The sequence below is a fragment of the Saccostrea echinata genome, unplaced genomic scaffold (assembly GCF_033153115.1).
Source record: "Saccostrea echinata isolate AGI-Se365-2 ecotype Australia unplaced genomic scaffold, CSIRO_AGI_Sech_v1 ptg000048l, whole genome shotgun sequence".
NCBI lineage: Eukaryota > Metazoa > Mollusca > Bivalvia > Ostreida > Ostreidae > Saccostrea > Saccostrea echinata.
The window spans coordinates 367,402-439,490 of record NW_026889797.1 but is presented as its reverse complement, the minus strand read 5'-3'; the positions used below and the strand labels follow the sequence as shown (position 1 = coordinate 439,490).

The following is a 72,089-nucleotide window of genomic DNA, read 5'->3' as shown; positions in this document are numbered from 1 at the left end:
ATTTATATACTGTATATACTTGATATCAACAATTTTTCTTAGTGGTCTACTTTATGCCCGATTATAAGTGGTCTCCTCAATGGCCATATTTAAGTATAACATATGTATAAGTACAGGTTGCTATAGCAGACAAAGGTAAATATAAATATCTAAGTGCAAGGTACTTTATCACTGATTGAATGTTAATTAGGGCCTGCATGAAATGATAAAGCTCTATAGGATTCACATATTGTCCATCTTTATGTCTTTCAGTCCAGCAACACTTCAGTTGTGATACAATAAGGCCAAACAAAAAAATATGTGTGGTTCCGGTTACACTTCCAAAAAAATTAGGGTAGGTAGGTAGGGAATTTTTTTTTTTTTTTTTTTTTTTTTTTTTTTTTTTTTTTTTTTTTTTTTAAGCAAAATGATTTTCTTAATTTTTTCTTTAGAAATAATACCTATCACTGCTTTGCAAATGACATTTAGATGTGGTGTGATAATATACTAGTCAATATTGGTAGGGGACACCTAAATGTTAGTTTGCTTTGGATTTAACACTATTAAACTATGTTTTGCAAGGAGGCCGTCATTGCTGAAACTAAAACTTAAACTGGAGTCATTGATGGAAATCAGGGAAAATTTCGGAAAAAATATGAAAATTGCCAAAAAAAAAAGTTAAGGGTCGGGGGTATAAAATAGGGAAGGTCGGGTAACCAGAACCACACATATTTTTTTTATTTGGCCTAAATAAGTTTTAATTTGATATGCAGCATAATATAATACAGGGTATTGATGCATATAGTGAATAAGATCATTAGAATGGTATATTTATATACAGTATATACTTGATATCAAGGGTTAATTCAATTTACTGAATTTTTCTCACTGGTCTACTTTATGCCTAATTATAAGTGGTCTCCTCAATGGCCATATTTAAGTATATACATGTAAGTACAGGTTACCATTGAAGACAAAAGGCATATGCAAAACTCTAAAGACCATGATACTTTGATACTGATTGAATGCTGATCTGGACCCTTGAAAAGCACTTACTCTTAGTGTTATTTATATGACAATGTGTGGTTTGATATAAATTAACTGAATTACCTAGGTAACCATGGTAACATATTTCTATCTGTTTTTGTATGTTTTTGCATGAGCAAAGGCTTGGGTCATGCATAAACTTTTCACATTTTTCAACTTCTTCTCAAGAACTACTGGACCAGTTTAAATCAAACTTGACACAAAGTATCTTTAAAATAAGGATGGCAATGATTAACTGGTTTATTAACTATTGAGAGAGATCATAACCAGTTGAAATTTTCATAAACAGTTTTATAACCAGTTACAATTTACATACTAACCACTTAGTAGATAGTAGGGATGGCAATCGAATGCAGAATTGCGAATCGGTTAACCACAAAACGTTCCGACCGATTAAACGGTTAATCGTATCAAACTACACAATGTCATTTTCTTGACTTTTTTCAAGTAGCTCTATTCCTATGCACAAGAAGTCTTAAAAAAAGATGTTAGAGGTCAAAATCATTCTATTTGTCTTTAGTCTTGATCATAAAACTACGCGCATATTTTTTTTCAATAGACAAGAAAAAATTCAGAAAACCATGAACCATGCCTGAAATATTGTGGATAATTTTCCAGAGCGGATGTCACACAAGTTCATTCTTCATTATCACCATAATCAAAACTAAGTCTAAAATGTATCACTTAATTTACAATGTTTGTATTATAATTTAATGTGATAGATAACTGCAAAAGATACACACACCAATTCACGAAGCTCAACGGTGATTATTATCATTAAAGAATTAGAGGACAGTCGGGGGTAACGACATGATGTTTTAACAGTAATTACAGTGTAACATATCTCAGACTGACCAATTACCCCGCAATTTTAATCTGGAGAGCCATAATGACCTCCAAATCAGCCTAAATAAATAAATGAAAAATTAATGCTAAATTAAACGTTTAGGTAGGAATTTCTATTTTGAAAATGAATTTTAGTACATTGCTTTCAGTTTTACATATATTATAATTTTTTTCCGACTAATCGATTGCAGATTTTCTAACCGATTGCCATTGTTCCGACCGAGTAATTGGTTAAGCAGTTAGAAATTGCCATCCCTAGTAGATAGTTTTTGTCAATGAGTATTTGTATTTACTTTTTCAATAATATTTTCATTTTTTGAAATAAAACTTGTAACATGTTTCAAACTGAAATGTGACAATCAAGCAGTTACCATATCTTGCCGAATATAATATGCAGGTATTTAAGTATGCAAGTACAGGGGTGTCGGCAAGTATTTGACATTGGGGAGGCGAAGTGGATCGAAAAAAGCTGGGGGTGGAGGTCCTAACTAAATTGTTGTGACTTAAACTACTTAAATTTTCAGCCAAAATCTTGATATTTTTCCTATTAAGTCAATAGCCTAAAGGTATTTTCTGATTCAAAAAGAACAATTATTAAACATACAAAATAAATAAATAAAAATGTTTTATTTGTTTTTATTCATATTTCTTGTCATAAATATATACATATAAAAGCTGTAAGTTCATAAGAGAATCTCAGGCCAAATATACTTAATAACGAAATATTGTTAATTCCAGACCTATAAGGACCTCAGTTTTAAGTTACTATAAATGAAACAAAACCGGAAAATTCTTAAAAAGGATTTTTTCCCCCTTGAAACGGCAATTTCTCCGAAACTTAAGCGCGACGGTCACCTTAAACATAGGCTTTATGAAGAGATAAAGATATTTTTCTATTACTGTATAATATTTGTTTCTTGCCGAAAGAATGCAATTTAAAATGAACAGGCTGATTAATACCTCTTAACCCCTTCTATTTTTGAAATGCAGAAATACATGTATGTATGACATAATAGAAAAATCAAGTGAAGTTGTTTTAAATAATAATTTTGCCCAGTATTTTAGTATTTTCCTTTAATTCATACGCTCATACTTTGTAATATTATTTGATAATTGTTTAGTGATTCATCAAAGATTTCCAAACATCGATCGACCAATTGACATGATTGATTCTAATAGACAATGAACATGCCTGTTTTACGCGGGGGAAGGGGGAATAGGGGGAGTGCCTCCACTTTTTTTCTACTTTCAACACTTTTTTTTTCTGAGAATAATTTTTTGCTTAAAAAAAACTCCCACCCCCCTCGACACACACTGTTTGTTGCTGTAAGGTCGAACTCGGGCAGATTCCCGTTTTTGAAAAGAACAAAAAATAAGGAAATGTAGAGAACCCCCATCTCTCGCCCCGAAGAAATAGAATTTCTCAAAACATTGCTATAGCTGTGGGTCTGATGAAGAATTTGTAGCAAACCAGAACGTGGAGCGATGGATACCCTGCCTATTGTTTACACGTGCCAGGTATAGGTATATGTACTTGCGTCTTCGTAAACAATAGCTTTCACACTCTGCCGCTCCAATGACCACAGATTGCCATTATTCTTGCCGCTCCATTGACTACAGATATTGCCGTTACAAATTATGAAATTCTATATTTTTCATTTATTTTTATTTTTGTTTGTTTGTTTGTTTGTTTGTTTGTTTTTTTTTTTTCAAAATTATTGGGGCGGCGATCCCCGCCCCTGCCTCCCCTTTGCCGAAGCCCTTGAAGTACAATACTGTACATATAAATGCTTGTTCAAAATAAAGTTTTTCTCGTAATTTCAGCGCAATTCAACAGAAACCAAAAATTCAAGAACCTATTCGTAATTAATCTGATGTTTTTTAAATAGATTGATCGAAAGTACATGCAATATAATTCGTACTATATAAATGTACAGTGTTTAATTGATTTGTTACAAAAAAGAGCAATGACCATATCACCAATGCTAATGTAGTGGTAAATATTTTTGATATTTAATAAGTTCCACATTTTTTTTTCACAGTGAAATGGTAAAAAAGAAACTGCTAGCGCTACTGTGCAGACTACCATCAATCAACATGATCAACAAAATCAAGTAATCCTTCTGAGTAAGTGACCTGTAGTATTATCTGTTTTCACCTAGGCCAATATGAAAAGGATGAAAGTTATTATACTCAATACACAAGTTTGGAGATCATATCTCTCCAACAAGAGAAACACAAAAAGTAGCCATATCAGCGTGAAAGTGGCAGAGATTGTTGATAAAGTATACACAATCATGCATAAATAAATGTCAGAATGGCTTAATTAGGGCCTTTTAAAATGTATTTAATATTAAAGAAAGATTATACATGCATATTATGTCAAGCAATGATGATTTTGGTGATCATATTGAGCTATACTTTAGTAATACAGGTTTTTGGATGCTTGAGTCTCTGATTAACAATATATATGTAGTTTTTGGAGACCAGGTCTTCCAATAATCTGTCAGAATTCCCATGGGTACCAATTGCAACCTGTTATTAGGCTAGCAGACCTATATATTTGAATTTAGAAAGAGTTTGGCTATCAAAATTTACAAAAAAGTCATTTTGTGAAATTTTGACCTTAAGGGCCCTTTTCTCATGACGGCAGTCATATATATATATATATATATTATTTTGATTTTTTTTCTCTGGAAAACTGAGGCCACACTAAAGGAAAAAAGTTGTTATGTTTTGAAACATACATATCCTGATCAGAATACATCATTTGCCGAGAATGAGTGAAAAAACAAACTATTCTTGTTTAAGAAACTATTTTTGATATGTTCTTGGCAGAAAGTGTTATTGTTTTGTTTAAAACTAATGCAAGATATGAAAAAAAAAATGTTTTTATCTGAAATACTCACTTGCCCAATTGGACAAGTACATTGGCATTTTCACTTGCCTTAACTGGGAATTTACTTGCCCCGGGCAATCGGACAACAGTTAATGTCTATCCCTGGACTCTGTGGTATCTTTAAATTATCAAGCTCATTGGGATAATTGTGTTGAAATATGAATGGAAATAATTAATACCGTAAAGTCACGTGTATCGGACACACTTTTTTTTCAGAAAAATTGTTCAAAAGTGTGGATGCGTGCATTACATAGGAACTAAATTCAACCCCTTTTTCTGGACATTTTTTCTTAACTCTTATGAGTGATTTTCACTGTTATCACATTGTAAGTTTATTACATATTCCCCAATTCTTGAATGATAGTCACGTATGACAGATCGCTGGTAAATAAATCAACAAACAGAAATATAAAAAGATATATCCATTAAAATGATACTATTCAAAATTAAATATATATATATATATGTATATTTAAAATAAATGATCTTTTTCTAACTTGGATATCATCACTGCCAAATTTAACTCCTCTCGACCCTAATGTAGGTCATATTTGTTTATATAATAATTTCCGGCCATTTGGTTTTGAAACAACTGCCATTTTAAACAATACACTTGTAATCAGTAAAGTTTATTTAATGATAAATATTTTACACACCTTTTTAATTACCTGGTATCACTTGTATACATAAGTGTGACATTAATTTCGCTTGGGATGATTTGTTTACGTAAACACAGACACCTGCTTGGAATGCATTTTCAGCACAATATCGTAAAATGCTTAGGGTTATAGGGGAAAAAAAAAATATAAGGGACTTAATTTTTAATTTATACCAATCAAATAACAATTAAAATACAGACTATACTTAAATACTTATAAATAAAGCTTATATGTAAACTGAATTTTCCAAGAAAATTAAAAGTTGTATCCTACTTTCCTTTTTGAAATAATACGAATATTTTAACTTTTTAAACTTTTTCTTTGGAATAGTTGTGCTGTGAAAATAAGAGATGCGTCCGCATTTTTGGGGTAGTGTTTTATCCATAGGAACTGCATTTTTCTCAGGATTTTCCCCCCAAATTTGGGGGTGTGTCTTTACAAGACTACGCCTTTACACGTGACAATAGGGTACTTCGTCAATACATCTAAATGTTAAAGGCAACAGCATGTATTTTCTTCTTCTCGTGTATAAGATTTTAAATAAATTCTGCTTTGTATGAATACCAAAATAGGTTTGATAATAATGGAGCACAATTGGTACCTATGGAAATTCCAAGAGATTTTTGGAAGACCTTGTCTCTAAAAACCACATAGATATTGTCAATCAGAAACTCAAGAATCTTTTTAATATCAACTTCAGAGTACTTGTGTGTACAATCAGTGTTTTTTACAAATAATTTTGCAAATGACCAATGACAAGATAAGTTAATTTTTGAGTTCCACTTTTAATGAAAAAGCAGCTGTCAATAAACAAATCTCTCATCCATACAAAAAACAAAAAAGCATACCAAGGGTGATAATCTCAAAACTTAAGCATTGATCTGTTTGAAATATTTTTTTTTTATTGACATACGATTAAGGATAAACAACAATACTTGATATCGCGATTACTTAAATTAGCCGAACTCTTTCACGGAGGTAGGAAACGTCTGTTGGATGGGGGCAGTGTACTATTGAATGCAATACATGATCGATCATTGTGGAATTTATAATGACTGAAAAGAAAGAAATCCTAGAGAAATATCTTGCTAAACATGCACTGAACCAGCCTTATAAATTTTTGAGAGGAGCTAGTCCTATATGTTACATTTTTTACGATACTTTTTACTAAGCGGACTTTTCTTATTAAATTCTAAATGAAAATCGTTACTTTTGAAAGTTGATAAAATACTCTAAACTTTCCTTATTTGACAATCTACTATTTGGAGTTCAACTCTTGGCAATACATTGTAGTTTCGGCATAATGATTGTTCGAATCATTCCATTGTCACCACTGTAATGTTATGCCCCAGAAATCTTGTGAGATTTAGAGCTTCCTCGACTCCCATGCTAAAGAGCGGTTGTAAGTTAGATAACTGCGAGATACTCGCAATACTTGCAAATACTGGTACTGTTAATTCAATTCACATGTGCTCACTTTTGAAATGCATTCACAATTCTTTATAAAGTTGGTGACATTGTGTATGAAAATATCTAGTCTAGTTTCATGTTTAAACTATGCTTGTGGTATGCATTTTTTTTCTTGAACAGTAAAGGAAGGGATGAGAGAGTTCATTGAGTGCCATAAACTTTCATTTGTATGTTATTTTTTAGAGATGGAGTAGTACACAAGCACAATTTTTTAAAGAAAGAAAAGTCAATGGAATGAAAGCCAAAGAAAAGGTGAAGTGAATTGTCACTCATTATATTTTAAATTTAATGTGAACATGGTCATTATTTTAGTTATGTCATAACCTTCTTATCAATTTTAAGCAGTGCAGACAGATGCATTTCTTATTGCTTTGAATAGAATAAATTATCAAAAAACTTTGTATATGTTTTTTGTTATAGAATTTAAATTTAAAAAAAAACAAATTATCAATTATTGCAGTTTTGAATTTCAGTACACTAGAAATTTTCTACCCTGCCATGAATATGGCTGGGGCATATAGAGTTTATCATGTCCGTCTTCCGTCCTTCCAACCTTCTGTCTGTCCTTCCATTCCACTTTGCCTTTAGCTCAGTTCAAAACTAAGTTTCAAAGAAACTATTCAAGATATTTTTATCAATCTTCATATGCTGATACATATTGATGAGAGGTATTCAATTTCATCAACATTTTTTTTACCTTGACCGTTCCTTTAACTTTGACCTCACTTTTCTTAAATAAGTGTTTAGCTCAGTTTTAAAGAAACCATTCAAGATAGTGTAATCAAACTTCATATGCTGATACATACTGAATCAACATTTTTTTACCTTGACCTTTCCTTTGATCTTGACCGTACTTATCTTAAATAAGTGTTTAGCTCAGTTTTAAAGAAACCATTCAGGATAGCGTAATCAAACTTCGTTTGCTGATACATACTGATGAGAGCTATTTAACTACATCAACATTTTTTGATCTTGATCTTTCCTTTGACCTTCACCTCACTTTTCCTAAATTAGTGTCAAACTTCATATGCTGATACAGACTGATGTAAAGTATTCGACTGTATCAACATTTTTGACCTTGACATTTCATTTGACCTTGACTTCATTTTTCTTGAAATAGTGATTAGATTAGCTCAGTGTTAAATAAACGGTTTCCATTCAAAATATTTTTATCAAACTTATTTTGCTTATGCATATTAGTGAGAACTATTCAACTGCATCAAAATGTATGACCTTGAACTTTCCTGTGACCTGGACCTCATTTTACTTAAATTTGCATTTTGCTTAGTTTTAAAGAAACCATTAAAGATAATTTTATGTGAGCTTATGCACTTAACAGAATTTGGTGAGAATTTATCATCTATATCCAACTTTTTCGATTTCAATGTTAAAGAAACTATTTTAAGATATTCTCATCAAATTTTATACACTAATATGCCCACATGGTGCAGTGGTTAAAGCTCTAGAGTTGCGGAGTAAGGAGTTGATTCTTATGTCACTGGTTCGAATCCCACTGTGGGACGTGGAGACCGTATAAACAGAGGTCCCATGTCACAGTAGGTGCTGGAACGAAAAAGATCCCTCACTGCTTAATGGCCCTTAATGCCGAGTATAGGTCAAAATTTGCAGCTCTCCACCGGCAAGTGGTGGCGTCTCCATATGAGTGAAAAATTCTCGAGAGGGATGTTAAACAATAAACAAGTAAATAAAAATTAATATACCCTCAGCGGGGCATTCATGTCCTATGGACATATTTCTAGTTTTGCCCTCTTTTACATTTGTACATGGATATACTTTTTATTTTTGCTCTGTAAACAACAACAAAAACATTATACCATATGATATGCACAAAATTATATGCTAGGAATGTATTGTGAAAGATGCATTTCAGCTGACAAATGTAGCATCTTTAAGCCAGCTTTTTAAATTTTTTTCTGAATGACTTTCAGGTACTTCTCTTATATTTGCAACTCATTTATAGGGATGTATTAGTATGGTAGCCTGTCTGCCAACACCTTGTAGATGAGATTCTAGCACAAATTGTGTGAAAAGGTTCTCTTAATTGACATGAGAAGGTCACCATTTTTTATCAAGATAAAAATTACTTGTATGTCTTGTAATAACATTATTTAATATATCCCTTTCATAGCACACATGTTTCTTTCAAAGAGAAGAAAGCATTTATATTTTTTCAAGGTCAGTAATCTCATGGATGAAATGCAAACTGTACTATTTGAAATAGGTGGTATAGGTATTTCAGAGTCTGTATTACAGCTTGCCAGTTTATTGTTGGAGGGAATATTCTCATCAAATAAACTTTGTAAAGATTTGCTTTTTAATGCGAAGTATTTTTATAAGTAATAACTTCATTTCAACTTACCATGAACAGTTAATCAATGCATCTCACTTTGTATCTAATGCATTTTTAGAACACACATTTGTGGTTTAAAACATGTTGTAATAGTTTAATAATGCTATTCATTTTTTTTAATTGACAAGAAATGAAAATGTAATGATTATTTCAAAATAGTGTTTTATTCCTCTTATCTATATGTATATTTATAGATATGTAAAAGATTGTTATTTTTATTGATGTTATGTTTGTGTACAAAATGCTAGTTATTTATTACTTTATACAAAACTAATGTTGTGAAGAAGTCCTTATGCATATATTGAACAGTATACAAATGTCACCAATGTAATACACATTTACAAATAAAATGAAATTTTACATGACTTGCACATATTTGCATTATTTGTTACAGTTATAACAAATCTAATTCATTGTATTTATGGTTTCCAATTTTTATTGTCTATTCAAACATGGAAAAATTATATGTGTAATGATGTTAAAGACACAAGAATATGAATTAAAATAAGACTGTATGAACTACCTTTAGATTTATGAATTCAGTAGACAGTGACTGTGACAAATGTGTATTTAGGATAGAGATCTTAGACATGAGAAGAAAAGGGGTTGTTTTACAAACTTTTTTTTGCATGGGGAAATATTGACATTTTTATACAACAACAAATGAAGTTACTGGAATTGTGAAGTCTACGTGTCTTCTGTGAGTAGACATCGTTTGAAACAAAGGTAGCTTGTGGCCAGAAATATTCTTGACCCAGTAGTAACGGTCTTTTGCACAAGGTCATAGTCACTGTATATCAAAGTATTAAATACTTACCAATAATTGTTTGTAACCTCAGAGTATGGTCCTAACACAGGTTAATACAGGTCAAGGCCATAGGGTTTAGAAATGTAATAAATATTCAAATAAACACATAATTCTGTTTGTTTATTTGTTTGTTATACATCCTTTAAGAATTTTTCAGTAGTATTGAGACACCACAACTTGCTGGTTGAGGGCTGCAAATTTAGACCTGTACTTTTGAGCAGTGAGAGGTCTTTTCTTGTCCCAGCATATACTGCAACAAGGGAATTTGGTTTCATTGGAAGAACCGGTCTCCACGTCCTTCAGTGGGATTTGTACCTGTGACTTAAGGAACAAGTCCTTACTCCACTACTCTAGAGCAAATGCTCTGACCACTGCGCCAAGCGGGCAATCACATTATTGTTATACTCGATGTAAATCAAGGCAAAGGGATAATTGTGACTTGGGGATGTATAACAACCCTGCATCAAGTTCAATTTTTGTCCACTATAAAATAACTTTCAAAGATTATATTATCCTAGGGTTCATTATGCTCAGAGTATATGACATAAACTGGATATATAAAATTCTAAAATACATTTTTTTTTAAGAAAAGTACAAGGTTATAGTTTCAATAGGTCATATCTAGCATGTACAGGTGATTGTGGCTTAGATGATGATTCTATACCATAAGTCATCATGTGAGTACGAAGTTTTAAATCAATGTGTTTCTTTGGTGGTGGATGAAATATTTTCTTAACGGAACAATTATTATCGGTCATTTACTATATTTCCATAAGATTCAGGACATGAAAATTTGTCTACCAATAGACATCACCCTATTAGTTCCTTCTAGTTAAAATAATGAATCATCATACTGGGTTTTAATGTGCCTAATATTTTACTTAAGATAAATGCAAATTGACCAATAAATACTGGTATGAGAAGTACATTTATGCATGTGTAGTTTTTTATTTAAATAATTAGAAAAAAGAAAATGGTCTACATAATCATGTATATATATATATTATGGTCCCCTTTATGCATCATATATACTTGGTCTACTTTAACCCTTCGGGATCCTCATAAAATATATACATGTCTACCTAAAACCTCCAATGTATTTACAAAATATTAAGGAGACCAGAAATGTCGTATATTTTTCAGGAAGCAACATTTAGGGCTGAGGGGGTAAAATTTTCATTTTTGAAGCCTATTAGAATAAATTTGGGTGAAAGTGTGAATCAAAATGTCTCAAATAAAAGAAATGAAAAATGTCTACTTAATGCCTCAAAATAAGTGCGGTCTACTTTATGCCAAAGTCCACCTTATATATATATATATATATATATATATATATATATATATATCATATTAACAGTAAGGACTTACATTCTTCCCGGTGTGTCAAACATACGTACATTTCAGATGCTATCATTTGTTTTAAATTTTAAACAAAATTATGATTTTTCTAGCAGAACTAAGAATAGATTACCCATGAGTTTGGAAGGCAAATGAGAGATTGTCATTAGTCTGTATTTCTTGTGTGTTTCTTAACGGTTGTCAGAGAATAGAAAAATATATTTGTACACAAATTAACTTGCTAAATATTTCTTGGGTCAGAGAAAAATTAACTTTTGATGTTTGTGTTTCAGGAAATAAAGGTATGTAGTTCTGTGAAAAAAAAAAAACAAACAAACAATAAAACGACAAACTGAACACTTTACGTAAGTCACTTACAGATCCTATTGTTGGGATCATTACAAAATTAATGTAAACAGATTCTGACCACTCTTCCATAAGGTTGGATACCGGTACTCGGTACCAATACCGTACCGAATAGTTACTTCAAAAATACCGCTAAAATCCGTTTCATTTAATACCGGTACTAATAACCGTACTATTTCTTGACCTTAGAAACATTTTAATACATTCAAAATGATTTAAAACTTGCTAAAATAGAATTCTCCGCACATTGAAAGGGTAGGCTAATTAACAAAATGGATGCTTAGTATGACTTTTCACTTGCTTTCGACTGCCGATATTCGAGGTAAATCAGTACGTATTTCTCTTTTATAAAAAAAAAATGAATACATTAAAATAATCGTGTTTTAACTTAATTAATAAAAACTGAGAATAAATGTAAATTAAAAAGGCAAAATGTCGCAAAAATGTGATGTGCATTTCTATCCATCTCCTAATGTTTCGTTGTTTAGTGCGACCAAACAAAATGGGTCCTAGCAACCACGGAAGTTGTGTATACTTGTGATTATGTATCTATTCAAGTTAATTTTGAGATTCAATTTATTTGTTTTGTTAGTAATTTATTAAAAGGTTGAAATATAAACATAGTTTATAAGCTCGCTTTCGGTTATATAACATTGAAATGTTGATGATTGGTGAAAGCATATTTGTTATGAAATGAACCCTTATTCTCATTCATCAAGTCAAGGTATAGTACCGTATCGTTAAAAATACCGTATCGTTTCAAAAATACCGGTATGGTATCGTACCGTTTCATCCTTAACGGTATCCAACCCTACTCTTCCAGTGGTTATATATATATCAAGCACCCTCATTTGTGCCTTGTATCCTTGAGAAATTGTGTCTACAATTTACTGAATGCGAAATTTTTATGCCCCTGGATCGAAAGATCCAGGGGATTTATTGTTTTTGTCCTGTCCGTCTGTTGTCAACTTTAACCTAGCCCATAACTATTGCGCTGTCAAGGATAAGGCTTTAATATTTGGCATGAGTGTTCATTATGACAAGACCTTTCCATTGGTACAGAAATTTTTGATTATGTGACCTCAACTGTGACCTTTGACCTACATTTGAAAAACTTTGGCCATAACTATTGCACTGTAGTCTACGTCCCACTCCAGAATTGTTTACCATGCATCGGGTGCATAGTGTTTCACAAACACATCTTGTTATTTCTGTTTATAATGTTTTAGAATGTAATATGTAATCAGCTACAAGAAAACAAATAAAGACAATGGAATTCTACAACTTAATGACATCATCCTACTAATATTGTAGATCCAAAAAGACTCTTTAAAAATTTAGAATTTTAGCACATTTTCCACAATTTTTTTGATAAAATGTACCTCCATAAAACTCTTTTTTCCTGATGATTATTAAGTACATTATGTACCGTTAATTTTTTTTAAATTAATTAATTAATTAATTTTATTTGAGTGAATAGTTGAACTGAACTTATACTGACAGGATGAGGCAAAGACGCTTCAAGTTATAGAAGTCGACATTTGCCCGAAAGACCAATCATCATGGGAGAAGGCATCACATGACTTCAACTGTACTACTCCAAACAGATACCAGTGTACTCCGAATGAAAATCTAACAGCACTACTTGAATACTGTTATGATCAACCACCCACTTTGGTCGAGGAAGGTATTTCATCAACAAACCTTTTACAAAAGGGACACTTATTCTTATTTTACAATAGGTTTCATCATTTTACTTTTTCTAAATAAACACATTTGATAAACATGGCTTCAGAGATCGTGTCTGATTTGTCATGTAGAATCTGTTAATGATGTTGCGCTTTTAAATTAGGCCAAATAAATGTAATAGTATGCATTTACAGACTTTTCAGGTTGTTCATATGGTATGTTATTAAACGTAATAAATCTCAATAATTGTTTACATGTATGAAACATATAATTTATTACACATGTTAATTCTAGATACCCCGGGATTGATAAACAACGATGATCGCAGAGAGGTTTTTCCAATGTCTGGTTCACATTGTAATACACATGTATATTTATTCCTTTCCGTATCGGTTCTTTTAACACGTGATAAATGAACAAGATTGTTATGTTTAATCCGAAAAAAGTACATTGATTACAGATAGACAAGCACATTGGCTTTACAACGCAAAATAATTAAAATCTAACCTAAAAAAAGCAGTCATTTTGGTCATAAGTATAGGTATATTGAAAGGTTTGACACATGTAATAAGTTATTTTTGCCGCGAAAATTTTCCGCATAAAAGTTTGTTATAATTTCATAAATTTTAATAATAAAAACTTACACTCTAAATACCTAATTCACAGATTGAATATGGTTTTTATATATCTGAAGCTATATATAATGTCATGTTCGTCCATCTCTTTAAAAAGTAGAGGTTCAAGCATAACAAGCTTATATATTTGTAGGTTATTGTTGGATCTTATTAAATTCCCATTTCACTGACACATACAGTTGTGCTGGATTCACAGATGGATGTCCAAATAAAACCTACAGAAGCAACGAACTTTATAAATGTTTGTATAATTGTTTTGGTGGTATCTTAGATGCTATTATTTCTATAATTGCTCTAAGAAATGCTGGGAATTGTAAAATGTTCACTGTATTTTTATTTTGGATTTTTAGAAGCTTGTTTAAGGTCATGTTACATATAGGTCACTTTGACATTCATGTTTTTTTTTTACTTTGCACTTAGAAAAACATGTTTATCAAGTACAAGCTTTTTGATAAGCTTTGAGCTTAAGATAACATTTTCTAGCGACTTTAATCTTGGGTCAAGTTTACATGTATAGCATTTTTATCATGTCAGTATTTCAACACTGAATAAAATGTAGCTCAGATAAGAAAGGTTTCAAAAGCATTCCTACTCATATTTTGTGATTGCTAGGATTGAAACTTTGCATGTTTTACTCTAAATAGTTCCAGATGATGTCATACAAAACATACACGTGGATGAATATAATTTACGAAGGAAATTAAAAATCAAAAATATTCTACTTTAACAATCGTTATTTGGCTTTCAATTTCTTTTTTTGTTCATGTATTGCAGATCAGGAATGTCTTCTTCTTAACAAATCGGAAGGATGTTACTTGGCTGATGCAAAATGCACAAGCCGGGGGTATAAACAATAATTTAATCAAATTAGGTTTTCTTATTTCATAAAAATCTTCAGATTAATGTACTGGACCAAGTGCATGTTTATGTTTTCAGTTCTTTTCATTTTTTTAGGAAAGTGAAAACAACACCATCTACAATAAAACCATTACCAGATGATAGTTCTTCTTTAGAAATGTTAATTGGAGTAATAATTTCTTGTGTTCTTATCATTATCATCGTCCTTATTGCATCAATATTTATAGCAAGGAAATTTAGAGGTATGAAATATTAAATAAAAATTTACTAGATGGATAGATAGGATGGATGGATGAATGAATGGATTGGTGAATGGAGGTATAGATAGGTGAATGGATTGATGGATAGATAGATGGACGGGGAGATTGATTGATGAGTGGATGTCATTTCTCTGGGTGACTTGTAACGAAAATCAAATATTTCAATCATGCACAAAATGTTATTTGATTACTTCAATATCATTTAATATTTTTTCCTTTGAATTACAGTTTGTAAAAGTCACGAGAGCGGTCATGGTGAAGAACACTGTTTGCTTTCGGGTGATAAAACATACTTTCATACATTGTTCTTTTTTGAAACTATAACTTGTTAATTCACTTATTTTGATAGAAATATCACTTTATCACATTTTTTAGCTCACCTGAGCTGAAAGCTTAAGTGAGTTTTTCTGATCACATTTTGTCTGTAGTCCATCTGTCTGTCCATCTAGCTGTCCGTCTGTAAACTTGTAACATTTTCGACTTCTTCTCCAGAACCACTGGGCCAATATCAATCAAACTTGCCACAAAGCATCCTTGGGTTAAGAGGGTTCAAGTTTGTTCAAATGAAGGGCCACGCCTTCTTCCAAGGGGAAATAATTAAGGATTGGTAAAAATTTGATGTTGTCTTTTAAAAATCTTCTTTTCAAGAACCTTTGGGCCAAAAAAGTTGAAACTTATCTGAAACCTTCAGTACATAATGTAGATTCAAGTTTCTTCAAATCATGACCCATGAGTGTAGGGTGGGGCCATAATGGGGGATCAAAGTTTTAAATAGGAATATGAAGAAAAAAATCTTTAAAAATCTTCTTCTCAAAAACAACAAAGTCACAATTAGTCATATTGATATGGAATCATCCTCAGGTAGTGTAGATTCAAGTTTGTTTAAATCTTGACCCCGGGTGGTAGGTTGGGCCATAATGGGGGATCAAAGTTATACATAGTAATGCATAGGAAAAATCTTCAAAAATCTTTTCAAGAACAGGAAAGCCATGATCAATCATATTGATATGGAAGCATCCCCAAGCATTGTAGATTCAAGTTTGTTCAAGGAATCCTCCAGTAGTAGGGTGGGGCCACAATGGGGGATCAAAGTTTTACAAAAGAGCATAATTATTATATAGGAAATATCTTTAAAACCTTCTTCTTAAGAACAAAAAAGCCTTCATTAGTCAAATTGATATGGAAGCATCCTTAGGTAGTGTAGATTCAAATTTGTTCAAAGCACGAATCCCCACCCCCATAGTAGGATGGCAGACATCTTCAAAATTCCGTTTTCAAGAACAGCAAAGCCATGATTAATTATATGAACATAGAAGCATCCTCAGAAAGTTAAGGTTCACTTTCATTCAAAACATGGCACCTGGGGGGTAGGGTGTGCCTAGAACAGGCGATCAAAGCTTTACATATGAATATATAGGAGAAGAAATCTGCTGACGAAGAACAACAGGGCCATATTGACTCAGGTGAGCGTTGTGGCCCATAGGCCTCTTGTTTGCTAACTGTGTTTAACCTATTGAAAACCATTACTTCTACATGTTACTGTTTTTTTTATTCAGATGCATTTCTTTTGATTTTAATTTATAATTTCGCTAATACGTTCACGATGGTATCAAAACATACTTATTTTTTTTTAACAAATATACACGTTAATCATGATGGAAACACAAAGACATTTTTTTATTTGCTCAGAATCTGGAACTCATTAACCTGCTTTGCTTAACATGTACGTATTTATTGAAAATAAAAAAGTAGCTATGTTTTCAAATCAATAATAATCATTTTGGTTTTTATGTTAATTGCTTTTCATTCAGAACATAAGGTAGAAGCAGTTGGGGAAAATGTTGTGTTGCGATGTCTACTTCCTATGAATCACAGGATCATTCAAACACGGAATATTATATGGTCAAAAGATGGAAAGAAAATCAACTTTAAAAACGCAACGGAAAAATACAGTTTTGCCGAGGATAAGCAAGCCCTTGTCGTTAAAAATGCAGGTCGTCTTGATTCTGGGGAATACGTTTGTTGTATTAAATACGCATGCAAATGTAATGGGATGGATGAGAAGAATACATTTATTCTAGGTATTTCTATTTTATGTTTGAAGTACACAATATCTTGAAATAAGTAACTCCTATATCAAAATAGATGTTCATGATCCTCTGTGCTTGTACTAAATCTTGGAAACAGCAGCGTATGCTAAAAGAGTGCCACTCTAAATTATCGTCTTATTCACACAGGCACACACCCTCCCACACACCCACACGCACGCGCCCTTTTAAGATCCAATCATTTTATGATATTTATTAACTTAAATTAGAAGGTTTATTTATGTTCTTACGAGTTCTGTGAAAGATTTAAGTTTGATAAAAGCAGATACGAAACCATTTTTCATGTCAGCAAACATTTAATTTGGGGAAAAAAAACTTTACCAATGTGTTGTACATGCATGTATCGTTGTCATTATTCCTAATAAAAATCTTTATGTAATTGAAATTTAAATCATTACATTTTTAAATGTGTGAAATTTGTGGTAAAGATGTTTTCTAAATTTGTGGTAAAGATGTTTTCTAAATTTGTGGTACAGACGTTTTCTAAATTTGTGGTAAAGATGTTTTCTAAATTTGTGGTAAAGATGTTTTCTAAATTTGTGGTAAATATGTTTTCTAAATTTGCTTCCAACAGACAAAGGATTCCATAACTCGATGGATATAATTTTATAATTTGAAATTGTGCTATGGATACTACATGTTAAATTTTGTCTACAAAGTGATTAAAAATTCTTACTTTTATAATTTTTCCATTTGATGACGGATTTTCTTATTGTTTTGTGGTGAAATACCACGTTTGGCAATTGAGGTAAATGATAGAATAAAATCGTATCTACAAATTTTAACAGCATTTGATATATTTCTGTAAATGCATTACCTATATTTTGACACTTACAATGAAAGAAAGGCAAATAATAATACTATTTTTGACTATAACCTTGACATAGAATCTTAATTTTTGAACAGATATCTGGCGTAGGCTTCCCAATTGAAAATCGTTCATCTGTTTGTTTGTTGTTTTTTTTTTTTTTTTTGTTCGTTCGTTCGTTTGTTTGTTTGTTTTTTTGTTTGTTTTTTTTTTTGATAGTGTAAAGTGAAAATAAATGATTCTGCCTATTATAGGCTTGTAAGGTTTAACAGGTTAAAGCGTACTACACTTCAAAATTCCCCTTTTCGGCAGAGGAAAATTATAGTTTAGCATTTGAAACAACTAATTTGGATAGGTAATATTCTCCTTTCATTATTTTATAAAAATTACACACATTCATGATCTCTTAGATGTTATAATCTTAAGAAAGAAAGTGTATTAAAGAAAAAAAAAATCTTGTATATAACAGACCTGGGCTATCTGGCGAAAAACAATTCACTACAATGTATAAATTTATTACTTCTGAACATTATGATCAATTCAATTATTTATTTATTTATTTATTTATTTATTTATTTATTTATTTTTTATGCATGAAAAAATTCAATATTGTGAACACGAGCATCATTTATAAAAGACATTCATAAAATGATATTGTTATCATAGTTTTATATGTTACATTATTTCTAACATCACGATTTTTGCAAGATATAATGACGACATTTATCATATTACTTTTTCCTAAATAAGTTCTTCACGAAACAATAAGGTTTAATAAGGTTTATTTACACCCTCAATTTCCAAAAATCTTCATGAAATGTGAAGGTAACGAACAGTGGTTATTCTCAAAAACTCATTTAAGCAATGCAAATTATGAGCATGACCAACTCAGACCCTTAAAAGCAGAGGTAGGATCAGGTGCCATAGAGTAATAAGCATCCTTTGTCGACCAGTCATACCCGACGTGGAGTCCTTTTGATATTTTGATTAATTATATTGACAACTTTCATATCTTGATTTGCTATAGGAAAAATAATTTACTCATTTACTCACTATAGAATAAACTTTAATATTAATTTTTTTTAAAGACTTTGGATTTGTTCTTCACCATATATAGTTAATTATAGTACACAGTTGTTTTGTTTACTAAACTAAGTTCAATTAAGTATAATGTAGTTTAGAAAACTATCAACATATTCACTTCGAGTATTATAGTAAATACATGTGGAATGGAATTTGATTTAGTATAGAAAAAAGTTTCAATTTTTAGGTCACCTGAGTCACTCAGGTGGCCCATTGCTATCTGTTTTCGTCTGTCGTCGTTCGTCTTAAACTTTTGAACATTTTTAGCTTCTTCTCTGGAACCACTGAACCAAATTCAACCAATTTTGGCATATAGCATCTATGGGTGAAGGGGAGTAAAAATTGTGAAATCCACGGCCCCTGAACCCCTGGGGCATGAGGGTAGGGGCTAAAACCATCAAAATTAATGCAATCTTTAAAAATCTTCTCCTTTACTTCTGTACATCAATCAGTCAAACTGTTGGCATGATTGTAATAAGCATTGAGCTCTCTACCAAAATTCTGAAATTCATGGCCCTAGGGCCAGGGGTTCTGGTGCTAGGGCACATATAAAAATTATATAGTGAAAATGCATTAATTCTTTAAAAATGTTCTCCTCTGCTCCTGGGTATTAAGCCGATGAATTAAGTACCTAGTTATAATGAGCAAGAGTGCCTCTTCCAAAATTGTGAATTTCATGGCCCCAGGGTCAGGGGTTCTGGTGTTAGGGCAGAGCTCTAATGATTATATAGTGAAAATGCATTAATTCTTTGAAAATCTTCTCTTCTGGTCCTGGGTATTAAGTCAATGAATTAAGTACATAGTTATGATGAGCAAGAGTGTCTCTTTCGAAATTGTGAATTTCATGGCCTCTGGGTCAGGGGTTTTGGTGTTAGGGCGCGGCGCCAATGATTATATAGTGAAAATGCATTAATTCTTTGAAAATCTTCTCCTCTGCTCCTGGGTATTGAGCCGATGAATTAAGTACATAGTTATGATGAGCAAGAGTGTCTCTTTCGAAATTGTGAATTTCATGGTCCCTCTTGGTGAGGGGTTCCATGTGTGTGTGTGTGTGGGGGGGGGGGGGCTGCTTATTTTCTACATACGGAAAATAAATGAATGCTTTGAAAATCCTCTCTGCTCCTGGGTATTTAGCTGATGAACTAAGTACATAGTTATGATGAGCAAGAGTGCCTCTTCCAAAATTGTGAATTTCATGGCCCCTGGGTCAGGGGTTCCATGTTTGGGGGGGGGGGGGGGGGCTTATTTATTATATACTGAAAATAAATTAATGCTTTGAAAGTCTTCTCCTCTGCCCTTTGGTAATTAATTAAACAAACTAAATACATAGTTATGATGAGAAAGGATGCTTCTTCCATAATTTTGAATTTCATGGCCCCTGGGTCAGGGGTTCTTGAGCTTGGGTGGGGTTCTAATGATTAATTAGCAAAATGCATTAATGCTTTGAAAAACATCTCCTCTGCCCCTGAGTACTAAGCAAACAAGCTAAATGCAATAATATCAATGTAAATACTTGTATTAAATTTAATTATAAGTAAATGTGCCTTTTCTTTGCTTGTGGGTATCTAGGAGGCAGAGTACACAATTGTGATGTGAAGCAAATGAGAGTTACTCCCCTTTGCTAAATATTGTTAATCAAGAAATCCTTGTATATAATTTAATTAACAGGTTATTTGATTGAATGAGAATACAAGAAAGAATTTTATATATAAATGGAAACAAAATAAAAATGAATGTTTGGTTTAAATGAGCAAAGTATGCTCAAAGTCAGATTCTTGCCTGGAAAGCAGTATAAAAGATTGACATAAAGATTATTAATATATTTAGCAAAAGTTGTAATTGTGCACAGTATGTATACACTGTGGTGATCTAAGTTAGTGTCACTTGTAGAGGAGTTGTGGTTGACAGGAGACTGAATGTTGTTTTATACCTTATCAAAGTGAACAAAGAATCACAGAGAGCCAGAGTGACTTATTGTAATTAGTGACAAATGGCAAATAACCACGTTGTATATATCCAAGTCTGTGTGTTCTGAATTGTAGCACTAGGCAAGTGACAAAAACATATCTGTATATATTGAATACCTTAAATAATAGGCAAGTGTTCTTTGTATTTGTATATTTTGCATTCATTATCATCCCTGAAAGACTTGGGAAAACCAAGTATGATCCAAAGGAGATCAATCGGGTCTAGCACGTTACAATAAGCAAGGGTATTTTTACCAGATTTTTAGCTCACTTCGACGAAGTCGAGATGAGCTCATGCTATACCCCCGACGTCGGCGTCCTGGTTAAAGTTTTAGAAGCAAGTCCATTCCCAAGTAACTATAAGCCCTACCTGAACCAAACTTGCATGGATGATGCATCTAGGGATGGACACTACCACACTTGCTTCGGGTGCTGGATCTGACCTAGATTTTCCAGATGAGTAACCAGGTTAAAGTTTTTGGAGCAGGTCTTTTTCCAAATAACTATAAGTCCTACTTAAGCCAAACTTGCATGGATATTGATCTTGGGATGTACACTAACTAGAAAAAATATGATGTGAGATTTGCCTTACTTATAGATAACATTCGTCGAGGTGAGCTTCGTAATCTTTGATTACCTATGTTTGAAATTCTTGGGCAACATTGCTTTGTCTATCAGTTAATTTTGTTTTATACTTCCATGGATCGTTTTGTGTTGTATTATACTCAGGTGACGTAAAGGCCCTTGGGTCTCTTGCTCACTATACTGAAAGATATCGAACTTCACAATTTCACTATAGAGAGAAATTTGAAACTTTAATTTACTACAATGAATACAATAGAAATATAGAAAATCTTCGATATTTTGGTTTTTGTGTCGCCTGCAAAGCTAAACTTACGGATCACTTTACCAAGCGTCTTCTGTCTTTCTTTTCGTCTGTCTGTTTGTCACACCTTATATCTCAAGAACTGTAGGAGGTATGGATTTCATATTTTGCACATATATTGTTAGCACTATGGTTTTTGTAAAATACCATGGTTACCGACCTAGTAACCTTTGACCTACTTTTTAATACAGTTTATTGTACCAATAAAAGCACATTTTATTTAACATTTAAAAGGTTTGTCTATGCTATTTAGTATGTGCAATGTTTGCCATTAAACATAATAAAAAAACCAGTGTTAGAGACCATTTGACCATGACCTTTAACCTACTTTGCAAAATAAAATCTGAATTGCTTAATGTTACTTATTCTTTTGAATTTTGAGAGGCAGGAGTTTGATAATTAGCATTTAAGTCACATGTTTACGCGTGTATGAACTGTACTTTGAAACTGCATGATATACAATAACCACACAAGCTGATATTTATAAATACTATGAAAATACATCGGGATCGGTTTTCAAAAATGGATCGTTGTAGACTGATAATTGCTATAAAGACAGGTTCAAAACAACTTCGGAGGACTGTTTGAAAGGCGTATTAATAATCATTTGTAATAATTTCAAATTTTTATTTATTCTACATATAGCTTTGATGGTTAGAGAAATATATTTTTATTTGATTATCAGATTCTGTATATCGCAGTCTAATTATCTGTGGATGTTTTTATTCTTTGCAGGCAATTATCCAAGAACTATAATGCTAGGAGCAAGTAAATAGCTAACCAAGATTAAATTTATTTGCATTTATAATGATGCTATAAAGCAGGCGAAACAATCATTCTTAGAATGCTACTTACGTGGGGTGATCAAAAAGTTCGAAAACCATCTCTATATTTACAAAACCACAATTCAGATCAGAATGAAACTTGGCACACAAATAGTTATAAACATATTCTGTAAATAGCAGATGTTATGTAATGTTTTGGTCCATATTTATGATGTCACAATGTAAAAATGGAGTCAATATGTAAGTGATAGTGCCCAGTGAAAGCATGATGGGGACGAGATGTGTCATTAGTTGAGCAATTTATATGAAATATCGCAAAGTTACAGATAGAAAAATAGTTAAATATCTTAACAATAAAGTAAACCATCCTTAAAATATCATTTACTTTAAAAAAAATTTAACATATCAGATATGATAAAGAGAACACGCCCATACTTGATTCACATTAAAAAACGAAGCATCCAAGACGGAGGAGTCGGGTTGTGATGATCACCATGCTCGTTCTGGTAAAATATATCCATTCATCCTATTGTCGAGATTTGGCAATTCGTGACAAATGGACTATTTCTGTTTTAAAAAATAACCTGCACGGTAACAGATATGACTCGGAACAATCAAATCTTTTAGCTGTTTGAACAGAACGCTACGGAGCATGTCAAGCGACCACCTGGACCACGTGTTTCGCACATGGGCAGAAAGGTGGCAGATGTGCTTTATAACCGGATGGGACTACTTTAAAATATGATACATACTCAATCTAATTTTATATCTTTAATGTTAGTGGTTCAATTAGTTTGCGAACTTTTTGATCACCCCTCGTATAACTAATTGTAGTATTTTATAGTTTACTATACACTGTAGCTACATGTAATTAGTATTCCCCATTATACTATAGCTAATATAGTATTCCCCACTTGTTCCCAGATAGGAAAGAGAATATCACTATCCATGACAACGTCTAGAATATTTTAGAACAATCTATCATAACCCCAAGAAGAATAAAACCCGGTGGATAGGGCATGGTAACAGAAAAACCAGAATCTGTATGTCAAGGTATAGATAACGAACAGTGATGAGGAGTGTAATTCATTTACAACACATACATGGACAACTGTTAGACATCATCCTTTTAAAAGACAACTATTCTCTTATGAACTTGAAAAATTCTATTAGAAATCTTCATTGCGCTTACGATAATTTTTGTTCACCCCATTGAGACCAAATCTAATTCAGTTATCCCTCTGCACCACAATGCAGTATATATTTATTTTTCTTCCATTTTAGAACCCCCAAGCATAACTCTGGGAGAAATTAAAACAGATGGAGAAGAGGTCGTACTTGAGTACGCAGTGTTTGTATCTAAAGATTGCAAACCATTGACCTCCATGTCCTGGAAAAGAAATGGTTGTGATTTGATATTGTCCGGCGAGTCAGAAAATTATTCTGGGGGAACATTGGATGATTCCTGCCTAAGAATTTGCTGTATCAAAGAGGATATTTTTGGCACATACGAATGCACTGTTCAAAATAAATTTGGTGAAATGACAATTCACAAAACATTAGGTAATACTTTTTTTATTTCTAATTAGAAATAAATTCACAAAGTTAAACATCCAATTTCTTGTAATATCAAACTTCATTTAACATGACAAATGTTTCATGAACATTTCTATTATCTGTTGAGTGTTTTCAATTCTTTCTTCTTGATTCTGATTTCCACACTCAAAAACGTGCTTTTAGACCTCAGTCACCACTCTCTTCAAGAAACGTTCGGTACCGAAGCGATTGATTCCGTTCCAAAAAGAAAACGTATCGCAAAACCCTTTAGACTGCTTTAATGATTAATACTCAAAACATTCATAATAACGCAGGGTTACGGATTATTATTCCCAAAATTTTCTTTGGAATTATTGTGTACTAATCTACTTCATAACAATTAACATATCCTCAATATTTTAATATTATCGACTATGTATCCATCTTAGCACTTTATTTGTTAACAAGAAAAGTAATGAATAAAGTTTAGGTAAACTTCGTCCATTCGCAACCCCATTTTACAGCCAATTAAACTGTTACAGTCCCTGAAACGTTCTACTTTCCCACTTGAACGGTGAGCGAACGCTGAACGAACGGTGAACGAACGCTGAACGAACGCAGAGCGAACGGTGAGTGAACGATGTCTGAACGCTGAACGCAACTTGGTGAACGGTGAGCGAACGCAGAACGCGAACGGAGCGGAAACGCGAGCGCAAAGTGAACGGTGAACGAACGGTGAACGCAAGATGAACGATTTATTCGGAATGCCTCTGATCTTTTCCTTGCATTGAAACTATTCCATTGTATTCTAATGCCTGGTGCTAAAAAAATAAATGAATAATAAATAAATAAACAAATCAATGAAAATTGTCCTAAGAAAGACGATACATACACATTAAGTAAAATTATTAATTTAAGTTTCTTACAGTATTTTCTGCACATATGCACGATGTTTAAATTCAACTTTTTAATTACACGATTTTTATCGCTGTAAAACATTGTAATTGTTTCTGAACACTGTAGTATAACAGATGAAATTAATCTAGTTGTAAAATAAATATGTTTGTTCTTATTTAATATATAAAATCATTACAAATAATGTGGATTTTAGAAGAGAAAACTACTGACATATAGAATGAATAACAACGGTTGTAACAACCATACAAGGCGATTCCGTGTAAAATAATGAGAAAAAAAATATTTTACAAAGGTATGTGGACGTATTGCATAAATACACTCGTATTTTAAAATTTTAATGCAATAATATATTTATGTGTCAGTTTTATTTTTTATGATGATTTATTCAGCAGACTTCTACATGTATCTGTAGACATTTCCCGGCCGTGATTATACTCGGACAAGATGATACAAAGAGGCATTCATATTATTTGTTATATATTAAATTTTTACAACTTGATATTAAAGTAATATGCTGTCATAATTTTTATTAGACAAATGAGAGAGAGAGAGAGAGAGAGAGATTCGGTTTTAGCCCCCCTCCTTTTCCTCAAATGTTTGTACCCATATCAAACAAAAATTCTAATTTTTTTCTAAATATATCAGGCAGTGAAAGTAACCATTTTCTATCAACAAATCCATTTGTTTTACAGTCATAATTGGTTTTTATTTTCCTGCTTCAAGTTCACACGAAGTCCACGTGCTTGACCTGTCAATCAAAATCATTCGACACTGTGCAGGTGTGAAAGTCTCTTCACACCGAAGGCAAAGTGTTAGTATTTCCAAGAAGTTTTAACATTTTTTCTTATCATTTCTAGATTTGATTCCAACATTTCTAAAAATAAATAAATAAATAAATAAATAAATAAATAAATAAAATGCTTTGGGAATAAACACTTGGAATGATTAAACCGCTTGAATTTGAAACATGCTCCTTAAAATATCACCGCCGGCACTTGTATATTTTGAACTACTATTGTTTATTGACTTTGTCTGGATGCATGTTTGTTTTGAGACTGAAATTTTTGTGCTACAAAACACATTAACCTCTTTTTAAATGTTAACTAAAATGTACTGGAAATGCTAATTAAGTAACCGATTTAGGGGAAGGGGGGGGGGGGGTGCTCTTAATAATATCGAATGACAAACATATAAAGTTACGGTGAAAAATATCATTACTGAAGAATCACCTTGGTTATATAAATGATACTCATGTTATAAAGGCATTTCTCTCTATCTAATTAAGCCCTTTTATATGTAAAGTAGAGAAAAATTCTTTAATGTATTACATTTTAAACAAATATTTTTTCAAACCACACTATCAATTTAATTTCCTCTAAAGATATTTAATTAACTGGATATCCGCAGTACTGTTTATCATTCTCAGAACAAGTTCTAATATGTATTTCTGTATTATCCGAAAAAATGTGATAGAAATAAATATTTTCGCATTTTTGCTGCAGTTTGTAAATTAATTGCCTTCGATTATTATCTATCCATTAACGATTTGTCGTCTTTAACATAACAACAAAATGTTGCAGTGCTTGAAGTATCAGTATTTTGCCCGTATTTAAATTTAATTTTTCAGCATCGTTCTACATAGGTACATACATGTACTTATAACAACATTTATTTTCCAGATAAATTTTATAGATAACCTAACAGCTAAGTTAGAATAATAAAAATAAATATTGTACATAATTTTTTCCCCATGAAATAACGATTCTTTAAACACGGTATGTTATTTATTTAATTCAAAATCTGTAAATCCTTACTTAAAAAAAGATAAGTCCTCTCACTTCGGAGTTCCGAATGACACTGAAGACTGAGCGATAAGTGAACGCTGAACGCAAGGTGAACGCAAAGTGAACGAACGAAGAGCGAACGGTGAACGCTTTGTGAACGGTGAACGCGAGCGCACGGTGAACGCTGAACGCAAAACTGTGAACGGAGAGCGAACGGTGAACGCACGGTGAACGAACGGTGAACGCACGCTGAACGCACGCTGAACGAACGGTGAACGAACGGAAAAATGGGAAAGTAGAACGTTTCAAGGACTGTATACATTCTTTGACAGCTGATGTGAATGATGAGCATGAAGCGTCGTTCTTTTTGCATATTTACTTGCATGAAATTAAATTTGAAATACATTGTGAAATTAAATTAATATTTTATACTAAGTTTATGGAATTATAACTTTTTACTCTTTGAAGTCTGTAAAGTTTCTAGTGAGTCAAACACCTAAACGATCAATTTAAAACTTTTAAAAGGAAAAAAATTACATTCATGATTGCTCAAAAATAAAACATGCTAAAACACTAAAAATTGCCTATAAATACAGAAAAACATACCAATCATTTTTTTATCATTGTTCATTTGATCATTTATTCAAGAAAGCATTATGTTTATATATATATATATATATATATATATATATATATATATATATATATATATATATATATATATATATATATATAAATGAAGCAGCAGTGACAAGAACTGAATAAAAAGGGGAGGCGAAAAAGGCTGGAGGCAAATCAATAAAATTAAGCTCATTCATTCACAAGTGTAATCAGTGAAATGCTAAATAGTAATCATATTTGACTGGAGAATATACGAATATACTTTATAAAACAGGAAGGACTTTCTTTTTTTTTTTTCTTTTTTTTTTTTTTTTTTTTTTTTGGTTACTGGATGTAATTTGAGATATTCAATTTATTTCCAAAGATGTTGAATGATAAGGCTATGATGTACAATGTGAAGGTAAAACGAGATGTTTGTGAAGGACTTATGTCCCCCTCCAAATAATTGGAATTTTTCTAAATCAAAGAGGCATAACTCTGTCGAAAATGGCTCGATCGTACCCAAAACAGAACTTGAGCTAGATATTTTTATGATAAATCTTTATACCAAATTTCATTTCAGTATGTGCAACCTCTGCGAAGAAAATGAACGGTAACTGCAAATAATTGGAATTTTCCTAAGTCTAAGTGGCATAACTCTGTCAAAAATGACTCGATCATACCCAAAACAGAATTTGACCTACTAGATATTCTTATGATAAATCTGTATACCAAATTTCATTTCAGTTAATGATTAGGGCCTCTGTTACATGTATAGAATCATCCTTTTTAAAATGACAATTGTTCTGATTTGAAATTGTAAATTCTTTCAGGACTGTCTATTTGCTAACGCGAAAAATTATTTTACCCAATTGACACCAAAACTTATCCGGTTTCGACTATACATTTCATCTTTATCTCATCTTTATCTTCCGTCGGTAGAGCGCTGCTCCGTGATCGGAAAGTCGTGTGTTCGAATCACGGCCGCACCTGACCTAATCGATGAAAAAAAGGTAGCAAATGTTCCTTCGCCAAGCGCTCGGGACTTTGAAGTGAAAGTTGCAGGTCTCTCGGATGAGACCTTAAAAATGGAGGCCCCGTGTCACGGTAGGCGTTGGCACGATAAAGAATCCTCACTGTTCAATGGCCCTGAGCTGAGTGTCGAGTAAAGGTCTAAATTTGAAGCCCCGCGCCGGTTTGTGGTGACGTCTCTATATGAGTGAAAAATTCTCGAACGGGACGTAAAATAACATACAATCAATCATCTCTATCTTTCTTCCATTTTAGAACGCCCAAGCATAACTCGGGGGGAAATTAAAACAGATGGAGAAGAGGTTGTACTTGAGTACGCAGTGTTTGTATCTGAAGATTGTAAACCAACGACCTCCATGTCCTGGAAAAGAAATGGTTGTGATTTGATATTGTCCGACGAGTCAGAAAATTATTCTGGAGGAACATTGGATGATTCCTGCCTAAGAATTTTCTGTATCAAAGAGGATATTTTGGGCACATACGAATGCACTGTTCGAAATAACTTTGGTGAAATAACAATTCACTACACATTAGGTAATACTTTTTTTTTAATTTTATTTCTAAATAGAAATAAATTCACAAAGTTAAACATCTAATTTTTTGTAATATCAAACTTCATTTAGAATGACAAATCTTTTCATGAGCTTTTCTGAGGTAGAAGTCAGATTGAGTATTCTAATATTTTTCAGAAGATATAACTTAAAAAATTGTTAATGCTTGTACTGATAAATGATTAATTTTTTAATTATATAAGCATAACATAAGATTCTTGATGACCGTTATCAGTTGAGAGTTTTCAATTCTTTCTTCCTGATTCTGATTTGTACACTCTAAAAAGTGCTACTACACCTCAGAAACAAAGAGAACCACTCTCTGCAAGAAATGTTCGGTACCGAAGCGAATGGTTCCGTTCCGAAAACAAAACGCACTGCAAAACCCTTTAGACTGCTTTAATCAAATAATCCGATTGACATACTACAAACCTTTATAATAACGCAGGATTACGGACTATTCCCAACATTTTCTCTGGAATTATTCTGTAATAATCTACTTCATAACAATCAACATAACCTAAACTTTATCATATCGTTTATGTATCCATCTTAGCAGTTTATCTGATAACAAGAAAAGTAATGAACAAAGTTTGGGTAAATTTCGTTCATTCACAACCCCATTTTACAGCCAACAAAACTGCTATACATTCTTTGACAGCTGATGGTATTGATGATCATGAAGTAGTCGTTCTTTTTTTAAATATATTTACTTGCATGAAATTAATTTTTTTTTAAAAAGTTGTTACATGTATTCGTTGTGAAAATAATTGATACCTGTATTTTACTCTAAATTTCTGCACTGATGCCATTTTACTTTTTAAAGCTTATAAGGTTTTTCATTGTAAAGTTTCAAGTGAGTCTACACCAAAACGATCAATTTAAAACCTTTAAAAGGAAAAAAAAAAGAAACATTAAAGATTGCTTAAAAATAAACGAAAAACATACTAAAACCACTTATTCCTGCCCATTTGTAAAGGAAAAGAAAATAAATATTTTTTCATCATTGTTCGTTTGATCATTTACTCAGGAAAGCTTGATGTTATTTTTTTTATAAACAAAGCAGCTGTGACAAAAAATTAATAAAAATGGGAGCCGAAATAAAAGCTGGAGGTAAATCAATAAAATTAAGCTTATTTATTTACAATAATAATATTGAAAATGTAAAATAGAAATTATGTTTGATTAAGATAAAAATACTGACATACGTTTTTAAAAAAGAAATGCCGGTATGCCGACAGCAACCAGATCTTCTTTCTCAAATTTGTTTCAGAGTGTAATTTGAATTGAATTTCTTCAATTCCCAGATATCGAATAATAAGGCTATGATGTACAATTTAAATTAATAAATAAAGGGACAACTAACCTAACGAAATAGATGTAAACTTGTGGAGACAGAATTAGAAATGAATTTAAAAAAAGGAAATGAATAACGAAATTGGTTGATACCAAAAATACCAATTTAAACAGGTAATATGCATGATTGTTTTTACTCAATATGAACAAATTGTTAAGAAAATGTGTGACAATGGCGTTTTATCTATATAAGATAAAGAGATTAACAAACATTAAGAGGCCATGTCACTAATCATCACGTTTACACAATGAAATTGATGGAAATTTTTTAAAATTGAGAAGTTTTGGAATTTTTGTGTAAATAATCTTTTTTAACACTTTTATGATTTCTGGTATTTTTTTAATGATTGGCAAAATCGTTTCCATGGTAACCATATATGAAATTAAGTAAAATGCATGTTAAGTAAATTCAGATTCAGTCGATTTTCAGTACTTTTGCATAGTTCAACATATAAAAAAAAAGAATAATGATAATAAATAACACTGCATGACTAAAACCATTAAAAAAAAAAAAGAAAGTATTTTTATATTTTGTCTGCATGTTAACTAGAGGTATTTAATTTCTAATGGTTTTACTACCTGGACTTGTCTATTGTTGACCCTGTTTCAGTGATTAAATTCTCAAATCTGTAACAGGAAAATAAATATCTGATGCTGTTTTCAAAGATGTCAACATTATTACTGTTCAAGCAAAATTGAGAAGCATTTTTGGCTTGGTTGAAATTGAAGCGATGTTTTTATCGTAATGATGGGTACTTTTCCCATTTTTAATGTCCCTTGGAAGCTCTTCTGTGATAGAGACAAAGAAATATTGGCAACCTTTAGATGTTGTGGAGCACTGACCCAAGCCAGTCAAAGAAGATTCATGATATTTCAAGAAAGAAAAGTGATTCCTAAGCTTAGAATCTTGTCAACAACTAAAAACATATGCCCTACCAGGTAGTACCTTCTTTTAAAAAAAAATATTCATTTCTGAAAGCGATTGTTTTCTTCGTAATCTGAATCTTCCCTTTCTTTGTTCATAGTAAATACCTGTAAATTCCTAATAAATTTGTTCCCTTTGTTCATGATCTGAAAAAAAATCGCTACAAACTCTGCTTCAACTTATAAATAGTTTTTCTTTTCGCAGAACTATGTAGAAACTATAGAAATTACATTGATGAAATAATAAATGCAGTGGCAATCAACAGCTGATAAAGACAGATATCCAATCCATCGAAATTGATACAGTACTTCCTCTATGTACATATACTTATGACGGATTGTCTAACTATTTTGTTTATCAGCCATTTAACAGGTTCTTAAAGTGAAACATCAATTTTTAAATACATTAAAAAATTTCTTTGAAATTCAGGTGCTGATCAAAGATTTTTTTTTCCGGGAGAGGGGGGGGGGGGGGGGTCTCACCAACTACACCAGATGCCAAATTTGGAGAAGTTGGCATACAAGAAAAATAAATAAAAAATATCCTTATAAGAGGAATATAAGATCTTTTCCGAAGTAAATTCCTTCAGATATATGAATCTGCTCACCAGTATAAGAGAGAACCATGTTTACTAGGTAAAGGTAATTTTTTCTGATACTTTTAGCTAAAAATCCCAGCCTACCTCCTCTAGGTCAGATCTGCACAGTGAAATTTCAAGATATCAATTAACTTCAAAGTTACAGAGACAAGTTAATTCATTTGCAACTAAAAGATAAAACATGAATATATTTAAAATGTATTTCTTTTATTCTTTACTTTCTTATCATCTACAGTGGTCAAGAAAAACTTGTTAGTAACAGAGGTAAATTAAACAGAGTCTCTACATATTCAACAGAATATTACCGAAAGACTCAGAACAGAGATCTATAAACTAATAATTATTCATTTACTTGTTGTTTATGTCTCTGATCAAAAGAACAGAAATACAAGTACAGCCTATTTCATCATAATGTACATGTACATGCGCATGCATGTAAATTCTTCAAATAGTAATCCCTACAGTTTAATTCCCTCTCTCCATTCAAAAATGTTACTGTTTTATTTCCTACAATATTTTTCATTTTTCACAAAGTTTAATGAATTAATGTCATAGCATTTCGACATAAATAGTTAAATCACTTTTACAGAGAAAAAGAAGGAATTATCCATTGAAATCATTGGAATCAAATGGATCTTGTGATAATGTTATTATGTAAGTAATTATCATGCACTTTATAATAATTATTGTGTTTTATTTGTACTTTTTATCTCACCTGAGCTGAAAGCTGAAGTGATCACATGTTTTAGCTCAAGTGAGCTTTTCTGATCACATTTTGTCCATAGTCCGTGTGTCTAGCTGTTTGTCTGTCTGTCCGTCTGTAAACTTTTAACACTTTCGACTTCTTCTCACGAACCACTTGGCCAATTTCAACCAAACTTACAACAAAGTTTCCTTGGGTAAAGGGAATTCATGTTTGTTCAAATGTTGGGCCATGCCTTCTTCCAAGAGGAAATTATTAAAAATTAATAAAAATTAATGACATCTTTTAAAATTCTTCTTCACAAGAACCACTGGGCCAGCTAGGAAAGATGAAACTTATGTGGAAACATCTTTAGGTAGTATAGATTCACGTTTGTTCAAATCATGACCAGCAGGGGTAGGGCGGGGCCGAAATAGAAGTTTTACATAGGAATACATTGGAAAAATCTTTAAAAATCCTCTTCTCCAGAACCACTGGGCAAGGAAAGATGAAACTCATGTGGACACATCTTCAGGTAGTGTAGATGTCAGATTTGTTCAAATCATGACCCCCGGGGTAGGGTGGGGCCACAATGGATGATCAAAGATTTAGATAGGAATACATAGGGAAAATCTTTAAAAATCTTCTTCTCAAGAGCAGCAAAGCCATGATTGGTCATATTTATTTGGAAGCAACCTCAGGTAGTGTATATTCAAATTTCATCAAATCATGACCCCCGGGGTAGGGTGGGGCTACAATGGATGATCAAAGATTTAAATAGGAATATATAGGAAAAATCTTTAAAAACCTTGCCAAAGAACAGCAAAGCCATGATTGGTCATATTTATATGTAAGCAACCTCAGGTAGTGTAGATTCAAAGTTGTTCAAATCATGACCCCCGGGTGTAGGGCGGGACCACAATGGACGAGCAAAGATTTACATAGCAATACATAGGAAAAATCTTTTAAAATCTTCTTCTTAAGAACATCAAAGCCGTGATTGGTCATATTTATTTGGAAGCATCCTCAGGTAGTGTAAATTCAAGTTTGTTCAAATTATTACCCCCTGGAGTAGGGTGTGGCCACAAAAGAAGATAAACCTTACAGGAAAAAATCTTTTTAAAAACTTCTAAAGCCATGATTTGTCAAAGAAATATGATAGCATCCTCAGTTAGTGTAGAATCAAGTTTGTTCAAATCATCCCTCCTTCACTTAGGGATAGATTGATACCACTTACAAAATACTGAACTTTTAACCAAAGTGCTCAGATGATCGATGTGGTTCATGGGTCTCTTGTTCAGTATTAGTATGTATGTCCACCTGTAAACTAAATTTCGAATTCTTCTACAGAACCACTACGTCTATTTCAACCAAACTTGTCACAAAGCAAATGTGTTCAAATAACGTATTTCCTGAAATACGCCGGTGTCAAGTGTTTTAGTTCATGTCATCATGAATTTTCAAAAATCAAATTCGTTTTTTTCAAATAAACTCATAGCGTACCAATAATAAGCAAAGTATTACTAGTGTGCAATATATTTCTTGGGAAAATTAACATCCCCAAGTCATGTGGATATGAACTAGGTTAAGAGGGGGGATCAAATATGGAAACAATTAAATTTCACATTATTCATTAAGGCTACATAATTTATACATGTATGCGATCCAGAATATACATTTTGTGAGTGGATTCAAGATTGCATGTCATGGCCTCTTGATGCTAGGGTACAGCCGCAGTATGAACTTAAATGATCCATGGGAATATAAATGGGATTTTTTTTAAGTATCTAAAAATATACGTGCTTAGGTGGCTCAAGTGAGCAGTGTTATTGAAACTCCTCTTATTTAAAAAAAAATAAGTGTAATTGCTAATTTGAGTCAATGGTAATATTTTAAACGTACTGAGATTAAAGAAAAAAATTTATCCTTAAAGATTTTCGATCTTTGTTCATTTCTTGTAAAATGTAGTTTGGGCAACTTTGTCAAATATTTTTTTTTTATTTTTTCAGGATTTTCCATAGCAATCAGATTCTCATGAAAGTTTATGGCCCCTAGAGAGTTAGGACACATGCATGACTGGAGGCAGCTAAGTTAAGAACCTCCATAGGAAATAAGCCTTAAAACATTCCGAGAAAATGAATGCAATTTTGATATTTTTTTTAAACAGCATCAGTTTTGATGAAATGGAATTTTCTATTTGCTTATGTATATATCGGGTCTCCGCTGAGTTTGGCCAAAGTGACGTCACTTACATCAGCTGTTTGTCACGTGAAAACTTTAAAATCAGAAGAAAAAAATATGTACGGCAACAAAAATAATTAAAAAAATCAACGATATACGGATATCTTTTCGCTATGAAATTGATTTTGCTTTCTTTGAGACAAATTCCTTAAAATGAAAAGTGTTTGGAGCACCTTCCTCATGCTCGGGAATTATGTTAGATTTAGCCATCTTCTGATAAACTTCCTAATATGCATTGAAATAATGTTAAATTATTGAATAAAGCAGCAGCGCTCAACCACCTCCCAGCACATTTCAAAACTGTACGGATAGTAGCTACAAGTGTTTAAATACTCATAATTTATTGAACTTTTGGGATTTTCCAGGGGTTGTGCCTGTCATTCTAGATTACTGTACAAGTGTGCATTACTACGGCTTTATATAAGGTCCATACATGTTCAATTTAATTTGACTATAAAATGTTGATTAATACATTGAAGAATATGTTTTTATTTTAGTAAAATCACGCTTGATTCATTAATTTTCATTAGTTGATGAAACAAGAATATCAGCTGTCTCGTTTAAAGTCATCATTTCGTAAGTTCTTTGGTCGATACAATGACCTTGTCAGCAAATACAATTTATCATTGAGTCAAATTCTGACTGACGTTTTTCATACTAATTGTTAGGCCATTATTTACACACTGAATTGTCGACGGATTTTTCCGTTATTTCCCGATCATGACAAGGAGAACAGGGCGGGTGTGACCGATCGGCAGGGGATGCTCACTCCTCCATGGCACCTGATCCCACCTCTGATGTTTGGAGGTCTGTGTTTGCTCTGCTCCTATTTTGTATTGTATAATGGACTTTTGAGCTTGAATACTGTTCGTTATCTCCATATATTTCATTCACAAGATACGAAAATAGCTTGATCCACTCCTCAAGTACAGAGAAACTGTGTGTCAAACTAGTCAGTGACGTCATCTGAGTCACTGAAGCGAGATCAAGCTGGCTTTCATTCTACATTAGGATCGAGTTATATTGGCAAGATAAGTTACACATCGATTAATCTTTACATCACTTATAAAAAATTAAAATATTTTAGTGTGAATGAAAACAACATTAGCATTTATTCATCGAGATTCATTTGTATTGTTTTAACATGACGTCATAATTGTATCCCGAAGTTCTGCATAGGCTGACGTAAGTATGGGAATCCTAAACTAGCTGCGAGAAAGTGAGATGACAGAAGTATTATTATAGGACTCTCTGATTATACATGTACTCTTAAAAGTACAGTTTGAGATGATTTCTTTAAATGCTGTAACATGGACATAGCCCCATAAAGAACAATTAAACGGATTGAAGTTTTTATTAAACAAGAAATGACTATTTCTGAAAGATAATGAAATGCTAAATTTTAGGAAAAATTATGTAAAATTCAGACCTTAAAAAAAACAATGCTCATAAATAAATTTATATGCTTTTGTTTGAATTTTCATTGGAGTGTTGCCAATCGTTTTTGATAATTTAAGGATCAGCATTGTTCGCAGTACAGTTTAAGTGCGCAGTGGAAATATCGGCAATTTTTGTGATTAAAAATAAATTCTTAATTAGGATGGCGATTCTTTATAGTACTTTATTTATATCGGACAAATGTAATTATGGTTAATAACTACATTTTGAGGACGATAAGATTTCATATTTAGACTTGTCACGTGATGCGACAGTCACTTGATTTTAGCACATGTATATTTGCAGTATTAAGGTCACCTATAAATTTCAGTAGAAAACAAGACAAAACAGCATGTTATGGTAAGTTTTGATGTAGTTTGATGGTCTCCTACGGTTTAAAATAGCAAATCATTTCATTTGTGGTATTTTAAAGAAATGTTGGTTTTGTATGATATCATAGTTAATATTTCCTCTATAAATTAGGCTCTGCCCCCTTTTTGTAGCCTTAATTGTGCTGCGTTGTTATGGAACTCATTTGGTTCCTATGCTCAGATTACATATCGGATAGCAGGGTTCTTTTGCAGATGTAAAATTTGGCGTTTTGCTTGTTCAAAGGTATGCCGATAATTTTGGTGGAACTCTTTGTCGCGGACACAGAGTACATGTAACATGACGTTGCAAAAGAGAGGAAATTTATCTTCTAGATGAGTTTTTAGTGCGTTTAAAGTAGGTTTGAATACATATTTAAGAAAACGTTTGAGTAAAAACCAATACAAGATGAAATGTATATTGTTTAACAAAGGACTGATCAAAGTTATTTTTCTTGTATACAGTAGCTATACGCAAGGGTGCAAATTTAGCGCTTAAAATATGAGCGGTCTACTTCAAAACCGATAAAATAAACCAAAGTTAGCACCCTTTAAAAAACCCCGGTATACGGTAATTGATGCAGAAAATCAAGTATGTTTTTATTATTCATAAGTGAGATACATCTTGTATACTTACTTTCCTACATACAAATACATGTTCTTCGTTGTTTTTTGTCAATATTCTGAGAATACATGGTTGCTATGAAGTAAAATAAGTTACTAAGGGCATGTATAATAATTTTTCCATTTTTGTTCATCGTATCTCTTGATGATCTAAGAGGATATAACCAAAAAATAATGAAAAAGTATCAATTGGGAAGAAATTGAAGGGTTAACGTTTTCTTCTAAAATTTGAGATGTATTTTTAACCTTGATTTGGAGTAAACACGTAAAGCTTAACCATTGTTCTACCAAAAAACCTATCACAATCAAAAAATGTACGACGTAATTAATAAAGGAACGTAGCATATAAAAAATATAAAGCACATCTAAATTGCAAGGCATCGGTTGCCATGGCAAAACGAAAATTGCACAGTTATACAGTTTTAAAATTTGAAAACTGTCTCTCAAGTTTAAACTTATAAATATATAACCAAGATAAGTATTAAATTGAAACTCGTTCTAACAAAATGCAGGCTCATCTACAAGAATGACACATAAAATTGAGAAACATTTTTTGATTGTGATATCAGTATACGTTTTGTTAAAATTGATTTGGAACACTATTAAAATTGAAGCTATTTTTCTCAATCTATGTTGGCTTCCATGGTTACACATAAAAAAGGGAAAATAATAGATTTGTCTGTCAAACATCATTTTCATATATTGGAAGTTGTATGCTATGAATACTTTTTACAATCAATAAAAGAAAATAGTAAGTTAAAATTTCCAGTTTTCATCTGAAGCTTGATGATTCGTGACATGACCTTTTAAAAAATAAATGACTTTTATACGAAGGAGCCAATCATAGACTTATGCATATAGACTTTGCAAACTGAATTTGCACACCGTTCACCAAAGCATACCGTGCAAGAACCGTTAAATACAGTCCAGGAAACGAACGGTATCGTGCAACAAGAGAACCATACCTTCCACAAAACGAAACGCACTGTTTACAAAACAAACCTTCCGTCCACAAAACGGAACGTTCCGTTCACAAAATGGAACTTTCCGTTCATAAAACAAAATTTTCCGTTCAAAAATGAAGTGAACCGTACCGTGCAAGTGGTGAAGTAGCACGTTTTAGTATTTGTAACATTAAATTATAAAAAAAAAAAAAAAAATAATAAAGTTGGATTGGTTAAATATTTATATTTCTACTAAAACCTTAAGAAGTTAAACATTCTAATACGGATTGTGGCTATTGCTAAGCCCTTACAGTTACTGGTAATGATATAATACAAATCTAAATCCAAAGTGATGTATTTTAGAATTTTCGTAAGAAAATATTGGACATTTCACAAATCATGATTAAGACCATTATTTTACAGATGGCATACAGTGCAGTTCGAGAGAATGTCAGAGTTTCTTACTGTGCTGTTTGCTACTAGATAAATGTCGACCCAGTAACAATGAGCCAGATGACTGGGAAGAAAAGCTAAAACTGTCCTGGAATTTTTGCTTTGGGGATGACGAAAAGAATATCACAGAGCGTGTCCTTCCTGCTATATCAAATGGAAAATTTGAAGATTATGTTAGTTGTAAAAACAATGAGTATAAATTGTTATCTCCTGATATAATATTTCAGTCTTTTCTGCAAAGGAGTGGTTTTGTGGACTTCTTTCTTAAGCATGCTTGTTCACAAAGCATTGGTATATATTGTCGATCACCTGGATACAAAAAGGATCGATGTGAAACTTCCTGCACTGTCACTCCTGAGCAATTCAAGGTTGTTGTGCAGCGACTCAGGTTCGACATCCTGACTGATTATTCAATCAAGGACAAAAGGTTTCACCCAATCATCGAAGAAGTTCGTAAGTTATACAATATGACGCCATTATTAAGCTATATGAAGTGAACTTTAGATATATCGATTTCTTAAAATCTATATTTAAAGATTTATTTCAGGTCCTAGAAATGAATGGAAATATTCAAAAACATAATATAAACTAAATCTTGTCGATTTGGAGTGGTATAAGTATCTATGTATTTATCACAGGGGTTAATTTACCAAACCCATGACGTCATAACTGTTGATCAAATATTTTCCGAGTAAAAATGATACTAAACAAGAATTCATCTAAACAAATATATGAAATGGGAGTTTAAAAGTATATACAGTGAAATACACCTGTGATTCATTAGAAATTAAAGATTAAGAATAAGGTATGCTAATTTATTTTTATATTTCTTTCGTATAATGAAGACAAGTGGTGTTTTGAAAGTCCGATCAGCCTGTCCTTTTTGTTCTTAACAACAACCAAAAAAAAAATGCAAAAGTACAAGACTACACCGCATACTTTGAAACATAATTTTTGTTTCTATAAAAGATTATATTCTACAGTACTTGGAAAGTGCTGCTGGGTAACATGGACTGATGAAAATTCTTCGATCTTATGTGCAACATGTTTAAATTTGGTAAGGTTTCATGCACGAAAATGGAAGAATTATTCTGTGATAGGCGTGTACGATTCTTGCAGCACTTTTCATGGCTGAGAGATTGTTTTCATGATTATTTTTCAAACAGATATTAATCATCGCCGGGCTACTGGTAAACATTTCTTTTTTTCATTTAGTCATTTTTTTTCTATTTAGAGACCTCACATAATGACGTCGCAATGGAGTGCTTCTTTAGCCTAAGATTGATGTCTATAGAATGGGTTATAATAGTAAATGTTCTATCCATGACTTTTATGATTTATCAATGTTACATTTTTCAAAATATGTACATTCGCTGAATTCTGATCTGTGTGCTGCCTTAACATACTGTGCGGCCCCATTTCCCCATATTTCACACAAAGATTGTTGGTGAAAATTTAAATCGAAAGATAATGTCGATGTAATTTCTGTGTAAAATCCTTTTTGTGAGCTCATTTTTTTCTTTCCTCTGTTTAATCGTGATAATGCTTAGACCAAACAGAGTACCTAAGCTAAGTGTGTGCAATGACCTTTCATAGACATTCTAAAGGATCACTTCTAGGTAAATATATGTGTTGACCTATAGGGCCGATATTGGTTTTAGAAAAAGATTATCGATATCCGTTCCGGTCACTGACTTTAGGCCACATGCGTGTAGTTTCTCGTTTCTCATGTATTGCTTTAGCTGTAGTCAACTTTGTGTTCATATGACCCTACCTCGGTATTTACAGATACATCCTTTGTATAAGGGTCCTTACCTGATGCCTAGGTAATGGCAACGGGACATGAAACCTTAACTGGCCTTACCACATTCTTTTCTAATCTGTAAACCTTCCTCCTGCATTTTTGACATAGCATGTCGCCAATGCACACAATTTTCCCGAGGAATGAACTGCATCTACTCTGCATAGCGCAGTATCTCTCCCACTGGCACAATAGTACTAATACCCAGATATGTTCTCGAAAGACAAACGCAGCAATTTGTGCTCGTCATGATTTTTTTTTTTTTTTTTTTTTTTTTTTTTTTTTTTTTTTTTTTGGTGACATCGGCATTATCGGGTAACACAAATTGAATGATTCGTGTCCTTGAACAAAGTGTGCCTATACTGAGGTATAGTTCTAGTTGATTGCGTTTAGTTAAAGAGAATTTATGATCTGCATTTCCATAAATGTCTTTTATATCAACAGAAAACATACATTTAATGAAGAAAATAGAAGCAAAATGCAAAAGCCTGTATTAAAAAAAATTAAATTCGTGTTGAAACAGGTGAAAATTTGAAAAAAAAATAAAAGTATGCAAACAGATGGATTCGAACAAGGACACAAAAAATGTTCATGGTGAGAGTCTGTTGTCTACCTTACTGAGCGATAATGACTATTAAGATACATGTCATAGATATAAACCAGTATGATAGAAATAGGATTTCGCATTTTTTGTAGTTTTTTTTAAGGAATTTCGACCCTAGGGCAGGGGTGCCCCTAAAACAAATGTTGTTTTGAATTATTCCTTAGATCAAAATCTATCAAAATTTCATAATTAATTTAAGGGCAGGCCTGCCCTGAAGAACTTCTATGCCAAAATTCATGCAAAAATTAGTGCTATTGACAGACAAAATACTGTTTTGATCAACTTTGGAGGTTAATTTCAAAGTTGCAAATAAAATAAATTAGGTTTAAATTGCAAATTTGAAAAATTTAAACAAATATACGATAGAAAACAACTAAAGAACATAGATTTTTAAATGTGACTTTTTCCGGAAAATTGTTCTCTCCTATAGGTCAAATCTTTCGTTATAACGAATGCATCCTTTCCAAATTCAAAGATAAGGGTCAAAGCAGATCTCCGTGTAAAATATACAGAACATAAGATCGAGGCAGACCTTTGTGTAAAATTCTATTTCCTTCCCATTGACTAGTATGACTAGTTAGTAGCCCTAACAAAAAATGTACTATAGTAAACTATAGTATCAAAGTTTTTACTATAGTTAATCAAAGTATTTATACTATAAATTTCAGATTGTTATATTTTATTTGTTTAAACTCCTCCAAACAATTTTCTTGTATTAAGAGGAATATAACGTGTATATTTTCATATTCATTAAAAAGATTAAATAAATGAAATTCAATTTAAGAAATATTAGCGCTTAAAATCTTCAAAAAGGTTCTATAGTAAAGTTTCATAGTAAATCAAAGTATCACAGTATTTACTATAGTTAACTACAGTAAACTATTGTTAACTACAGTAAACTATTGTTAACTACAGTAAACTATAGTTAACTACAGTAAGCTATAGTTAACTACAGTAAACTATAGTTAACTGTAATGAACTGTAGTAAACTATAGTTAACTATAGTAAATGTTTGTTAGGGAGGGGATAAATATTGTCTCCAAGTACTCCAGTGAATACTAATATCATTTGTATTGTTTACAGTGAACATTCCAAAAGGTATTCTTAGTTTAGGGAGCGAGAGTATATCCAAATATCTGAAAGATCTCACCCATGGCGAACATGTAGTCTATGTTGCTAGGGGAATGCTAGTTGGATGTGAAGGGGCAGGAAAAACAAGTCTTCTGCGCAGACTTAGGGGAGAAGATACCCCGGATCCTTCATCAACAAGAGGAATAGATGTCCATGTTAATTTATTCACCGTGGATGGGAAAAAACTTGAGGGTCAGGTTCAAAACTGTCAGCTCTTTTGTAACTGAAAAATTTTAATAACTGCAGTGTTTCTGCACACCATTAATTGTGTCATAAAGCATTGGTTATTGTATGATACAAAAGGCAAATTAAAGCTTTTATAAATATAGGCCAATGGCTTACCCAATTCGTTTTACTGAACAGTCATATGCATACCGTTTCATTAACTTTTTTCATGTCTTTTCAAATACCATCTTGATGTTTACGGTGATGTTATTTCAACAAAATTTTCAATTTGATTTCAGTAACAACCAATCCAAATAAAGCAAGTCTCCGTTCATCTTTAAATCAGGAAGATCGACCTGATGATCACAACCAAAACATGAACGATTCTTCAAACCAGCAGTCTGGGAGATCTAGTTTTAGAAAGGAAAATATCAAGAGCGATAAAATGTCCACAAAAATACTTCCAGCTTTATCAGAAATAAATGACCAACAAGTTGCACAGATACCGAATCAAAGAGAAAACAGGATGAATGAGGAAACTATTCAAAACGTCATCACGAATGAAGCAGAAGATGACGAGAAATTGACCGATGATATATCTTCAGTAGATTCAAGTGTTCTTACATCTGATGACAAAGATATCCATACTACGTTTTCCATCACGCAAACATTGTCAGAGTCTTTTGTAGATGAGAATGAAAAAATCATAACAATCTTTGACTTTGCTGGACAATTTGCTTACTACGCCTGTCATCACCTTTATTTTTCTCCCAATGATTTCTACATTTTAGTAATGGACATCACAAAGAAATTGAATGATCGCGTAATAACAGACAAAGCAGCTGAAATGCTCAATCAGGGGGATTTACATGAACAAATGTGTGATGGACAGTCTAAGATAGAAAGATCTTTATATGACAATTGGACTTACTTAGGTACTTTAATTTCTTATATACTCGTATTTTTATGAGAAAATCTTATTAACACCAAGTTTACGAGAAGTTTACCAGCTCTTTAATTTGAAATTAGGTAGCAGAATCCCTGAAGTCTTAAAGTCTCAAATGGTTTTTAAAAGTCAACGAAACAGAAGCATTACACTTTCAGCAAAAGTTTTCTGATTTTTAAATGTTAAATTGTATTTCAATTTGTAGAGTATACAAAATATTGGCTTCAATCCATTTTATCATATTCTGTTGGGATAACGCCCACAGCAATGGAAGATGTCAAAAAACCTTTTAAACTGGCACCTCTGATTCTTATAGCCACTCATGCAGAAGAAAAAACTAAAAAGGTAAATCAAGTTTGATTAAAAAAAAAACAAAGCAAAGTAAGGAGATGATCATAAAAGCACTATCACTAAGAAAAATATTTTAAATGATATTACAATCTAAGAAAACCTGTAAACAAGTATTTGGCGTACTTTCGTGTAAACGTCAAGTGACTATTTAACAAGTGGTCAAATACTTCATATTTATTATCAATTAGTGTGAAATTTCTTTTCGCTTAAATAATTATATGTGAATTACTCATTCATGTTAGACTATTAATATTAAACATAATACCGTTTATTCTAGGATGTAGAAGACTATTTTCGTGATCTCCGGGACAAAATTCCGACAATTAGTTTCCACATTGATTATAACAATGCATTTTGCACTGGTTATTGGGGCCAAAATGCAAACCTGGAAGAAATTAAGAACGGCATAATAAACGTTGTTAAGACACTTCCAAACTGGGGGAAAAGGATTCCTTTGTCATGGTTTTACATAGAAAATTTAGTAAGAAAGCTTTCGAGTTTGAAAATAATTAACACAGATGAGCTATTACGAAGGTGTAGTGCAAGTGGTGTTGGAGTTGAAAGGAAAGAGGATCTTATAACACCATTGCTCTTTTTGCATAACACAGGGGTCATTCTATTCTTTGACGAAGATAATCTCAGAGATTTTGTTGTTCTAGATGTTCAGTGGTTTGTTGACGCATTCAAAAATGTTATCACGGATGAAAACCACGCAAAACAGGATATACCACAAGATTTGTACGAGAAATGGAAGATGTTTAATGATAATGGACTTTTGTCCAGTTCCCTGCTGTCCTCAGTCTGGAAAAAATGTGAACAAAATGATCTGTATAATACAAAGAAGAAAGAAATAATCACTATGATGACTAGACTAAATGTTTTGACAGAGGTAACGCCATCTGTTTTGACAAAGGTTACGCCATCTGCAGGTACAACAATGCCAGATTTGTGGTACTGTCCTTGTATGAACAAACAAATATTCCCGACAACAGAGTTTGAAAACTTAAGGAATTCTTCTCTTCTGTGTTTCAAGTTCACTTTTCTCCCGAAAGATCTCTTCCATCGCTTAATTGCTGCTTGCAGCAACAAGTTAAGTTGGAGAATTTTCAAAATGAAATCTCTGTGTATTTACCAAACTGCTACGGTTTTCTCAGTTTCAAACGGTAAAGTTTTGATAGGCATGCACAGTAACGATAAAATACTTGTCCAATACCTTGATCTTCCCGAGTCATCATTCGCTGATTATTTAGACATTTTTGAAGACATAACCAAAGTGATTGATAGACTTACAGAGAAGTTGATGCATTGTAAATACGAGGTAGGATATATGTGCAAAAAAACAGTTTTTGGAAAGACAAATATCTCTCTCTGCCATTTTATAGCAGAGTCTGATATGAAAGGAGAAAGTATTCACTGTCCCGAATGCGGATTTCATAGAAAAGTGGTTGTAAATGATATCAAGTGGAATATCCTACGAAAGGTAAATATGGACATTTTGAAAAACATTTTCATGTTTGCTGACATCTTGTAGTTAGATATGCAGTTTTAATTATTCTTCGCTAATCACAGAATTTTAATATTGATAGAAAAAGAAGATGCCAAGTATAAGTAAGTTAAACCTTGTCAGTAGATGTGTGTAAATTTGCCAGTTTGTTTTCTTATTTTCTATGCATTGCTTATCTGTTAGTTTTACATACTTTTAACAACTAAAAACAAGGAAAAGATGCCATTAATTCCAACCTAGGCAAAGAATCTAGTTTACGTTAAATTCATGTCACGATTGAAGATAAATGTCCCTTCTTCGCTGACAATTTTTTCATCTTTGTAATGATGTTTTAATTTGAAACAATTTACTTTATTGTTAGATAAATTTCGATATATTTTACGAACTGTGCCTCTGTCTAGCGTTGGCAATACTGAAGGGCAGGTCTTTGGTATGGGACGACATTAATTTGGGCTTGTCAGGGCAAATGCAATATTAAAAAATCCTCACCCATGACTGCTGCCTAAAGGTCAAAAATTGAAGCACATTAGCGATATTTGTGTCGTCTTATTTGAGTGAAAATAATTGCAAGGGACGTAACGCAGCACAATTAAGGCTAGAAAAAGGAGGCAATACCTAATTTTTACAGGAAATATTAACTATGACATCGCACGAAAATAACAATCCTTAAAAATACATCAAAATGAAGTGATTTGCGATGTTAAACTGTAGGAGATAATTTAACTACATCAAAACTTACTAAACATGCGTTTTTGTCGTTAGTTAAATCACACATAGAAGGTTTAAACAAGTCTCTGATCGCAGTGCACTTGTCGATATGACGTCATTCCGTAAAACTTAATGCAGTTTCTATGCAGTAATAGGCGGATTGAGTAGTATTTCCACAACGAAATGTATTTTATAATTAAATAAAATATTATTTGCAGATTTTTAAGAGGCCATTATTTTGGATGCAAAGTCCTTTTTATGATTTTGTTTATGTGATTACATTTCCTAATTTACGGACACTGTCGTATATTTTTATGCAGGTATATTGGAGGATAATCTAAGGGTCTTAATAAATCCATCTAGTGCAAGGGCATACTGTCAACTTGATCATGACAAGTTTTTAATTATAAATTCTAGAAGTATTAAGGTATTTGAAAAGTGCTGTTGATCCTGTTGAAATCTTAAAACTGAATTAATTATTTCTACATTTCATAACCAGCAAAAAATTCAGTATGTGTTCATACAAATGTGATTTTAGCAATAAAATAGTAGAATCTATATAGGATCGCAGCATTTTTCACAAACGATAATGGGTGTTGAAACTATTTAAAAATTAAACTTCGAATTTTAACTTGGTTATGCCCTTGCACTATTGAAATTTATAGGTGACCTCAATACTGCAAGTATAAGTGCTAAAATCACATGACTGCCACATCACTTGACAAGTCTAGATAGAAAATCTAATCGGCCTCAATATATAGTTAATAACCATAAATACATTTCGTCCGATATAAGTAAAGTACAAAAAGAATCGCCATTCTGAAAAAAGAATTTATTTTGTTTCATAAAACATCGCCGACATTTCCATTGCGCACCTTGACTGTACTGCGTAAAAGAAATAACAAACAAATTATTACAAATACGCCGTGTGTTCTTTCCATATTTAGTTCACCTGAGTTACTTGTGACTTAATGCTATATGTTTTTGTCCCCTGTTGTACTTATAGCGAACGCTGCGTGCTCCAATGACGTTCGACAACGAGTTCGAGTGGAGGAAATTCGGGTTAAAATCTACACATCGTTCAAAGAGATTTAATGAGTCAACGTGAAAAAAAAATTCAAAACTCCTAATCCTCTTTGCGCATAAAGCAATATTGTGGCTCAAATTAAGCAACAACTTACTTGAAAAAATTACAAACAACTTAGCTACGTTAAAGAAGGCCACATTTTTCACATTTGTGATACATCGACTGGTAAGTATCAATGTGACGTCTCAAAATTTGACAAGAGACAAAAATTAATCTTACCACATAATGATGCATAGATAATAACTTGAATACATTTATTTTATCAATTATTTAGTAAAACATGCTAAATTTCACCATTTGATAACAATGCTGCGGAGTAATAAGTAGTAAATCTTTATCGTAAATGATGTCACTAGCCTTGACTTGACGCAGTACAAGTGATCCAGATGAGTGGATTCATTAGTTTAAAAATTACAAAAATGTTTAATAAATATGAAACCATCGCAATTTTTTTTTTATATTAAATCAATAAAACTAAAAGGAAATTATATATATATATATATATATATATATATATATATATATATATATATATATATATATATATATATATATATATATATATATATATATATATATAAATTATCAATTTATCTAAGTGCTTGGAATTGTACAGCGACAGAGAATGTAAAGAATATCGCTTACACGATAAGCGTATTCCTAATTAACCTCAAAAGTACATGGGTATAGACTAGCTATAGACTGTTTGAGCTGAAATATGTAAAACATATCAATTGTTTATTTCATACATATTTTTAAAAATGATTCTGGTCTGCATAACATTATTTTTATTCATAACAGAATTTAAACCAACTAAGAATTTGTAGCTATTGTACGAGTACGTATTTTTGGCAAAATTACGAGTACTTCCGAAATGGTACAAATTAGCTCCCGGCACTTTTCAGGTACAGGATCTACGAGGGCTGTTCGAAAATTATTGAGACAGTGTGTTTATTCTTTTTTCTAATTAACGTCTTTCGGTGAAAATTTGCATGTACGTTTGACAAATAATAAAAATTAATAAAAGCAAAAAATATTTTACAAATATTTTATTTCTTCTTCTCAGTGGTATATTTATTTGTCAATGGTAGGGATACCCGGCGCAGTCACGAAATCAGATGTTGATAATATGTTACACCAACGTTCAAACTCCCGGTGGACTCATAGTAAAAGCGAAAATAATTCAATTTGTGTATATAATTTTTCAATCTAATTTTGACTTCATTTTGTGCAAGTTTGTTAGAATTTCGATCAGAAGTACGGAGATCATAAATAAATTTAAGCGCGGCATAGAAATCTGAGAACAACGACAAAATGGAATTTGACGTCAAGGCTGCGCCAGCCAGCATACACTTAATTTTGTGTAGCGCTATGGAGGACTCTTTTACAGACTAAACGACCTGCTAAAACAATAACAATGCAAAAAAAATGTGTTTAAGGGTTTTATTTTTTCATTGGTATATATTTTATTCTTACAAAATATTCAACAAGAGTAAAAACAAGAGCTCCAGACGACCATCAATTAATTGACCCGCTGTGCAAAAATCGGTACTGCGTGATGCTAATTCAACCTGTACATGACATTTCGTGCATTTTTTTACACTGAGGTAGCAACAGCACACATTTTTTTTAAATTTTATTTTTTAAAGAATTGTTTAAGAAAAGAGACAGTTTGATTTTTGGAATGTTATATGTGATAACAGAGAAAGAAGAGTAAACGCTTCCCGATCGTTTCACTTGCAAAAAACATCTCTGGCTGACGTGACATATTAAAATGACGTAGGGATGCTGCTCCATGTCGATAGATATATGCATGTTTATAATTTCACCGGAACGTGTCTAATTATCCTATGAATTAGAAATTTTGCACATTTCTTTTATTCGTTATTTATAAAATGTTGACGAAGTTTCATGAATGTATCTCTGGCCTTTATGGAGTAAAAGTAAATGTCTCAATAATTTCCGAACAGCCCTCGTAAACCTCTTTTAATGTGTATCATTTTTTTGTCTAAAAGCATGCGTAGTGCCCTTGCTTTAGCGTCGTTTTCAACATTGATATTAACAATTCTTTTTTTATACCAGTCACATGACACATAGCTGAAACATGCGATTTAACTGGTACTGAATACGGCATAAATCTATTCATTATGAATGTCTTTATAACCTTTCCAACATGTATACAGTTACTGTGTTATAGAGAATTTTAAAAGTTATGCATATTAAGTAGGTACTTAGATCGCATTTCCCATTTCCCTCCTTAACATAGTTGAGAAGGATGATATATAGTTTGGATGCCTCAAAACTATCGTTTAAAACCTCTCATAACATAACTTTGCATACAATGTCATATTTTCGTAACTTAATCGGCTCGAGTATGTCCGTTTTTGTCGAAAATTTCCGAGAAGCTCGCAATCTCTATCCCGACCATGGGGAGTCTGCGAGGCTTGAGATGTTTAAATATCTGAAAAAAAAGACATTAGAGAGACACAGTCAACCCAAGTCTTATGAGCTAAATGAAAATTGGAATGTTATAAACAGAAGGTAAAACGAAATTTTAGAGGAGTAGAATTGATAAATTATTATAAAAATGAAACTGCAGTTCAACGTGGGACATATCAATTCGTTGCATGTCAACCGTAAACTTTTGAATATTTTTCTAGCTTCTTTCAAACTGCTCAACTAGCTCAGAATTCATATTTATGTATTATTATATACATATTACCTAATAATAACTATGCAATACTATTATTATATAATAATTAATAATTCATTTAATTTTGTTGTGTAACGTATGTGGGTTAAGGGAAAGAAAATGTGAAATCCATATAGCTATCTCCCTTTCAAAAGCACAAAACGAAAAAACATCTTTATGCATTCTCTTAGAGGCAGCTTAAAGGGGATTTAAAAAGAGTCAACATCTTCAAGCCACCTTTCAGCTGCAATTTATAGGTTCTTAATCTCTAAACTTCTTGAAGCCATCATTAAGTCATCTTTAAGTCACCTTTATTTAAACCACCTTCAAACTATACTATTTAAGTATCCTTTATGATAGTATAATCGTTATTATTTTTTTTTATTTTGTCTCTTTAATTTCAACATTTGTGAACGCTTATCCGCTCCTGCAATTTACCTTAAAAGCAGTGCTACGAAAGAAAAAAAAAGTTTGTTTAAATATACGTTTTTAAAGTATTTTTTTAAATCCATAAATACACACTTTATATTTTTTTAATCACGAAAATGTGAAAAATTGAAAAATGGTTTTAACTCAGAAAGGAGAACCCTAGATATTTCAAATAAACGTACAATAAAATTTATCCATCATGGTAAACACATTATATTTCACACATAAATAGACAATTTCAGGCGTACAAAATCATGATTTCAGGCCTAATTAAAGTAAACAACCCGGCTCGAATGTAGACCGGAAATACCCTTGTGAACATTTTCCTAAAATCATGTGATCGGCGTGACTAAACGAGGAATAAAAACGGTTTTCCGGCATAACTCAAAACACGGCTATTAAATGACAGAATAATCAACAAGTCCGACTCTCTTGACCATTACCATGAATTATATGTAATTAAAGCTGTTAAGAGAAGTAACTGGAAAATAAAGATCGGTGCCGGTATGTTCTTGTCTTGTTTCTATGTATACATTTTCAGCCAAAATATCTAGAAGACATAGGAAATGAAGATACAATAATGTATATAATACAAAAACTATATGAAATAAGTGGGCTTTGGAGAAATATTATGGTAAAAAATTATGTAGGTCCCTTTCATCAACATTTTACATAGGAAATGCACTGAGAATTGCAAAAACACTGATTTGACAAAATCTAAAAAAGAAGGCTGGCTTGATAGGTTAAACAATCCAGAATATAGCCTGTTTAGTACAATTAAAACTACTCAAGAGTTCTTGAAAAATTCTGTACGATAACCAGGAACCTTGCCAGTGTCCTTAAAGTTTTAAAGATCATATAACAAGGGAACATGTACAATTCGTCCCAGAGGAAAACGGACGAAACAATGGAGATTTATTTATTTATTTATTTTTTATTTATTTATTTATTTATTTTTTTTGTAGTATGTCATCAAAAAGTGGTGTAACGAGTCTCCTTAGTATATTAATATCTTTTAAAAGAAACCGATTCTGAGAATAAATTTTACGAAAGTGGAAACTTTCTACGGAGAATTATTTTTCACGAACAACAAGAAGTATATTTTTTTACTATAACACTCGGACCAAGCGACTTTTAATTTCAATGGAAAGAATGACTTCATACTCTTTTTGTGGAAAAAAAGAATGAAAATAATTTATGAAACGTAACTGAATTTTTTTTTTTTTTTTTTTTTTTTTTTTTTTTTTTGTAGTCTCTTCTAACTATAAAGCCGAAAGCATACGAGCTGGGTTTGTTGTAAAATAAACCTTACAGTCAACTGAAGAGAGTCTTTTAGAAGAGGATTCCTCAAAAGGCACATGGGTCCTTTTGGTCATAGCAATTGCTTTTGAAAAAGCACCACACACAGAGGACAAAGGACTGTTCAATGAGACTAGATTTTCATTATTTCTTCAATTCACTCTCCATCATACATGTAAAACGGATCGAACGATTTTGACAAAATGAGAACATCAAGCGTAATTAAAAAAATATTTTCACAGACAATATATTTTAATGCAGTAAGTAGATCAATACCTTTCGTTGATAAAAAAAAAAAGGAATACCCGAAAGAGGAGCGAAATATAATACGTCTTTAAAATGAATATTTACAGGAAACCATGCAAAGTTTGTGAAACATATAAGTAGTCCTGGATACTTTATTCGGCACTTTTAAAGACATACTTTATACATCACGCATTTACATTGAATTATTCAGGGCTCTGATTTAGAAAGTTTAAGGAAATTATGTTGATTCTAACAGTATGGAAAGTGTGACTTTCCACCTCTAATAAATTTGTTACATTGCCGAAAATGACATTTTAAATTGAGCCTATCGAATATGATTTATATTTGATTAGTGTGTTTTGATTAAACATCTGCAAGGTCTGACACAGAAAGCTCCCCAAAGAAAGATGATGTTATAAGCGTACAATTTATTTTTTTTTTCCTTATACTTGTAACAAATCCAAAACACAACTATCACATTCAGAAATTTCAAAGTTTATATGAATTATGATTAATCAAATACAAGAGCTTTGTCGAAGTATAATATCAACCGGAAATGCTAATAAAATACAACCCAAAGAATAAAGCTCTTGCTAAAAATATTTAACCCCTGATGCATGTACATGTATCAACCAAAGTATTTTGCTTGCATATAATGCAGAAAACAACCTACCAAATGTACATATGCATACATAAGTAGAAAAGCAATCACTTTGTATCTTATATATTTTATGGAAAAAATAAATGCGTAGACTGTTTGTTGTTTCCTTTACTATTTAATTATGAGACACGTCTGCGAAGTATATGATTTATTATTGTAATGTGATCTATACCGTACAATGAGATATAAATTGATACAAATTAACGATTCAAACACCCTGTCCATCGGAACTATAAGTAAACAAACTGAATGAAATACACAATGTCAAGAAAAAGGTGTTTCACGTTATCATTACTACAGTTCCACTCAGAGCTACAGTTCAATATCACAAAAAATCCATTACCTAATCATCTGAATTTTTGGTACTTAATGGGTGGCATGACCTTTAGCTCTAATTACAGCGTTCAATCTGTTTGGTATGAATTCATTAATCCCTGAGTATTAAAGACCTCATATATACATCAAACAAATGTATTATTGAATTTCATAACTTGGAATGTATTGTCCACAGTGGTCAGAAAGAACAATGGGGGCAGCCGGTGTAAGAACGAATAATGACCCCCGTAGAAAAAAGATCGATGGTCATTTTTCGCCGTTGGCAAATGACCCCAAACCGTAGAAAAATGTAATTTTTTGTAGAAAGGGAACCCTATGGGTCAGTTTTCTTCAAAATATTGTATTGACTTCCGTTGAAAAATTACCCCCATCCTAACAGAGTTGTACAAATTTGAAAAGCGGTGATAGATTACAAGGCTTGGGTCCCAACGTGTAATTCTCGTGCGCTTTTTCTGACAAACACTTGGCAAACACGCAATTAAAATTGGGGGGTGGAGACTCGTGCTACGCACTCGTCCACCCCCAGATTCGTATCTACAATACAGTACCTGTCTCGTTTTCTAAATAATACTTATTCAAATTGTAAGATACTTTTGCTATATGTCCGAAAATTACATGTACTATACTGTTAAAATCATTGACTTGAAAAAAAAATGCACTTAAACACAATTTGATTAACCTGTAGATAGACATTATAAACAACTCTCTCTCTCTCTCTCTCTCTCTCTGGAATACATGTATTTGAATTTTATTTGTAAATCTTCTTTTTTAAAAAAAAAGCTACATTTGTCAAATCAAAATGGAAGCATCTCCACAATGTAGATTGAAGTCCATTCATGTTAACAATCTATCATATAGGACAGATCATTTTATTCGAAAGATTTAATGGAAGCATGTAATGTATCCTCATTTTACGTATACCTCAGATGAGCATTTCGGTCCACAGGCCTTTTGATTTATAATTATTGATCTTTTTAACCAAAATGAAAAATAAATGTATAACCCTACCAAAATCTAGACGGGCTCATTATTCTACGGGGATTTTTTTTCTTCACTTAGGATATTCAGATTTTAAGGGTGATGCCACTTTTTCTATAGGCAAAAGGTCATTTTTCGTAGTTGAAAAATGACCGCCAGTCATTATTCTACGGGGGTTATTATTTGTCTTTACACTGGTAAAGCGGCATACCCCCAACATTAACGTTATGTTGTGCTTTCCCCAACGGGAAAAATAGCACGCTAGGTTGAATTCAAACAAGCTACGAACACAATGCAACACAAATTCTAAAAATCTTTGTATATCATATTCTCGCTCTACATTTGATATTGCATCAATTTCCTCTGACAAAATAAGATCCATATTCCAGTCTACATGCGCCTGCAAAATTTTCCATTAAAATTGTTTTAAAAACTTAGCCACATTGTCATATCCTGTTTCAGGGCACCGTTTATGCGAAAAAATGCTCTGAAAATGAAATACCCATCATTGCGTAATAAAAACTTCTGTTAACGATCTTCCACCCCTAATTGCTATGCTTAAGAAATTAAGTTTTCCAACAAGTCATTCTAAGCTACGAGCTTTAACATTTTTCCTGTCAAGAAGGGCTTCTACCTTTCAATTCCATATTCTTAGCAAATCGACTGAATGAACTCATTCAAGCAAAATAATTTCCTGAACATTTACTACCGGTTTTGTAGATTGAGACGACTAACCCCCGGAAGACATGCTCTAGAGTGAGACTTCCCCTGGAAATCATGCTCTAGAGTGAAACTTCCCCCTTGGGGAGTTCTGACTCCAGAGCGAAAGAACCCCCTGGAAGTTTTTACTCTAGAACCACACTTCCCTGCAGGAAGACCTCTACTACTAGATGTAGAGTCAGACTTCCCCCATAGCAAGTCTTCCCCCTTCATTCAAACTAGCTTTCATTAGAACTTCAATCACTCTATAGAGATAATTTAGATACAAAATCTTTACAGCGCTGCATGTATTAATTGCCCCCCTTCCACTGAAAATGGAGGACATTAATTTGGGTCTGACTGTCCGTTTGTCCGTCCGTCCGACTAGCTGTTTTTCTGTTTATGCCTACCACTTTCGTTCTGGGCGATATCTAAAATTCTAAAATACATAAATAGGAAGCCATCTGAAGGCGTTTTAATATCTACCTTCCCTATTTCAGACCCTATCCTAACTCTGAAATCATATTATCTACAAGGAAGCAAAAGTACAATATTTTACGAAACATAACTAAGGGTTATAAATGTATTTATTTCCTATGTAGCTTGTAACACGAGATTTTATTGATTTGTAAGCCGGGTGTAAATTTCAGTACACTCGACTTGAGCCGGAGGTACATTACATGACGTCACAATGCGAACACCCTTGATTTGACCTGGATAACTAATATTATTTCCTATCTAGCTTGTTACACAAGATTTGATTGGTTAGTGAGCCGGGAGTAAAATTAAATGAAGTCAGAATGCATAGCTTTTCTATTACAAAAGCAAATAACATGACGTCACGATGCATCGTAGCACGTAGTAAATCTTATCGATAGTTTGAAACACCATTGGTTGCATTTGGGTTTACAAAGAATTAATTTGGTTACATGTACATATGAAATAAATTCGTTATCTAGGTTTAATCAAGGGTGTACTGGGCCTTCGGCCTCAGGGGTGGACGGAATAAAACCCGGGGTGTATCCCCTTACACCCTTGATTGAACCTGGATAACTAATACCAAGAGAAGGAGGTAAGACAATGCGTTATAATCCTTCACTTGTTTAAGGTACTAAATTTATTGGGAAAATATGTAAATTGGCATATGTGACTTAGAAAATTGACCCATAACCCGCCTCTCTTTGATTTCCTTAATAATTTTTTTCTTCTTCTCCTAACCATGTGTTGATTTGCTGACACAAAAATAGTTGAAAAAAAAATGTCATGGGCCCAACTTGTCTAAACCCCTTTGATAAACAATCAAGCAACATTAGCCCCTTGCCTTACTGGGTATTTAATATGTAAATAGGGAGATATCCTACCGTACATGTAAATTGGAGAATAACCAAGATCCCAAACTCCTATGCCCTATGAATTGCTACAAAAGTGGTCTTTTGATGGTGGAGGGTGCTCGATTTCCCCCTTGTCTAGCTCCTTGAAGGAAGCCATATCCAGATGGGCTAAGCTGTCGTTGGCTTAAAGATGACAACATTTTAAACATGCATGCACAAATGCACATGGACATCTAACGCAAACTCCCTGAAAAATGAAACCATGCCATTTATTAACCTCATAAAGCCCCGAAATTGAAGGAGTATGACTGGTCCCCACCATATAAGTCACCCATAGCTTAGAGTTTACTACTGCGCATAACCTAGTTGGATGCATAGCCATCTTAAGCCTGAATTGCTCACCATATTGCCTCCACCCGTTTATATTTTTGCTCCAATTCTAATAGAATGTTTGTATTTCAATACATCTTGACCTTTGTCTACGACGGTATATATACTCATATAAATTTTAAAAAGTGCATCAGTCCATTTCACTATTGATACAATGGTTATGATGTTTTTGGACCTTGAACACAACTTATCATCATTCCACATGACAAAAGCTCGGTTACTAGCACTATCCTCAGTGTTAAATGTTTTCAGTAAATAGGCCAAATCAATATATTTGCCTTTAATACATGTAACTTTCTGCCTAGTTGAAGAAGTGATACTGTGACCCAGAGAAAACTGCAATGAATTTATTTGGCGTGGAATGTAACCTTAAGTATTAGTGATTGTCCCGACTGCATTATCTGGGGGTCTAATGAATCTGAATTGACAATGCTGTCTGTGCTTGCCGAGGCTGTAGGAAGTGAAACTGGTACGGCTTTCGATATCTGGAGCATCTTTTTTTGATGAAGCTGAACCTTAACCGTCAAGGCTCCCTTCCTTCCTTCTACGCTTAGGCCTTGTCTCCTCTACTTGAACTTCGACATAGCGCTCAAAAATATGACGGAATATATTATCTATGAATATTCACCCTATCAATATCATTATGTCTCAATAATAATTTATTCACAAATACGAAGGTCTGCACAAAATCGCTATTTCTACAGTCGTTTCAAATTTCCCTCGTAACTTGTGCTTTTTTCGCATTTGTGTGAAAATCTATTTCAAAAATTCGCCATCGAGCAAAATCAATACTGACACTTCAATCAATGCTAATTATATCAACTGAAAAATTATTTTTAAAAAAAGTCAAAAGTGAGAGATAATTCAAAATTTACAAAATTAAAACCAGATGATTTTTACATTTCCGAAAATTTCATCAATTTCATCACCCTACTTTCAACTTCACTGATGGAAAAGGAGACATAACCCGAAAAAAGAATGATTTAGACCGATACTATATGGACGGATAACAAAATTCCGATTTTATTCAAATATCAATTTCCCGCAAGAACAAGAGCGACTGAATCATTGATGTTAATACATGTATATTAATAATAATAATCATATCAGAGTAAAGCTTTGACAACGTGAATATTACAAGACATGCGCAAATATGCGTTATCATGTGCTGGGTGAGGGAAATTCCGATCTGCAGAATCAATAAGGTATTAGTTTTGTTTTGATGTTATGTTACTCCTTTGATTTCGATTTTTGTTTAATCTCCATACATTTTTGTAAGGTTTAGATTTGGTAATTGGGATGGCTAGTCATAGCAAGGAATATTTTTTTGTTCTTTTCAGACTTTAATTAGCCCTAAATGACACGTGGGCTGGACAATTATCGTCTTGTAACATCCAGTTGTAACATCCAGAGAATGTTACCAAAAAGTTTGACAACAATTTGCCACAAATTCTTGTCTAGAAGTGTAATGTACTTATTTGTGTTTATATTCCTGTCTGTTGATGTAAGTAAGTCCACTCCTGAATGTAAATTATATACGGTACCAATTTTGATGCACCAGATGCGCATTTCGACAAATTATGTCTCTTCAGTGATGCTCAAGCCGAAACGTTGGAAATCCAAAATATTTAAATAAAAAAGACTTGGAGGAGCTGAAAAAAGGTGCGAAAGAGTGGAGTCGAATACCTAGAAGGATCAGAGCTATGCATGATGGAGATAATTTTGAAACAATTTTCTAAAATTTACCACAGCAATTAAATACATGTATATGTCCGTATTTTCAAGCTAGTACCGAAGTACTAGGTTACTGGGCTGTAGGGACCCTCGGGGACTAACAGTCCACCACCTGAGGCCTCGACCCAGGAGTCATAATGTAAATCATATACGGTACCAATTTTGATGCACCAGATGCGCATTTAAACAAATTATGTCTCTTCAGTGATGCTCAAGCCAGATACAGCACAGGAATGACAAAGATAGTCAAATTGCATAATTACGGACTAAAAAGTTAAGACATTCCAGTCTCCATGGGTATTACTGAAACGCGGAACAGAAAATGGAAGGGAAAATGGAATGAAACCGAAGACAGAAAATATTAAACGAGGTTAATCACTTGGCAAAATATATATAAAACATACCAAAAGCAATATATATTATATAGATATAAACAAACCTCACAGTGCCTAAATATTGGACATCAACAAGAAAATCCACTTATATGTTTTTCCTCTTCTTCCTCTTCTTTCTCTTCCAACTACAGTTCCGCTGGACACAGTAATTACCCGTAATGTTAATATAGCTAAAAAGCAATGATCTTAAAAAGTCCTAATTACAGGAGGCTCCGATCTTTCCATTGGCTACAGAACTTTCTTTCTGTTATGAATTCTGTCGAGCATTATGCCAGACATTAGGTTAAATATAAAAGGGAAGACCTGGACACTTTGTCAGAATGGATTTTCAAGAAATATATTAAAGAACCGTATTAGAAAGTAAAACTGCAGTATGCCAACAAACTTTCTTTTGGATTTCACTAAATTGAAGGTGTTAACAGAATTAGAAAGGCTACATGACTAATATATCATGGTTGTGGCAGACAAAGCTTGTAACAAATATCGGTTTGTCGTAAGGCTAATTATCAGAACTGTATTTTAGAAGAACTTGGTTTTTAATTCTACATCTGGAAATCCAACATATACTCACAGTTCACTTTCTAAGGATGAAATTCTTCAAAATCACATTTCAGTCTTTAATACTTTTAACATTCCAGTCAATAAAGGTGAGTTTGATCTACCCTACCTATGATAGATTCCTAAACGTCATAAAAACCTTAAAGATACGTTGCCGTTCTCAGCAGTTGCTCTACCAAGCCTCTATCAGTATTCCTTACAACAGTATTAACCGCTGTAAAGGAGAAACTTCAGACGTTTCAGGCAGCATATTCAAGACGTAGTGAAACTCAGTCAAAAACATCAGAACGGATGCCATTTCAACACTTTATACGACCATTCCATCGGTCACGGTAGCCTAGTTGTAGGGCGCTCGCCTCGTGATCGGAAGGCCCGGGTACGATTCTCGATCACCGCACAGCGTCAAACCTAAGACGTAAACATAGGTGGATACTGTTCCTTCGCCAAGCGCCCGGCACTAGAAGTTAAAGCCACAGGTCTTTTGGATGAGACCTTAAAAGCCGAGGTCCCCTGTCAGGGTAGGAGTTGGCACGATAAAGAACCCTCACTGCTCAAGGGCCTTGAGTGCCAAATATAGGTCTAAATTTGAAGCTCTTCACCGGTGTATGGTAATGTCTCAATATGAGTAAAAAATTCTCGACTGGGGCGTTAAACAATATACTATCAATTTCCAGAACACATTAAAAAAAAATAAAGATTCCCGCTTTGAGAAAGATAATACATATACCAGTAAAATGCACATTACGTATGCAAATTTATCTTTCTTAAGCCCTGTTAACTTGCGTTGATTTACTCACTGGGTGCAAATTTTGCATGCATGCAAAATCTGCATCCAGGTGTAAAAGTATATTTGTTAAGCGTTCACATGGTACTTCACAAATTAGATCAAATGGCAATGATTCATGAAGTTTAACAAAAAAGATGGCGGATTATTTTAGGTTCAGAAGAAGGAGGATATTCCCTTACTGTGTAGCTTTAGGTTTTTTGTGCTGAGCTAGAGCGTTTGAGGGATCAATGAGCTAGGGAAAGGTCAACAGACTGGTACGACAGAATTGTGTTACAAATGTTTGACGACTCTCAATGGATTGAGAACTTTCTAATGGGAAGACACACATTCGAAATGCTTTGATCTGGACAATTATTTAGTCCCAAGGTGTTCACCAGCAACTAGGGGTCCAAAAGCAAGTTGTTATTACATTGTACTGGCTGTCACCGACAACAGAGTATTGACCAATTGGGAACTTGTTTGGGGTTGGAAAACCAGCCGTGTGTGAGCCTCTACACAAGGTTTGTAATGCTATTAACGTTGACTTTCTCCAGAAATCTGACCTAAGGATCATGAATCATCTTAGGCTTAAGTCAAAATCTTTATTGCGTGGACCCTAAGGTCCACGCAAAAATATATAAGCTGGGTTAATACCATGGGCTTGCGTCAGATCACGCGTGCGCTAGAATGCTTTAGACAGTTCGCCCCTAAGTCAACTTGCCTTTAGGACATTCGCGCTCATCGAATAAGAACTCACCAATCATTGGCAAAGCTCGCTTAAAATTTGTACATCGTATTTATTTATTAATTAGCGAGTCCCAGATCCGAATCTACTCTTTTATACATATATCCTTATATGTATAAAAAAAAAAACATGTTCTACTAGAGTATGGTGCAAAGAATTTACTGACAAAACGTCAGAGGTGCTCAAGCTGTAGAAAGTCAACTAAGAAGTGTCATAAATACATGTATCCTTAATTGACATAAAATGTACGCTTTGAAGTTTCATCTTCTATTGAATAAGAAAAGATGTACTAGGAAACAAAATGCATGCATGTACATATATACATGCATGTAGTGGCTCTATCACAAAGTTGCAAATGCCTGAAATAGTTTTAATTTCTTTTTAATCTAAATTCATTTATAGAACTTAAAAATGATATAGTTAATCATACTATTTTTAAAAATGCATTGTATTCAATACCTCACGTTTTTAGGAATATTGTATGAAGCATAGTGGCGGTTGTTTATATATTGGTTGAAATATTTGTCCATATAAACGTCCTTAATATATTCAAAACTACATGCATTTATTTGTATTACTATTTACTAAATGACATCGCAACATTTGATATACAGCAATCCAAATAGCTTATTACAGGCCTGTAGCAAAGTTTTTCAAAGTGGAAAGGGAGGGGGGTTCCGATAAAATCCCGCTTGCTGTGCTGCATGTGTATTTTTCCAATGATAGAATCTTCCGTACAAATCCAAAACAAGTCCCAGCCGTTAGGGGTTACCGAAGACAGCCCAATTTTTTCTTCAAATAGAAAAAAAAACTATAGACCTATCAGGGATATAGAATTGTGCTATTAAACTACTACCACTCAAAGTAGGCAGTCCATTGTAGAAATGAAGGATGTACTGACGGCCGTCGTAAAACTTATCTGAGATTCTTACGCCAAGGAAATCGCGAAATCTCTGTATAGAAACTGTTTCGGCTGCGGAGCATCACACATTATTCCTTCGTCATAGAATAGAATCCGACATTTAACGCTTAATATATTTAAATATACTGATATTTTTAAGATAAACTTTATTTTTTTCAAGAAATGTTTTTATCTACAAAAAAATATATATTTTAATTCAATGATTGCAAGTCTAGTGCACACTTTAAAAGATAGGACAAATATCATCGGCATCAGTTTTCTGCATCCAGGTGCTTGTAGGGCGCATTTTCAGTTGGGGTGGGGGTGGGGGTGTCTGGGTGAGGATCTGACATTCGTTACAAGGGGAAAAAAAGGTTACCTGCTTTTCTTTTTGGGCTACGTCCGTAAATGAGCTTATATTGAATACTTGATACCCCATCCGCGGGTCCCACAGATCTTGCATCATATGTAAACTTTAATGATGTCTTCTCTTTCAAGGAAAACAACACTGGTAAAAACTTAACAATATTGTAAATTATGAACACGAGCAAAACAGTTAACATGTGGGGTATTTGCGATTTATAAATGGTTGTCCCTATTTAAAGGTCAATGCTACATACAGTAAACAATATATACCTTGATCAGGGCGTGCTTCTTTCATTCGTTGTTACAGTTTTAGTAATAAGACCATAAAGTAAAAGTAAAAATTGTAGTTAAAAATTTTTCATGTTTTTAAGATGGAAGAAATCTTTTTTATAACACGTATTTAATTAAAAACCAGAACTTCTTTTAAATTTCTGTTAGAAACACAAACTTATGGTCCACGTATTGCGGTCTTTCTTGAAGGACAGCAACTTGTATTATACTTGAATGTTGTAAAAGTTAAGAAGATCAAAATCAATATATGTTTCAATATTGATTTACAAAAGTGTTATCAATCACGAATTTCGAGATTAATTCGGTAATTTAAAAAATAAACATTTTACAGGCGATTGAAAATTTCACTTAAGTCTAAGTCTGTTTCATGATCCTGGGGCCTGTTTCTTTTACATCTGAAGAGGACCTTCAAACTGTTATAAGAGGATACAACTCTCAATAGGGATTTCCAAATTGCGGTGGGACCATTGATGGAACATATGTGCCAATCATTACACAGTTGAAGCACACGAAGACAACCTGAATAGGAAAGGCTACTTTTCGTTGGTCATGCAAGCTGTTTGCGACCATAAGTATATTTTCCGGAACATAAATATTGGCTGGCCCATTCATGATGCTCGAATTTCCGCCAGCTCAGAAATCTTTCACAAGGGTGAAAACGGAACATTGTTTCCTAACTGGGATCTAAAGGCTCAGTTTCAAGGGCGCGAAATATACATGCCCATTGTATGATTGGTGATCCTGCCTATCCTCTAAAACCTTGGCTAATTAAAACATTTTCAAACAGGACTAACCTCCAGCGCCTTCAGCATAACTTCAATCATCGATTGAGCAGAGCCAGGATGACAATAGAAAATTCATTTGGAAGACTGAAAGGGCGATGGAAATGTCTATCAAAACGGCTAGACGTTGATGTCCAGTTCGCCTCTACAGTAATAGCCACATGTGTAGTTCTGCACAACATATGCAAGCTAAGTTATGAAATATACAGACCTGAATGGGACGAATCCAACAATACAGATGAAATCAATGATGACGTCCTGGAGGAGGGTATCGATGCAATGGAGTATCCATGTGCTAAGCTGCTACCTGATGACTTTGTGCTTTGTTTTGCAAAGACCTTCTTTGAAATTTATTAATTATTTAAAGAGCATTTGATGATATTGGCTGGGACATTTCGAAAGATATATAAATATGCAATGAACCTATGATCCACATGCTTCGTTATACATGCTGAAATTTATGGAAAGCTAAATCAATTGCTATCGACGTTGCACATTGTTAGGAAATAACGGAGAGTGACGAAAAACAGAGGATTCGTTTATATAGAAATAAACTCTTCCATGATTCTGGAGGTAATTATCGCATGAATGATAATGTTTTCAACATAATCTGGGCTGACCTTTCCCAGGTAAAAAAAAGTCTATGTAATTTACAAAAAGAGTGTATTCTTTTACCTTATTTTGGAAAAAAATGTCTAACTTGGAATTTTCAGATGCAAGTTATCCGCACAGGTCCATTCAGACATTCTTCCTGAGTCGTGGGGTTTTGAGTTTTGTCTAATTTTCCAAGATAAAAAATACATATACTTAATGAGCTTCTCAATCAATATGTACCTCTCTATAAATAGTGTGATTTTAAGAATGATTGATATTCTACGTTTCCCATGTTTTATGAATATTTTGAAACAATTAAATGAGCTGCATTTATCGAAAAAGGTGTAATGTTCTGGTTGTGCATATATATTTGTATTTCCTAGTGTCCTCTACAAAAATTTAGAATTTTTCAATTAAATTTGTATATGACAATTAAACAATGGACTAAAAACAAAGTACTAAATTCACCAAGAACTGTCTTTGGATAAAAGGATTGACATTTGTTCAAATGAAGGGTGACATTTCTTTTAAAGGGGAATGTTGTAAAACTTAAGCACATTACAGTAAAACTCGTTTAGTGCAAACACGGATATAGCGAATTTACTTATATAGCGAAGTTATTGCAATCCCTGGCGAAATTCTTAACAATTCCTTATAAAATTTTACGGATATAACGAACTCGAATATAGCGAATTTACGGTTATAACGAACTGACTTTGTGTCCCCTAGAAGTTGAAAATAACGAAATTAACATCTTTTATAGCGAATTTTCAAATATATCATTTTTTTAAAATATTGAACAGACACTAGGTTTGTAAGTATATGAATGTATATTTGAAACTGTATTCACCGAAATCATTTGAAATCTTTGAAATTTTGTATTCTATATTTTCCTTATTACATTTTGTAGTCATACTTGAAGGAAAAATCTATATTGCGAATATGCTATGTTTACTTTAACGAATTCGTAATACCGCTTAACGAATTACGGATATAGCGAACTAAATTTGCAGGTCCCCAGAACTTCGCTATATCCGAGTTCTACTGTAATATGGTCTATATTTCGCAATTATAAAGAACTTTCCGATAATTTTAAATCATCTTGAACATTGAAGACATTACAATGTAATTTCATATTTTGAACATGTACCATTCACTTTAAATTATGATTTTTTAAAAATATTAAATAGTAGTAAAATTATAATAATTGTTAAAATTTGATAATAATTATCTATTTAGGAAACCCGAGATTACTCATAACTGTAAAAGGAAATTAACAAAAATTGAATTTTTGCATGAAATATGCAAATTTTTTTCAATTCTTGAAAGTGTTGGGTGTCAGAAAATTACAGGTTTCAGAACTTAAAATATCTACTTCTATGGAGAGAAAAAAATGTCTGCCCCAAGACGAAAATATTGCTTCACTTCCTTCTCATTGTACGCGTGCTCATTGAAAAGTTGAAGAACATAACATGATCTCAATCCCAATGGAAATGAATGTCGGTAGACCGAAGATTTTGACACTCTCTTCAGAAAAGATTATCACAACATATTTCTCATCTTGAATTCTCTTATTCAATGTTGTTAACACATTTAACGCTAAAATTAAAAGTCTCTTGACCTTGACTAGGCTTGTTAAAAAAGACACTACGCTATATATACACGTTATTTTTCGTAAATTGTTCGCTTTATGATACAAATCTCGTAAGGAGGTTCGATCCTGAGCTTTAGAGTAGATTTTGTTCTGGACCTTTATTTCTAAAATTCTGCATCATTTTTAAGTTCTAACTTTAAATCTGCATTCTACAATGCAAATTAAACTATATCCAATGAAAAAACCGCGATTAAATTCCATCCAAATAGGATTAATTCAGGAACTATATTTTGTCGCGGAAGGTTTTTTTAGTAGAAAATGATCAATTTTTCCCTTTTGAAATATATACAGTACTGTTATGTTTAGATTCCTATTTTTCTATGCTGGTTGCACACAGGGCTGTTTTTTGCAGTGAAATATTTTATGCTGGCTCTGAAATATCTATTAAATTATTTCTTATGAATTCTTTCATTATATTGTGAGAAATATAGTAAATATATTCTGAAAGTCCAAGAAAAAAAAATTGAGCCAATTTTAACTTAAAATTAACATTTCTTAAGGAATATCTAAAATTTTACATCATAGACCCTTACTTTTGTTTTTCTTTTCTGAATATATAAGATAACTTTGATCAATCTGTTTAAATTCAGCAAAAGTTTAAGACTTTAAAATAATTTTCTTGCTTGTGAAATTTTTAATGCCAGAAAAACCACATTTTGTGAGTGCAGAAAGGTCAAATAATTGATTATGCGAAGCAATATGAAACTTTTTCTTAGTCAAAATTTTAATGTGTCTTTTTTTAAATAGACTAATAGTTTATTTTGTCCCATGATTTATATGGATAAAAACATTGAAGGGAAAACGTCGAGAATGTGATTTTTGATTAAGACACAGATTTCAGTGCGAAAAGGTCATATTAAATGTACTGTAGAGCCAAAAGAAGCATATTGACCCCCCATTTTTTGTTTTGAATTTTTATTAAGATATGTGTGTAGAAACTAAAAATATACTTGTCAAATAAAATTTAAGACTTTAAATATCAGGATCCAACCTCATTAAAAGAATTACTTGATTTTGACACATTATGTAACGTAAAATTAAATTTCTTGACCCTTTGTTATTGATGATTTCCAATGTCCCTTTTTTGCTTAATTTACTTTTATAGCGCGAATACTAATAGAAATTCAATGAATTTGAAATCAATACCACAGTTAAAATGTACTTGCACAGAAAATCATAAAATTTCATTGCTTAAGAAAATTACAGTAATTAAGACGAAGTGAAAATAAAATGGGCCATTCAAACTTCAAAATGGATCAAAGTTTTTAAATGAAATGTAAATATATATTTATCGTTTTCATTTTCTCTTCAATTACTACAAGGCTACATATCATTATGTGTAATTCGGATTTAAATTTGTTTTCCTTGAGCTCAGGGGTGTGGGGATGGGTCACATTTTACATGGAAATGAATACGGGAAAGTGTCAAATATTTCTCTCTAGATTTAAATGTTGCAAATTCTCAAATTTATCTGAGAGGATCCCCAATAAATGTATATTTACAATTTTAAATGTGTATCAAAAGGGCTTCTAAGATAGGGCTATGACGACAAACTGAGCCCAACCCTAACAAAAATTTACTATAGTTAACTATAGAAAACTATATCAAATATTTTGATACTTTGATTTACTATGAACTTTAATAATTTTTTGAGATTTCAATGCTTAAAATCTGTTAAATTCTGTAACAGAGATTTAAAATTTGGAAATAATATGTGAATATACAAGTAATAGTTCAATTTAATATAAAAATGTGAATGAATGAAATGGAGAACATAAAATATAATAATCTGGAATCCATAGTAAAAATACTTTGATTTACTATAGTAAAAAACATTGATATACTATAGTAAAAACTGTTACGGTTCCCTATTTATTCCCAATATAACGGAAAACACTTTCTGTGCAATACACAGTACAAGTGAAACATTACTCCCTGTAACATATTGGACTATAAAACGATAAATAATATGTTTCATTCATTGTATGTTTTATTTTATCATCAATTGTATATTTACCAAGTTCATCATTGGGACGAGGTCGGTAATTAGCGTTACCCCGAAATTCCTCGACATCTTACATTCCCAAGTCACGCTTAAACTGTTTACGATTGTTTTTGTTTATTTTACGAAGTTCATCAGCAATAAGTCCCAAATGTACCAAACAGTAATTATTCGCGCCCTAGGGTGCGTGATTCCTTTCGTCGGTCCGATTGGCATGGCAGCATATCAAAGCTTCTTTGCTATGACAAAGATGTCGGGTATTTTCACTCTGTCATGACGTCACGACAATCGAGCCCGATGCCTATATAAGCCAGCGCAGATCGATCGACTAGTCAGTGTGTAAGTTTTTGCCAGTTCGGCTGTTATAACTCGTATCGCCAGCAAGTCTGGGAGCGAGAGCCGCTGGGTAATTACTATTGAACATTAATTAGTTAGTGGGAGCTGATGAATTTTGGGATAATATTTTATTTTTACTTTTAATAATTTTATTGAATTGTTCTGTGGGAGAAAATTAGTGGGAGGTGAAATAGCTCTCCTATAACTATCAATTGTACTGTGAAGGGACTCCCAGTATTTTTGGGAAATACTTTTATACTTTTGTAAATTTATTTATAATTCCCTAAAACTTAATTCTCCCATTCGAGAATATTTTATTCCCATTTCTAATTGGGAGAGAAATAATATTTCTACGGGAGCAAGAAATAGGGACAACCGTTCAAAGAGATTATGCAAATCAAATACAACAAGCAATAATAAATTTTTATACATTTTAATCCTGTCTCAGAGTTCTTTTGCCCAATATACAGACTTGGGAGACCCACAAGTTGCATAAGGGGGAAAACCCCTGAACGGCAACATTGGTGTCAGAAGTGGGATACTTCAATTTTTTATTCCCATTTATCTGATTGGACAAAAGAAAATAATTATACAAATAAATTTTTTATATCATAAAGTAAATTAATACTCCCAAAAGAAATTTTTAGAAATGTCAAGGGAGAATAGTCAATTAGATGATTCGGGAGAGATTATTTTTGATCCAAGATCCCAGACAGAAGTAGAAAATTCATCCAATGAAGAACTCTTTCAAAATGAATCTTCACCAAAACAAACATCAGCTCCCAAGGGTTCTGAAAATATAAGTGAGTTATTGTTAAAAGCAGTTGAAAACATGAATAGGGATGTTCTATGCATGAAGAAAAATTTTGAAGAACAATTATCACAAATGAGACAAGAGTCCCATCAATTACATGGGAGGTTATCATCACTTGAAAATCATGGGAAAGCTATTGGTCTACATAAATATGGGAACTGTTCTGAAAATCCCAGTCAATCACCATTTATAGGGGCTGGGGAAAGATTTGAGTCTTTCAGAAACTCAATGTCCCCAAATTCAAGGGTGAACAGAAATGACAATAGCCTACATTCTCCCAATCAAGTGAAACCAACAGTCTCAATTAAACCACAAGCATATGATGGGGTAGAAGATTTTGAAGATTACTTAGCCCAGTTTCAAGTTTTAGTAGAGTTACATGGTTGGGATTACAGAACAAAGTCTTTGTATCTTGCCAGTAGTTTAACTGGGAATGCTAGGGCAATTCTAGGGGAGCTTAATGAAGCTCAGATTAGGGATTTTGACTCCCTTGTTAAAGTGCTCAGTATGCGTTTTGGGTCAGTGGCAAGGTCAGAGATGTATCGGGCAAGACTGAAAAATAGGATTAAGGGAGATAATGAGTCCCTATCAGAATTAGCTCAGTCAATCAAGAAATTAATCAGACAATCCTACCCGACTGCTGATCCTAACCTTACAAACATTTTAGCTCTAGACCATTTTATTGATGCTCTCCCAGACCCAGATATGCGCCTTGAAATACGGGAGGCAAGGGCTAAAGATATTGGGGAAGCTGAAATTTTAGCAATTAGGTTAGAAACGCATAAAATGGCAGATGCCCAAAGAGGAAAGCCAGTACATGCTGTACCTTCAAACACAGACTCTCAAAACCCTCCCAACAATAAAAATGAAGATTTAATTCTTTCGTTGCTAAAAGATATAAAAGATTCTTTGTCAGGTTTGAAAAATTCTGATCCAAAGTCCCAAAACTATGGGAGATCACGGGAAAACAGATTTTCAAACAATAGGCCCAGACAGTTCAACAACTGAGAACCTGACAAATATGGGTCAAGAAATAGTTATGGAAATAGAGCTAATCAGGGGAATCTATACTCCCAAAAGCCATCCCCTCATAGAAATGACTTGGGTTTCCAAAGACAGGGAAACCATCAAACGTCGAATTCATGGGGCGGAAATCGGCGAGAGTTGGGAACAAGCCCCAGAATAAACCATTAAGTAATTGTATGGGGGTTGATCCGGTATCAAATGAGTCTATGAAAAATCAGAATTTAGAGATAGGGAGTAAACCACAAAATGAACAAAGTCCCAAAAGTATTTTAGTGGGAGATGTTCAAGGAAATGAGGGAATTTTTATAGCTGGGAAAATAGAAAATATTAAAACAACAATATTGGTAGATACCGGATCAAGTGTGACTATTATAAGCCCCAAACTATTTGATAAGATACAATTAGTAGAAAAATCAAGTGTTAAACCTTGTAGTGTGAAATTAAGATCAGCAAACGGAGATGACATCCCAGTTGTGGGAGAGTGTCTCCTAAAATTTAGCCTTAGAGATGTTAAAATATCCCATACCGTTATCATTGCAAATATTGAAAGCAAATGTATTTTGGGAGCTGATTTTATGAAGAAGTTTTCATGTAAAATTTGTTTGAAGAAAATGAGATTTGAAATTCAGGGAGAAGAAATCCCTTGTTTTAGTGATGAAAAAAGTGTAGTTGATTGTTGTAGGGTTTGTTTGACAGAAGATTTAGTAATTCCCCCAAACTGTGAAATTATTGCCCCTGCTAGGATAGAAAGTCCCAATTTTCAGCAGGGTACTGCCATAGTGGAACCCTCAGAAAAGTTTATGGGAAAACATAAAATATTGATTTCAAAAACTTTGGTAGAAGTAGATGGGGAAAATGTCCCAGTACGTTATTTGAATTTAGGTGACAAAAGTTTAAAATTACACAAGGGTAGTGTAGTAGCCTCAATAGAAAGGGTTGAAGATATTGAGAATGGGGAAGTTGTGAAAAATGTAGGGTTTGTTGTAATGGGAATGACTCCCATATGCCCGATCATTTACAACAAATTTTAGATAGGGTTCATCCTAGTATTAGCTCTGAAGAAAAACAGAGACTAGCAAATCTTTTAAGGGAATTTGAAACAAGTTTCTCCCTTTCATCATCTGACATGGGTTCAACAGATTTAGTAGAGCATAGAATAAATACGGGAAATGCACTCCCGATTAAGCAACCTCCTAGACGTATCCCCTTAGCTAAAATGGCTGAAGCTAATAAGGAAATAAATGATATGTTAGATAGGGTGGTGATAGAGACATCAGACAGTCCATGGAGTTCTCCCATAGTCCTTGTTAAGAAAAAGGATGGGACAATCCGGTTCTGTATAGACTATAGAAAAAGTTAAATGATGTCACTATTAAGGATAGTTATCCCATTCCAAGAATTGATACAGCACTAAATGCCTTGTCAGGTTCAAAATTGTTTTCTACCATAGATCTTAAGAGTGGGTGTTGGCAAGTAAAAATGTCACCTGAAGACAAACCCAAAACAGCTTTTTCTATACCCGGGGGAGGACATTGGCAATTTTTAAACATGCCATTTGGTTTATGCAATGCGGGAGCAACTTTTGAAAGACTAATGGAAAGGGTCTTATCAAACCTTTCATGGAAAATATGCCTTGTTTATTTAGATGACATAATAATATTGTCTAAAACTTTTGAAGAACATATTGACAATTTAAGAAGAGTTTTTGGAAGACTGAGGGAGGCTAATTCCCTTTCTGGGACATATTGTGAGTGAAAATGGGATAGCCACTGATCCCTCAAAGATTTAATCAGTCAACAATTGGCCCATCCCTAGAAATGTTAAGGAAGTTAGAAGCTTCTTAGGTCTTTGTTCATACTATAGAAAATTTATATACAAGTTCTCAGATATAGCTACATAAACTTCCGGAAGCAAATAGGAAGTTTATATGGGATAATGATTGCCATGTAGCATTTGACAAGCTAAGGCGAGCATTAACTAGTTCTCCCATTCTCTCTTATCCTAATGAAGAAGGCTTATTTATTTTAGATACAGATGCCTCTAACATAGGTTTGGGCGCCGTTCTTTCCCAATAATAATTTTTTATACATTTTAATCCTGACTTAGAGTTCTTTTGTCCAATAAACAGACTTGGGAGACCCACAAGTTGCATAAGGGGGAAAACCCCTGAACGGCAACAAACCTTTGATTCTATAGTGAACCATAATTAACTATAGTAAACTATAGTTAACTATAGTATTTTTTTTTATTAGGGAGAGGTCAACGCTAGGCCCCTGCATCACTAGTTACATGTAAATGCTCAAACCAAATAGTTACCTAGTCCAATCGCCATGGTCAATATAGTATAAACTAGTTCACAAATATTTATAGGAAAGATTTTTCTCAAGAACTATGCATCTACAGTTTGTGAAACTTTTATATGAACATGCATATCTCATATAGATCTATATTCAAGATTGTTAAATCAATACCCCCACTAATCATGAAAAGTTTGAAAAAAAAAATACTCCGTGTCAGTGATATAAAGAAAGCGTGGACTTGACGCCATATTTGGGGTCTTTTTGTGATTCCTACACCGAGCTGTAATTGAAGTGAATTCAAAATATTTTACAAGCAATACCAAGATCGACATATTCATAATTATATTTGGTAAAAAATTTCTACGAAAGCAATGCCTTAGTGTCATGAATCAAAATTAAATCAACGACAAGTGTTGCTGTCCGGAATTTGACATCTATCCGGAGTGGTTTTCAGGTCACCTAAGGGTGAATTCAAAAATTATGACCAAACGCATATTTATCAACCCACACTAAAAATACAGGCAATGAAAATAGATTTCTACGTCTCAGCATATGT

The 72,089-nt window shown here is 32.9% G+C and overlaps 2 protein-coding genes and 1 long non-coding RNA gene across 4 annotated transcripts in view; all 3 read left to right on the top strand.

Moving 5' to 3' along the window:
* Window positions 1-8,937, top strand: part of LOC133203102 (uncharacterized) — a 12,360-nt gene extending 3,423 nt beyond the window's left edge. Inside the window, exons 3-5 of one of the 2 annotated variants that reach the window (XR_009723335.1) lie at window positions 3,915-3,999; window positions 7,084-7,152; window positions 8,882-8,937. This is a non-coding gene — a long non-coding RNA (uncharacterized LOC133203102). Of the gene's footprint in view, window positions 1-3,914; window positions 4,000-7,083; window positions 7,240-8,881 lie in introns of those variants that run through there. The other variant, XR_009723334.1, reaches the window with a different exon arrangement.
* Window positions 8,938-14,309: 5,372 nt separating this feature from the next.
* On the top strand, window positions 14,310-45,076 carry LOC133203113 (uncharacterized). The gene is made up of 13 exons (XM_061338961.1): window positions 14,310-14,348; window positions 14,882-14,951; window positions 15,062-15,207; window positions 15,454-15,504; window positions 17,037-17,306; window positions 24,147-24,425; window positions 28,988-29,266; window positions 38,882-39,364; window positions 42,400-42,639; window positions 42,912-43,547; window positions 43,764-43,903; window positions 44,187-44,998; window positions 45,064-45,076. The coding sequence occupies exons 3-13, from the start codon at window positions 15,123-15,125 to the stop codon at window positions 45,074-45,076; spliced, it is 3,288 nt and encodes a 1,095-aa protein (XP_061194945.1). The 5' UTR covers window positions 14,310-14,348; window positions 14,882-14,951; window positions 15,062-15,122.
* LOC133203101 (uncharacterized) lies at window positions 45,025-52,632 on the top strand. Its single transcript, XM_061338951.1, has 3 exons — window positions 45,025-45,389; window positions 45,496-45,517; window positions 51,582-52,632. The coding sequence occupies exons 1-3, from the start codon at window positions 45,090-45,092 to the stop codon at window positions 51,632-51,634; spliced, it is 375 nt and encodes a 124-aa protein (XP_061194935.1). The 5' UTR covers window positions 45,025-45,089; the 3' UTR covers window positions 51,635-52,632.
* The last annotated feature ends 19,457 nt before the right edge of the window (window positions 52,633-72,089 follow it).

Bases quoted from the DNA above. Each gene is read 5' to 3' on its own strand.
- LOC133203113 (XM_061338961.1), top strand. From the start codon at position 15,123: ATGTTAATTGGAGTAATAATTTCTTGTGTTCTTATCATTATCATCGTC. The intron at 39,365-42,399 runs GTAAGTTATACA...TATTGTTTACAG, and splicing joins CCCAATCATCGAAGAAGTTC to TGAACATTCCAAAAGGTATT. The intron at 43,904-44,186 runs GTAAATCAAGTT...CGTTTATTCTAG, and splicing joins CAGAAGAAAAAACTAAAAAG to GATGTAGAAGACTATTTTCG.
- LOC133203101 (XM_061338951.1), top strand. From the start codon at position 45,090: ATGCACAGTAACGATAAAATACTTGTCCAATACCTTGATCTTCCCGAG. The intron at 45,390-45,495 runs GTAAATATGGAC...TAATATTGATAG, and splicing joins AGTGGAATATCCTACGAAAG to AAAAAGAAGATGCCAAGTAT. The intron at 45,518-51,581 runs GTAAGTTAAACC...TTTTTTTTGTAG, and splicing joins AAAGAAGATGCCAAGTATAA to TCTCTTCTAACTATAAAGCC.